The sequence below is a fragment of the Sciurus carolinensis genome, chromosome 2 (genome assembly GCF_902686445.1).
Source record: "Sciurus carolinensis chromosome 2, mSciCar1.2, whole genome shotgun sequence".
In the NCBI taxonomy this organism is placed as follows: Eukaryota; Metazoa; Chordata; class Mammalia; order Rodentia; family Sciuridae; genus Sciurus; species Sciurus carolinensis.
In genome coordinates, this window is record NC_062214.1 from 42864112 (window position 1) to 42936200 (window position 72089).

General features: G+C 42.0%; 1 protein-coding gene and 1 non-coding gene across 2 annotated transcripts; both read right to left on the minus strand.

Annotated features, from left to right (window-relative positions):
• Positions 1–744: 744 nt before the first annotated feature.
• Positions 745–29525, minus strand: Ovol2 (ovo like zinc finger 2). The gene is made up of 4 exons (XM_047541160.1): positions 29191–29525; positions 28281–28504; positions 14978–15167; positions 745–1200 (listed from the first exon to the last, which is right to left on the minus strand). Exons 1-4 carry the CDS (start codon positions 29288–29290, stop codon positions 884–886), a joined length of 831 nt encoding a protein of 276 aa, XP_047397116.1. The 5' UTR covers positions 29291–29525; the 3' UTR covers positions 745–883.
• Positions 17417–17490, minus strand: Trnav-cac (transfer RNA valine (anticodon CAC)). The gene has a single exon. It is a non-coding gene; the product is annotated as a tRNA-Val (tRNA).
• Positions 29526–72089: the final 42564 nt, after the last annotated feature.

The window sequence follows — 72089 nt, forward strand, 5'->3', positions numbered from 1 at the left end:
AAAAACAAAACAAAACTGGAGATGTACTAGCTTGGTTGTAAAGCACCCCTGGGTTTAATTCCCAGTAAAATAAATAAATAATTTGCCTTGTTCCCTCAAACCCACCCCACCACTTTGAAACCATCAACTTCCCCCCAAAATAACCTAGAGTCCAATGTCACACAATAAACCCTGAACAGAGAGTTACAGTTCAACACTCTATTTTGTTTGGAAAGAGAACTTTCACATGTTTCATTTATTAAAATAATTTCTGTAAACTCTTTCAGAATAATAAAATTCATTTTCCTTGCTTAAATAGCATTTCAAGGCACCATAAAATGATGGTCTCTCAAAGAATATCCCTCCCTCCATGTATGAAATAAAAAAAAAAAAGTTCTGCATGGTGATTTCGGCCATCAGGAGTGTGGAAAACAGACCTGACAAATGGAACTCTGTTCAATTGGACACATGGTACAGGGCCTGATGCCACATGATCATAGACAACCTTGGAACAGATCCTACTGTTGATGTCTGGAAAAGACAGAGAGGTGAACTCAATACTTGCAATTAAAAGGAGCACACGCCTTTGGTTACACATGCCTCTAATCCCAGCAACTCAGGAGGCTGAGGCAGGAGGATCCCAAGTTCAGGGCCAGCCTAGGCAACTTAGTGAGACCCAATCTCAAAACACAATAAAAAAGGATGGGGGTGTAGCTCAGTGACAGAGAGCACCTGGGTTAAATCCCCAGTACTACAAAAAAAAAAAAAAAAAAAAAAAGAGAGAGAGAGAGAGAGAGAAAGAAAGAAAAGCCAGTTGGATGAGGGGAGGGCATGACAGCCTCCAAACCAAAAGTCCCAGTAAACATGGCGGCATTGGCATCTCTCTTTCCTTTCCTCATCCTCTTCATTTCTTCTCTTCTTCCTCACTCAGGAGGGTATTTTCCTGGTGTGTGGACATCAGCTTGCTCTGCAAAAGGGCTGCCAGCTTTTTGGATGTCTTTTTGAGAAACGTGCTGCCCGGGTGGGCACTGTTCACGTGGAGGTACAGGTCCTCCTGCGTGGGGCCTGTGTAGCCGCAATCCTCGCAGACGTAGAGTTTGTCCCGACGTTGCTTGTAGGCGTATTGCTGCTGCACCCCGTGGATTTTCTTCAGGTGGGACTCCAGGGAGCAGCGCTGGGTGAAGGCTTTGTTGCAGATGTCACATTTGTAGGGACGGATGCCTGCAAGGACGAGGGGCAGACACATCACCGGCTGGTCGTGACCAAACCAGAGCTTCTCGGCTCTGAAGCCACTAAAAATCACCCCGACCGAGATTTGTGGCAACAGGAGAAAAATGATTAAAGCAAGACACAAAACTGTCTGCAAAAGATCAGGGCATCTGCACAAGCAAACCTGACACACAAATGCCAACAGCAAAATTGACACCTGCCTCCTGGAAGCATTTTCATTTTTCCCACATGGATGCCTTAAGATTTTCATTTTACAGGGGGAAAGTCAACTTTGTTTTCTCTTCTTTCTTTCTTTTTTTTTTTTTTTTTTTTTTTTTTTGGAGAAGTGGGCAGCACTGGAGATTTAACCCCAGGGTGCTTTACCACTGAGTCACATCCCCAGTCCTTCTTATTTTTTATTTTGAGACAGGGTCTCACTTCTAAGTTCTAAGGGCCTTGCTAAGTTACCCAGGCTGGCCTTAAACTTGCAATCCTCCTGTCTCAGCCTCCCAAACCGCTGGGATTACCGCTTTTGCCACCATGCCCAGCTTTGCTTTTCTTTTATATAATTTGGGTTTTCTTGGAAACAGACACTGAATCAAGGATTTCAGTCCAAGGAGTTTGAGAGGCCATCGGGGAAGTACCATTTAGGGGTTGAATAAGTGAGACAGGGAAGGGAAGGAGCTGGGGCAGGGTGAGTTACCACGCCAGTCCCTGTAGTGGGCAACCAGGGTCCAATTCTGGTGGGCAGTGTATTAGGCGGTGTATGCTGTTGCAAACCCTGCAGGGACATAAATGAAACTAAGTAATAACCATAGCAGGCCAGGGGTGTAGTACAGTCACGAAGCACCTGCCTGGTATACACAAGGCCCTGGGTTTGGTCCCCAGAACTTCCATGAAAAAAACAGAAACAAAAACAAAAAACCAAAATCAGAGTAAGGCTCAATTTAGGCTCTAGAGGGAAGGATCGTGGCTATAAAGGAGGGATGTGTCACAGAAGCATGACAGCCTGGAGAGGTGAATATGGTACTAGGGCTACATGGACCAGGAAGGAGCTGCCACCTGGATGAATCCCCCACGGCCTGTACAGATTCCTGGGCCTGCCCTGGAGACCCCAGGCACTAGGTATGAGGCTCGGAAGCTGCATTTTAATTTCTACATTCAAATAAAAGTAGTTGCCTACCATACCGACAATTTAGGAGGCTGAGTCAGGAGGACCTCAAATTCAAACCTGGGCAACTTAGTGAGACCCTTTCTCAAAATAAAAAATAAAAAGGGCTAAGGATGCAGCTCAATGGTAGGGTGCCCCTGGCTTCCAATCCCAGTACCACAGAGGAAAAACAAAATTCTTCTTCATTTCACAATATTCCTGTTGATTTTTCCACATGGATGCTTACATCAGTTTCAATCCTTTGAACAGTACCATGGTGTCTCACTGAACAGCTGTAGCCAAATCCCTTACTTTAAGAACTATGAAGACCGAGGAACCACTACTCCAACCCAAACCCTCCCATCACATTATAGTGCTTGGTACAACCTAGTAACTCATGGGTGGTCCATGGACTCACAGTGACCACATCAGCTGGGAGCAGGTGGGAATACAGAATCTCAAATCCTGCTGTGGCTTGGATATGCTCTGAGTGTGGGCCCCAAAGATGCACAAACTGGAAGATTAGTCCCTAAATATCGTGGTGCTGGAGATGGCAGAAACTTTAAGTGGTGGGGCCTGGTGAAAGGCAATCATATTCTGGGGGCTCCGCCCTCTTGAAGAGCTCATTCCTATAGCTCTCACAGGAATGGTTTAGTTCTCACAAGAGTAGATTGCTATAAAGTGAGGCCACCTCCTGCACTTGGCCCTTCTCCATGTGGCTAGTTCCCTTTCTCCTTTTCTACCAGGTTGTGATAAAGCAAAAAGGATGCTGGCATCTTTCTATTTGGACCTTTTAGCCACCAAAATCCTAAGCCAAATAAACCTCTTTACTTAGAAATGTACCCAGCCTAAGATATTTTGTTATAGCAACGAAGAACAGAGTAATATGGGCCCCAACCCAGACCTACTGAATGGGAATCTAAAAGCAGATGTTCTCAGACATGATAGAGCATTAGACTAAGTACAGAATCCTATGGCACATGCCTGTAATCCAGCAACTTGGGAGGCTGAAGCAAGAGGATCACAAGTTGGAGGCCAGCCTTAGCAACTTTAATGAGACCCTGTCTCAAAATAAAAATCAATAAACAAGGATTGGGGTGTAGCTTAGTGGTAAAGTACCCTAATTCAATCCTCAGTACAGGAAAAAAAAAAAAAAAAAAAAAAAAAAAAAAAAGATTCCTGTGTCCCAGTCCAGGAATTTCTGATTCTGGGGTAGGGCTAACAATTTCTATTTAACAAGTTTCTAGGTGATGCTAAGGCTGCTTCCAGGATCACTCTTTGAAAACCACAGGAACAAAACAATCAAAGTTAAGTCTAAGACAGTACTTCAGACATCTGAAGGCAGCCAGGTTCTAAGATTCTTCTCTTTAAGGTCAAATGTCCCTAGTTCCTTAGTGACAGCTTATGGAGGGGGAGTCAAGAGAGCCACTTCAAGCCCCAGGTTCAATTCCTGGTATTAAAAAAAAAAAAAAAAAAAAAAGCCACTGAGCCAGTTCTGTTCATTATCATTATTTTGATTAACTATACAGATGACAAAGAAATTCAAAAATGAAAAAAAAAAGATCCCTCCCCTACTCCATCCCACTACCTCAAAAAAATCAAATCGTTTCCATATTTCTTTAGTCTACATCCAGAAACACAATTTCCTACAACACCCACACAAGAAAAATGTGTTGGAGCAATGTCCTGGTAAGATGTTATCCCAGCTAATCAAGCAAAATGCAGGCCTTTATTATACGCCACACATTCTAGAAAACCACCAAAAGAAGCTCCCTTTATAATCCCCTGTGCTTAGCACATAATAGGTATTCAGTAAATAGTTTTTATTTATTTATTTTTTTGGTACTGGGAATTGAACTCAGAGGCACTTAACCAGTAAGACACATCCCAGCCCTTTTTGGTATTTTATTTAGAGACAGGGTCTCACTGAGTTGCTTAGTACCTCACTAAATTGCTGGGGCTGGCTTTGAACTTAAGATCCTCCTGCCTCAACCTCCCAAGCGACTGGGATTACAGGTGTGCGCCACCACACCCGGCTCAGTGAACAGTTTTTAAATGAATAAATGAATGAACCCTACTGACCATGGGAAAGAGAGGTCACACCTTTGGGACAAGTTTTCTATAAAGGGCTATCGATGTCTCTCCTAAGGAACATGCCCACTTTAGTTTTTATGTTTACACTGTGATGCAAACTTGGTGTATTAGTGGGTCTTTGAGGCTTGCAGGGCAGCTGGTAGCTGGCTCCCACCACCCCTGGTAGGTCGAACAGCAGGCCTCTATTACACCTGACTTCAAACCTATAGGTCATCAAAACAAATTTACCCAGAGACCAGTTACCCCTTTCTGTAGTTATTGGATATAATCTGCTGCTGTTTTAAAACGTCCAGACTAAAAATACAGGAAAACACACTGACATCAGGCTTCAACCTGGATCAAGAAACTCCTAGATTTCCAGAAATGGATGTTTCCTATGCTACTCGTGAAAGTTCCTACCCAAAGGGTGACCTGCTCCTGGGAGAAGCCAGCAGTGCTCCACTATGCCCAGCGTGCTCAGGGCCATGCCTCCTTTCCCTCTTCATTCAACACATCTTCAGCATCCTCTGTGTCTTCTATTTGCAGAGTACCCAGAAAGGCCAAATAGCAAAGGATAGAATTCAGAACACTGTACCACATGGATCATGGAAAATGGGGGTGACTGTTGCATGGGTTTTTGTTTTTTTATCCAGGTGTGATTTGAGCCTGGTTTGGAAGTTGGGTGACTCACAGACACAAACATGGAAAGGAGACATGAGCCCTGAAAGCTCTAGTTAGGGTGTTTCTAACATGTAAACCTGACTCCCACCACCCCCGATTCCCACCCCAGTAAAATCACTGGTGCAGACAGACATTGTCATGCCAAAGTTCCTTGGTGTCCCTTTCTGGGCCTGGGAACAAGCTCTGCCCACTCCATGCACTCAGGGTGATGAAGACGGGCAGACAGGAGCCCTGGGCAAGGGGGACCAAAACCAAGCCCCGCCCCCAACACTGAATCTTCACGCATCTCAGGACTCTGGAGCAAAGGTCAATCTTCTCCATTTCTAAAGTGCGAACTGGGAACCCAAAAGCACCATCCATGCTAGATATCATTAACCTACTGACACCTACATGAGTACCAAAGTCCAAGGCCAATGAAAAGCCAGGCTTCACACATCTGCCACTCATTAACTGGGTCCATGGTCAGACTGCTTAACCCCTCCAAGGCTCAGCTGCCTGGCCTGTAAAATGGGGATAACACTCACACCCTTGGATGGCTGCTTTGCAGGTTCACTGAGACATCACATGCAAAGTACTTGGCAATACTAAGGACTCATCAAGATAGAAGGTCAGTGGCTCACGATTCCACTTGATGTAATATAAACACACCCCATTCACAAGCTGTCTGGTCCCTATATAAATATTTCTATTTAAACTGAATACTTTTCTAGCCACGTGTGTTTTTTAAGTATTATTTGTTTCACAACAAAAATTTTCGTTTTTAAAACATTTATGATATCTTCAAAATAATTTTAAAAATTTTAAATTTTTAAAATAATTTTAAACATGTGGTCACTAGGTGGCTGGTGGGAAGATTTCCCTTATTTTCTGCCCTTTTGCATGCTGCACCAAAGGCCTGCATTACCTACCTCCCCACAAAAATATTTGTTGCATTATCAAAACAGGGTTTCTCAGGTCAGGTGTGGTGGCACATGCCTGTAGTACCAGTGACTGGGGGAGCTAAGGCAGGAGGATCACAAGTTTGAGGCCAGCCTTAGCAACTTAGCAGGAACCTGTCTCAAAATAAAAAAGAGGGGAGGGGGCTCAGTTGGTAGCACACTTGCCTCGTAAGCACAAGGTCCTGGGTTCAATCCTCAGCACTGCAAAAATAAAATAAAAAAAAATAAAAATAAAAAAGGGCTGGAGCTCAGTGTTAGAGTTGTCCTTGGGTTCAGTACCCAGCACTACCAAAAAAAAAAAGAAAAGAAAAGAAGAGAAATAAAGAAAGAAAGGCAGACAGGGTGGCTTTCTTTCAAAGTTTTTATTTCTAACATCAAATTAAACTTCATATGATACATCCCCAAGGAAATTTTCTGCTACTGGAACTTTCTGCTTGGGTTCCTTGCTACAGCTCAAGTGCTCCCTTTCTGAACTTGGTCCAAACATGAACCTCAACAAGAAGTTTTTACAAGCTTCCTTGTGGAAGCAGACACTGAAGGCAAGTTCCTGGGAAGGAAATTTGGTAAAGACCTTTAAAAAATCGTAATGTTCTTACCCTTTGGTCCACAAGTTCCACTTAAGGGACATTACACTGTAGAAAGACTCCCACAAGTAGACAAAGAATATATATTTATGGCACTATTGCCTGAAATTAAAAATAAACCTGAACATGGAAACAAGTGTCACCCATTGGGGAACTAGAAAGGATTGTGCCTCCATGTTGGAAATTTTGCCATGATTTCATATGAAGAAATGCTCCAAAGGGTTCAGTGGCTCGTGCTGTAATCCTAGCAACTTGGGAGGCTGAGGCAGGAAGATCACGAGTTCAAGGCCAGCCTCAGCAACTTAGCCAGGCCCTGTCTCCAAAAAAAAAAAAAAGGGGGTGGGGGGGTGGGGATGTGGCTCTGTGGTTAAGAGTACACCTGGGTTCAATCCCCGGTACCAAAAAAGAAAAAATAAATGAGAGTAAGATGTGCTTACTATGCAGATATAAGGGAAACTCATATCTATGACTATGTTTTCATATATAAATATTATAAAACATGAAAAAAGCAATGTGCATTAAAAACTTCTGGAAAATAATTAAATGAAAATAAAACTTGTGTTTTCATGAGTGCAACTGGATTAGTGGAAGGAGGCTTACTTTTTCTTCAATTTTCCCCATGTGAACTTTTTTTTTTTGCGCTAAAAAATAAGTTCAAGTAAACAAAAGAAAAACAGGGAGGAGAGACCGTTTGCTAACTGAATGAGGCCATTCCACAAGACAGCCAGTGGCCGCTATAGTGTGTATACTAGATTCTTTTTCTTCTGGTTGCCCTGCTCCAAACTTCTCCCAATCTGCATTTTTCCCAATCCAGTCAATTCTTCCCATTAGGCTCCCAACAAAGACACCATTGTTTTCTCTTCTTTAATCAAGATGGGATTTGTTTGCCTTCTCATCTCTTTCAATGTAGCCCCTGATGGAAGATAAGACAAGAGGGCGTCCTGTCCTGTCCTGTGGGTGGAGCCCTCCCAGTAGCTTTGGCCAGTGCCCTCTTCCCCACTCCCTGACCTCAAATCTGAATTCCTCAGCTTCTCTCTCTGAAACTCAGAAGCTTCCACAGGAATGGCATGTGCTTTAAATGGCCTCCCTTATTCTAGCTGGCGTTGTGAGTATATTAACCAACATGAATTTATTACCTCCCTGGGCCACACCTCCTCACCAAAACTGAGCCAGGAACCCCACTGATGTTTCCTTTTCTATTGTTGATGATGACTTTCTTCTCTTGTTTTTTTTTTTTTTGGCAGTGCTGGGGATTGAACCCAGGGCCTTGTGCCTGCAACGCAAGCACTCTACCAGCTGAGCTATATCCCCAGCCCTATAGCTTCATTATTTATTTATTTTGCAGTACTAGGGACTGAACCCAAGGCCTCACAAGTCCTCTGCATCCTCAGTCCTTCTTCTTTTAAGACAGGGTCTCGCTAAGTTGCCAAGACTGGCCTTGGACTTTCCATCCTCCTGCCTCAGCCTCCTGAGTCACTTATAGGCATGAGCCATTTTGCCTGGCGTAAAATATTTCAATAAATGCTATCTTAAAATGGTGAGGCTGACACATCAAAGCACTCAGGGTGAGTCTGCGCTTCCAGCATGCCCCCAGGGGCTGCACTTTGAGTAGCAAGAATGTGAACACTAAGCACAAAGTCCAGCACATGCTAGTGTTCAGTTATTACTTTTTACTCTAAAATATAGATCTCCCCTCTACCAAAAGCAGATCAATTACTTCAACAGATAGCCCTTCTTAGGAAAATATCCCAAGTGGTTCAACCTAAAATGCTTAAATAAATCCAAAAGAATATTCTATAAAAACAGGCCCATGATGATTTTCACAGGCTGTGAACCACATATACAATCATTTCTTTGATGTTTATATGCCCTTTCTCTGTTGACCTGAGGTGGGTCAATAGCCATAGGGTCTGGCCTCAGTGATCCTGTCCACTCCTCTGGAATAGAGCAATTTCCCCTGTGATATGTGTTGTGGGTGATGCTAGTTCCCTACCCAGACCCCCTTTCTGGGCCAGTGCATATCACCAGCTGTGGTGTGTGCTGGCAGCTAATTGCTCCTGGCTAATCAATTCTCCAAGGGAACTGATTTCCCTGAAGCCCAGGGGAGAGGTGACCATCTGCCATGTCTGACTGAAAAGGGCACAGAGAGGTCCCCCTGTAGACAGAACGACTCTAGGGTGTCATTCTTACTCCAGAGCCCCCCAGGATGGGATTAAGACTAGACTCTGAGACCACACCTCTGCCCAGCCTCTCCCTCTAACCCAGCTCACTTCCCTCAGTCCCTGACAGGTTCCTTCCAAGAGCTTTCCCTCCATAATTCATTTGATAAGCTGCTTCCGGGAAACAAGACCTAAGACAATTTAGATTAAAAGCGGTCATTCATTTGCTGATACATTTTTATAAAATGTTACAGGAGCTTTTTCTACAGAGGTTGGTTTCTCTTTTCCCATCTTCAATCAGATGTCATTTAACTCGCACCCCTCCCCCATCACACTCATCCCCTGCCCCCCACCCCCCACTTACTCTTTTCTTGATGAAGTCATATTCCAAAAAGGAGACCTAATCTTTTCTTTCATCTGTTTGGATATTAACGTAAGACATTTTCAGGCTCTGGTTTCCCTGGATCTTTTCCAAGAAGTTCCCTTTGTGTTTTGAGTCTTTCCTTAGATGCCCTGTTCTAAGGATCACAAGTTGGAGGTCAGTCTGGGCAATTCAGCAAGACCCTAACCCTAAGTAACTTAGCAAGACCCTGTCTCAAAATACAAAATTAAAAGGGCTGGGGATGTATCTCAGTGGTAAAGCATCCCTGGGTTCAATTTCTAGTACCCCAAAAGAGTGGGGGACAGGAGAACAGGTCCAAGTCATTTCCATATGCTATTGGTTGACTACTTTGAGAGTGAAAATTAACATTTTTTTAAATGGTTACCTATAGACTTCAATTATCTTAGTGTTTTCCAATAGAAATTAAAAAGAAGGCCACTATATAATTTAAATTTTTCCAGCAGCTTCATCAAAACCAATACAAAGAAACAGCTGAAATTATTTTCTTAGTATTTTTTTTGTTGTTGATGGACCTCTATTTTATTCATTTATTTATATGCGGTGCACACAATCAAACCCAGCGCCTTATACTTGAGAGGCAAGCGCTCTACCACTGAGCTACAACCTCAGCCCCTGAAATTAGTTTTAATGATATATTTTTAGTTGGAAGTGTGTTTTTGTTTTGTTTTTAATTTTGAGACAGTCTTGCTAAATTGCTGAGGCTGGCCTCAAACTTGCAATCCTCCTGCCTCAGCCTCTCAAATCAGTAGGATAACAGGCATTGGCACCTCACCCAGTTTAATGATATATTTTAACTCAATATATCCAAAATCGTTTCAATGTGAAAATTAAAAATTGAGATCTTTATCCCCCTCCCTTTTGCAGAAAGTCTTAAAAACCCAGTGTTTGTTTTGTGCTTAAACCACATCTCAATTCAGTTCAGACCCTTTGCAGGGGCTCAGTAGTCTATGCAGACAGTGGCTGCTGTCCTGGCTGCACAGCTTCACATTCTCCACTCTTAGATATCATCTAGGCCTTTCCCCCAATGTGACAAACTGGGTGAAGACCTTTACAAAAGCATCAGCTGGAAAGTATATTTATTCACTAACTTATGTGATTTTCAGCTACGTAAGATTCACTAGAAGTTTCACCTTTGAGGAACAGAAGCTGGGAGCCTGGGGGTAGAAGCCTCCCCCTCTTCTGCTCACTTTGTGGACAGAGGATGTCTTGGCACACGAACACATACACTCAGGCTTCTCTGCAACCTACTAACTCCTGTGCTGGAGCGCACAGTTCATGTCCGGTCTGAATTTCCCTTTATCTTACCTTTCTCCAGAACTAAACGGGCTTCTAGAAACTGCAGTGGGGCAGGCTGGTGAGACAGCTGCCTCAAGAAGAATGCCAGAAGGCCCTGGGATACAAAGAGGGAGACAGGGATTCTGGAGAAGATAAAAGACCTCGAACTTTAGGACCAGACTGTCTTGGTTCCCAACTCTACCACATATGGATCATCTGAGCTCTCCAAGCCTGGTTTCCTCATCTGTAAAATGGAGGTAATAAAATAGTAATGGCTCCTTGGGGTTGACAGAGATGATGGGATCAGTGTTGAGGGCCTGGCATGCTGGCCATCTGAAGGAGTCTCCCAGTCTCTGACGAGCCGCTATCCCTCACTGCTAACTCTTCTGCCCCTGGTGCAGATCCTGTCAATGACTCATACATATCAACTCAGCAGACCACCAGGGCATCTCAGATGGAAACATGACAGGCTTGCAAAGGGCTGGGGGCAGGGCATTGAAGGTCCCAGGATGGAACCCCCAGTCAAGGTGGAATGGAGGTAGATAGAACAATATCTCAGCTTTCCTACTCCTGGATCAATCTGGGTGCATTCTTATCCCACTCCTTTATTTTGAGACAGGATCTCACTAAATTGCAGAGGTTCTCATTAAGTTGCCCAGGTCGGCCTCAAATTTGCAATCCTCCTGTGACTCCAGTCCAGCACTTGGGGTGCATTCTATGTGGTTCCTCAGAGGGTCCCTGGTGGAACTGTACCCCAGTTGCTCACAGTGATAACCTGCTCATTACTAATGCACTCATATTAGCTTGTTCTATCTCCCCTCCCCATTCCCTTTCCATGCATCCTGGGATTACCTCATAAGTAAGCTGTGCACACCCAAATCCTTGTGTTGGGGTCCTCTTCTGGGGTAATCAAAACCAAGACTACTTACAATGCCTTCCCATTCCTTCTGTCCAGTCATGGAAATCTCAGTCATCCTTCAAGTCCAGCCTAAAGGTCACCTCATCTGAGAAGTCTTCCTGATATGCCATCAGAAAAACTGAACCCGCTGGGATGTTCCAGTGACATGTGGCCACTTTTTCTTCTTACTGGCACCTCTGATACTTCACTTTGTGAGACAGGAGGATGTCTGGGGTATTTCTCCCTCTGTTGGCAAAGATCTCCCTGATTACAGAGCTGAGTGTGCACAAAAGGTCTGCCACATCTTGGGTTTTCAGGAAACCTCAGTCAATTACTGCAACTTTTACTACTTGTAAAAATTAAAATCTTCTAAGCACTTAATTTTTTTTTTTTGGTCCTGGGAATTGAACCCAGTAGCTTTACTACTGACCTACATCCCTAGCTTTTTTATTTTGAGAAAAGGTCTCACTAAGTTGCCGTAAACTTGCAATCCTCCTGCCTCAGTTTCATGAGTTGCTGGTGATTACAGATATATGTTTAATCCCTGGTACCAAAATGGAAAAAAAGGAAAACAAAAATAAAAAAAGAAAGAAAGAAGAAAAGAAAAAAAAAAGTGAAGGTGAGAAGGTAAGTGATGTAGACAGTCTCATGGTCAGCTAACACAGACATGAGGTTTAGTTTTTGTTTTATTTTATTTTATTTTTTGGCACCAGAGATTGAATTCAGGGGTGCGCTTAACCACCGAGGCACATCCCCAGACCTTTTTTATATTTTATTTAAAGACAGGGTCTCAAAGAATTCCTTAGGGCCTTCCTGCTGAGGCTGGCTTTGAACTCATGATCCTCCTGCCTCAGCCTCCCAAGCCGCTGGGATTACAGGCATGCACCACAGTGCCCAGCCTTTTGTTTTTGTCTTAATCAAAACTAGAGATTGAACCCAGGGTTGCACACAAGTTAGGTGAGTGCTCTACCACTGAGCTACATCCCCAGCTTTTTTATTTAATTTTTTTAACGTTCATTACAACTGAAGGTACCAATAGCTCTCCATGTTCCCTGAGTTCCCTTCACTTTGTCCTAGAGGCTGGGTTAGGGAGTAACTGCAGAATCTACCAGGTGAGAAGCAGAATAAACAGGCCATGTCCTCAGAGGTATCCTCAGATAGGAATGAAGAAGCTAGGAAACTTTCCAGGCAGTCAATGGCAAACAACAAGTAGTCCCTGATTTCCTTCTGCTCCTGGGGCCAGCTGCCTGCAGGCCCAGCTTTGCAATCACTCTGTGACCCTTTATGCTCTCCAGGACCCTACACTACCCTGCCAGGCCCTGTTATCACCTATAAGACCCACCACTCCCTCAGCATTTTGTCCCCACTGACCCTAATGATCAGCCTGGCCTTGTACAAGTTAGACTACTGATTCACTAGGATAAAAAGAAGATTAAAAAAAAAAAAAATCTATAGCCATACAACGTCAGAGAGTATATACTACATGAGTCCATTTTATCAAGTTCCAAAACAGGCAAATCATTTTTGCTGTTAAAAGTCATGATAGTGGCTGCCCTTGGAGGGAAGGAGGTAGTGACTGAAAGGAAGCAGGAAATATTCTGATCTTAGATGACAGATGCATGGGCATATTCACTTTGTAAAAACTCCTAAACATATTGATCTAGGCACTTGTGATTTGTGCACTTTTCTAGATATATGTTACATTTCAATTAAAAGTTCACTTTAGAAATATATTAGAGCCAGGCATCCTGACACACCACTATAATCTCAGCATCAGAAGGCTGAGGCGGGAGAATTGCAAGTTTGAGGCCAGACTCCACAACTAAGCAAGACCCTCTCTCAAAATAACAAAATGAATTAAGAAGGGCTGGGGTGTAGTTCAATGGTAAAGTGCCCCTGGGTTCAATTCCCAGCACCAAAAGAAAAATATTTAAAAGAAAAAAAAAAAAAAAGATTATCTTTTAGAGTGTCAGTTTACTCTCTAAGTTGGGGAACACTCTTCCCTGGCCAGGAAGGTAGCTCACATACAGTACCCTAAGAACAATAAAATATAATAAGAACTAGGAAAGAAAATGGAATACAAAGGACTTAAGAATGGCATTATGGATAAGTGAGGAACTGGGGGCCCCATTTGGAGGGAAGAGTGAGGATTCTCCTATCTTCACCAAAATGCCACTAAACTCACTAAACTCTGAAAGAACTTGAAGGATTAGGCTCTCTACACATGGTAAATTCTGTGAGGTTGTTAGAAGAGTGGGTGGCAACCTAGATGGGACTGAATGGGTTAAGATGAGATGGGTTTAAATGAGATGGAATAGGATGAATGGAAATGGGTTGGGATGGGAGGGGATGACCTGAGGGAGGTTCTGCGAGGACAGGATGGGATAGCTGTGGGGAGAGTTAGGCTGGAACAGAATGGGGATTTGACAACAGTGGTGCAGATTGTGAAGGACTTTACATGAAGCTCACCAAGATGGGAGATGAGAGCTTGGCGTGGTGGCACACACCTGTAATCCCAATGACCCGAGAGGCTGAGGCAGGAGGATCACAAGTTCAAAGCCAGCCTCAGCAATTTAGCAAGGCACTTAGCAACTCAGTGTGATCCTGTCTCTAAATAAAATACAAAAAAGGGCTGGGGATGTGGCTAAAACATCCCCAATATCAATTCCCAGTATCAAAAAAAAAGAAAAGAGAGAGAGAGAGAGAAATGAGGAGTCTGGATTTCATTCTGCCCAGAGTTAGAAATATTTTTAGCAGGGAAATGGCATCTTTAAAATTCTCCTCAAGGGATCACTGGGGCAAAGTGTGGACTATGGGCCTTCAGTGGAGAAGCCTAGAGGCCAGATCTTCCTAAGATAAAACTAATGAGACTTGTGACTGATCAGACAGGCTGGGAGTGAGGCCAAAGGGCACCCCCTCCCCATTCTCTGTAATACAGAGTTGGTGAGGATTTGACTCCACATTTCTAAGTCAGGAAATGGACTGGGGTGTAGTTAAGTAGTAGAGCACCTGCCTAACACGTATGAGGCACTGGGTTCCATCCCCAGCTCTAAAGAGCTGGGGGGTGGGGGAAAAAGGCCAGGAAATGGGAAATGGAAGATGCTTATCTGCCAAGCTCACACAGGAGGCTCAGGTCCACTCTAAGTGAGCTGAGCATTTTCTTCTTTTGATCTTTTAGGAGGAACATGATACTATATACGATACTATATACCAAGGCAGGCTTACTTCCCAAGAAAGAGGAAGAAAATACTTCTAATAGGACCACAGAATCACATGCCAGCAGTCAGGACCAAGGGGGCTGAACTACAATATCCCCCCGCATTTGTTTTATGCATCATAGTCCTCAGAATACTTTGCTTTGAGCCTCACTAGCACATATATCATTATCCCCATTTTACAGAGGCAAAAACAAGCAACAAGAGGCAGTTTGCTTGGCATGCTGGCAGGTAGGAGAGTCAGGAAATGAACCCAGATGGGCTGGCGCCAAATACTCAGTTTTGTGACCTTTCCAGAAATAGGACCCTGCTCCATGCTCCTGAGTTGGTTCTTCGAGGGGAAAGGTACAAGTACTCTTGGCCAAAAAAAAAAAAAAAATACCTAAGAGCAAAGCACATGGTCCCAGTCTCACCTGTGTGTGTGCGGACGTGCCTCTTCAGGTCGAAGGTGTCGTTGAAGCCCTTGCCACAGAAGGTGCACAGGTGTCTTTTTACCTGGTTGTGGCACTTGAGGTGACGGTTGAGCATGCGCTGCAGGCGGAAGCCTTTGCCACACAGATCACAGCTGTGAATCACTGAGTCATTGCACGTGCCTGTGGTGAACTGGGAGCAGAGAGAGGTTGTGAGGGTCCAGGGGAATTACTTGTGTGACCTGCCTCCCTGTGTCTCTAGGTTTGGCCTGGTAGTGGCTTCTTTCCCCTACAAATTCCAAGTGGGCTTGGTTTTGGAGGAGAAACAGTAACTGGCAGATCCTTCTGATACTCATTCTCCCCTTCTCTCTCAGAAGAGACCTCTGATTTCTAGCTGTGCATGCTGTCTTATAAGACGTGGCCATGTGACCAACCTGGCTGATGAAACAGAAATTTCCTTAAGAGGGAAGGAGTGGCTCCAGCTGGTTAGAGACCCAACAGCCCCTTTGGACCATGAGGTGAAAGTAAGGGCTAAGGATGGAGAAGCAGAAGGAAGGAGTCTGGGTCCTATTGTAGATACCCCCCAAAGAAAGCCCCAACCAATTCCTTCCTCCTTGTATCTTTGTGTTGCTCCATCCATCAAGAGATGAATCTGGGCAGAGCTTATGATCACTGGGACAAAGAGAATGCAGTAACAAGGTGTCAACTCCAGTTCTTAGGGGACTTTGCAGCTTCCACTGCTTTTTTCTGTGAAGCCAGAGTCCTCCTGAGAAATTCAAAGCCACCATCCTCTAAGGAAGCCCAAGTTAGCCATCTGGAGAGCAGAGACCATGCTACAGTGCCAGATATGGATAAAGCCTCCTTGGATGTTCTCGTCCAACCCAGGGTAGCCACCAGCTCAATGAGTGACCCTAGCTAATGCTATCCAGAGTACACTGCTTAGCCAAGCTGTGTCCAGTTCCTGATCTACAAAATCAAGAACAAACAAAATTATCACTTGGAGAAGTGATTTAGTTAGGACCTCACAGCTTCACTATGCATAAAATCACATCAAATTCCAACCTCTGTTGGAACTGCTGATCTTTCTCAACTGTATTTGCTGCCTCTAGGAAGAAAACTGAATATCTATATAATAAAAAAAAATACAGATCTGATAGATTCAAAAGTTACCAGATCAGACCTTTAGAAGATGGATTCATTGTTCTACCAAAATTGTTCCCCTAAGGGTTGGGGATGTAGCTCAGTGGCAGGGGGCTTGTCTAGCACGTGTGAGGATCTGGAATTGATCTCTAGCATACATACACCCCCCTGCAAAGAAAAGTCTATCTTTACTTAATCGTCAGTAGTAGGAAGAGCTGGTCCTTTCCTGGCTCCACACTATTGTAGCTTCAAATATCCTCCTTTCATCATTCTTAGAGAAGGTGTTGCCTCCTCTAAGTCCCAGCTCAACTGCTCCCTGGCTGATACCATCTCCTCCGAATGTGGTAGCGCATGCCCAGACTCTTATTCCCTGTCCCCAATAAACCAGTGCCTCTCAGACTTGAGGGTACCCACACTTGAGGGAATCCCAGGGGGCTTGTTAAAATGCAGACTCTGGTTCAGGAAATCTGGTGGCATCTGAGGTACTGCATTTCTAACCAGTGCCCAGGAGATGCTCCTGTAGCTGGTACTGCACTGCACTTGAGAACTGGTTAGCTCAGTGGTAGAGTGCTCACCTAACATATGCAAGGTCCTGGATTCAATCCCTAGCAGGAAAGAAAAAGAAAAAAATGAGGCTAGAATTCTAGCCCTGAGTTCAATTCAGTCGTCCTTTGGCATCCTTCAGGGATTGGTGCCAGGATTCCCTGCAGATAAAAAAATCCGTGGATGCTCAGGTCCCTCATACAAAATGGTGTAGTTTTTACACATAACCAATGCACAACCTCCTACAGAATTTAAACCATCTCTAAATATCTAGTATAATGTAAATGCTATATGAATTGTTGTTGGACATATTGTTTAGGGAATAATGGCAAGCAAAAAGCTCTATACATAATTTAGTACAGACACAAGGATTTTTTTCAAACATTTTCAACAGGCAATTCGTTGAATACACAAACGTGGCAACTGCCGATAAGGAGGGCCAACTGTACTCCATTCCACTTCATTCCAGAGGTTTCATTATGCACACATGTTCCCTTAGAGTTCACATGGTTTCCTCAACTCAAGGCCTTGAGGACAGTCACTGAGTGTCCACTTACATTCCTACCTCCCTTCCCAGTGCCCCCAGGGTAGCCCTGGGCTGGTGCATTCAGTGAGTGCCGAAAGGCAGCTGGAAGTAGGTGGCAGAATGCAGGAAGTCTCAAGGGAGGCACGAGACCCCAGAACACGGTTTTCTAGTTTGTCTCCCCTTTTATTTATTTATTTATTTATTTATTTATTTATTTATTTATTTATTTATTTTTGTGGTGCTGGGGATTGAACCCAGGGCCTCATGCTTGTGAGGCAAGCACTCTACCAACTGAGCTACATCCCCAGCCCAGTTTGCCTCCTTTTATTTTATTTATTTATTTATTTATCTATTTATTTATTTTTTGGTGGTTAAGGGAATTGAACTAGGGCCTCACACAAGCTAGGCAAGTACTCTACCACTGAGTTACACCCTCAGCCCCTCAGTTCATTCTCATTTGCTTGGAGTTTGATTTGTCTCAGGGCTGATCTGAAACAAGCCCTGTGCTCAGAGTCAGAGGCAGTACAGTCAACAAGATGGCTCTTTCCACAGTCTAGTGGGGAGTGGAGAAGTCAACGGACATCTGACAAGCCAGAGGCACCTTGGATGAGCACCAACTCCAGATGTGGAGTCCTAGGGAAGATGCTTCCAGAGGAAGTGGGCTCCTCAACCAGAGATGAGGGAGGAAAACAGGTAAATGGCAAAGAGTATTTGGGGAGAGGAGAGTGGAACTGCTACATCTCCAGTCCTTTATATCTTTGAGTGAAGGTCTTGCTAAGTTGCTGAAGTCCTCCCTGAGTGGGCAAGCCTAACCTTGAACTTGTGATCCTCCTGCCTCAGCCTCCCTAGTCACTGGGATAATAGCCATATGCCACTGTGCACAGTTCCTAGAATTGAACTGTCTTTTGAATATCTTGCCAACCACAATTAAAACCTGAACTCTTGTTCATTTTTTACTTACCTTGACCTTTTTGGTAAATTCCTTTTATTTTTTTCCCCTTGTGTTGCTAGGAATCGAACCCTCTTGCATGCTAGGCAAGTACTCTACCACCAAGCTACATACCCAGGCCAATACTTTTATTTTATTTTTCTCCTTTTTTTTTATCCCTCTAGTACGGGGACTGAACCAAGGGGTGCTCTACCACTAAGCTACATCCCCAGTTCTTTTTATTTTATTTTGAGACAGGGTCTTGCTATGTTGCCCAGGCTGGACTTGAACTCGTGATGCTCTGGCCTCAGTCTTCTGAGTAGCTAAGATTACAGATGTGCACCACCATGCCCAGTTTTCCTGTGGTTTTCTTACAGCAAAAGCTGAAATTCTCCAAGTATCCCTCAGCAAAGGCTATTTTCCCATTTCTCTGTCTTTTTATAAATTCCTACTTCATGGCATGGAAAACAGCCACCACAAAGAGACTCAGTTAGGGAATTCACTAGGAGGTACACCCTGTCATTCACAAAGCACTGCATGCCACCCTTAGGACCACCACCAGAAGTTAACAAATTTTATTGAAAGCCTACAGAGATCCTTGCTGAAAGAAAATGCAAGGTTAAGTGGTTAAAGATTATGGTTGATGAAGCGAGCTTCTGCCAGACTATCAGTCAAGCCGCCAGAACATTTTATTTCTCACAAAGGAAGAGATATTTGCAGGATAAGTTCCTAAATATGAAATTTATTCCAAAAAGTATATTTTACACCTTGTGCTTTGAAATTTGGTCTGTGATAGTAAGAGCCTGGAAACTACCTGTAAGTTCATCAGAAGGTACTTGTTAAAAAAATGAAGGTAAAACCACTCAATCAAAGCAATTAGGAAAAGATTGGAGGCTGGGGCAGTTCATATCAACTGCCAATCCTCTAAGTGAGCCTTCCTGGATATCTAGACCAGTGAAGGCCCTGGGAAATTCCAGCCCTAGTTGCCATCTAGCTGCAACCAAAGAGACTCCAGGTAAAAGCTGCCCAGCTGAATCTTCTAAAGTAGAAGATACAGTACAGATTATTTTTAGTTACTAAATTTGGGGTTACTTGTGCATCAAGAATGGGCAAACTGAAGCAGTAACAAATGTATCACATTCTCTCCAGAATACCAGATCTGCCACATTTCATAAATATTTACTTACTTATTCATTTTTACTTACTTTTATAAGTAAATAATTACTTACTTTTATTCATTTTGGTGCTGGGGATGGTAGCCACTGCCTTGTATATGCTAAGCTCATGTTCTACCACTGAGCTGCACCCCAGTTCAGATCTGCCACTTTTCTAAGAGTTCTCTCCCAGGATGGGAGGCATGACACAGAAGATGCTTCTGATTCCTGGAAGGACATCTATGGGTCAGAGGACCTGTTCTCCCTCCCTGGTCACATGTCTGCTCATTGGGCACCTTTATTATGTTTACACAGGTTTGTACCTAACACTACCTCCTGAAAGTTCAAAGAAGAGCTAACCAGTCTTCCCTTATTACTCCATTCTACAAATAATAGACCAATTACATCTGAGATCTAAACTTAAGGCTCAAGTCACATTTTAGTCAAATTGGTTATGATTGTGGAATAAATACAATAAATGCTGAAGGACTGAATATAAACCCTGGTTATTTGTGTGATGTGAGATGTCATTTAATATCCTTGCCCATATGGAAGCATATTAAATGGCCCTACATGATCTCTTTAGCAGTATCAAAAGCTAAGAGTAAGGTCTGTTTTCCAACTTCCTAAGTTCAATCCCTGCTCCACAGCTTACAGTCGGAGGGATGTAGGCAAGTTATGTAACCTCTAAACCTTAATTTCATCACTGGTAAAATATGAATAATGGTGTTTGCCTCTTGGAAATAAATTAAGAAATTAAAGAAGATAAGCTACTTTAAAAAGACCTGGCATTTGTTAAGTCCTATTGCAGTTAAATCAGCTCCAAGAATCTGCGATCCTAAATAAAAGATAATTGGTCGAAATCTTTAGTGTCTAAATGTGCTTTTGAATTTTTCTCTCTGCAATTTTAGAAAAAGAGAACTAATCTTCAGTGTGAGCTACAAACCCCCAGTCCTTCAGCCACAACGCTATAATCCCCAAAGCTCTGAAAACCAACATTCTCTTCTATCTCCGTGGGGAGTGAAATCTGACCCAAGCTAATGTGAAGATATGCAGACTTTATTCCAGGTAGTGTCAACATTCATGTGTTTTGATACAGAAATTATTAATGCATTTAATTATAGGATACTGTTCTGGACCTGCCAGGGGTCGTATTTACATCATGCTACTTTCTGAAAAAGCCTAATAGTCTCACCCTTAATCCAAAATTATCACTTTGCAAAGGCTTATTAATGAAGTGGGATATCATAGTATAGGGTGGGAAATGACATCTGTCTGAAAATTAATTCAGGGCAAGAAAGATGAAGAGCAAACAAGCAATTTTCCAAGCCTTCCGCTTGTCTTGTCCTTCTGTTCACAGTCTTTTCTCTGCAAGATCTCAGCTTTTGTTTTAAAAAGCAAGCAGAATTCCCCTCAAGTCCTTCTAAAAAGAACAGGCCTGCAGCAAAAACAAACTGATCATTGTATCAAGGTTACTGAAAACGTCACGGGCACCCAGGGAAGCAGGGACCTCAGCTGGCTCTGTGACCAACTTCAAAGCTGGCTAAGATCACTTACCTGTCAAACTTCTAAAAGAAAACCAACAAAAGTGGGGGACAACTCTTATTTTCCATTATCATTTTCCCACTAGACCAGTTTATTAAATTAATGTTCTAGGATTGGGGATGTGGCTCAGTGGAATAGCACTTGCCTAACATGCATAAGGCTAGATTCCATTCTTAGCACCGTTTAAAAAATCAGTGGTCCTATTTCCTCTGCGTCCAAGACTACCTTCTAGCAGTCATTTGGACAAGATTTCCACTGACATGTTGTCTGTGCTAGAATGCTCACGTCATGCTAAGCTGAGATATTTTCCCAACTCCTTTTGAATTCACATTTCCCTCCAGGTCCCATGTACACTGAGACTTCACAACTCCCCTAACGAGGCAGAACAGACCTCAAATGTAGAGATGGTAAAGGGAATACCTCCTTATAAGCCAGAAGATGAAACTGAAACATATAACCTATCTATGATCAACTGGCCAAAACTGAGATTTTGAAAGTGATCTACTGTCTACAAACTTGCATTATACTCTCCTCAGTACAGGTCAGGGCAGGACAGGTCCATGATCTGGGCTTGATGTGGGGGACGGGGAGAAGAAATGAACCTCATAGATCATCTTGTATCATGGTGAGGAACAGCTTCAGATTCCTTAACATCAGACTCAATAAAGGCTGAAGTGTCAAAGCTACATGTTGATAGTGGCTGTCATATCAGATGGAGTAGAGGTCCCCCAATACACCAACACGCTAACATAAAGATTCTTGGGTTGGGCTCTGCCACTAATGACTGAGAAATTCAACGAAAACATGGAATAGAATTTTCCTATCACCTCAGAAAATTCTATCCCAAAATAGAAACTTGGAGTCTGTGATAGGGCTTTGGTACTAACAACCACAAATAACTCAATGAAAACTTTCAGGGCTTTTCCTGTCTTACTGCAAAAGTAAGGAGTCTGGGCCACATTAAGTTTCCAAGTTTCCAGAAGTGGACCCTATGGTTGGACAATCTCAGTATCTATTCCAACTTCTTTTGTTGGGCTTTCTTGTACTATAGAGGGGAGAGAGAGCTACAAACTACATTTCCCAGACTCCCTGGTAGCTAGAGTTTAAGAGGAGACTTGAGTTCTACCAATTACACACACTTATTAGGAGATTTGATTTCAACCCTGAGTTAACTGGGCTTTTGCCCAGTTGCAGGCAGGAGACAGTTGGCTTATACTCTTCATTAGCAGAAGAATCATGCCATAGAGGCAGCAGCTTCCTAACTGGGCAGTAGCCATAGCTCTATGGGTGGCTCAGTTTCTACAGAGGGGCTCTTAGAATCATTCCTGAGACCCCAGTTTGGTTCATTTAGTACCATATAGCTACTTATCCTTTAATTTAATTAGCTGTTGTGGATTCTGTTATCTGTAATTAAACTTACACCATCCCTTCCAACAATAAAAATCCACTTCACTTTTATGCAGATTTAAAACTGGTTTGAGGGGCTGGGAGTGTAGCTCAGTGGTAAGTGTGACTTGAATGTGCAAGAACTGGGATTTCATTCTCAGTACAGCAAAATAAATAAATAAATAAGCTAAATTACTTATTTATTTAAAAACTAAATAAATGAGTAAATCAATTAACCTTGATAATTCATTCTCAGCATTTTTCTGGATCCCCCTTTTCCTCTTCTTTCCTGTGTTTTCCTTCAATGCTGTCACCCATGTCTAGGGGACTATGGTCTTCCCTGCCTGCATTCTCATTCTGCGTTGATTTGATTTGTATCCTCCTCCGAGTCAGGCACTACTGCCAGGTGCTGGGAAAATGAGCACAGTCATGTTCCCTGGCTTTGATGAGAACACTTTAAGGAGTCTAGTCAGAGATCTGTACATCTGTAATTCCAGCTACTTGGGAGGCTGAGGCAGGAAGATCACAAGTTCAGTCAGCCTCAGCAACTTAGTGAGACTCTACCTCAACATTTTTGAAAAAGAACTGGGAATGCAGAGGTAGAGCACTTTCAAGAGATAGAGCACGCAAGGCCCTGGGTTGAATTCCTAGTACTGTAAAAAAAAAAAGTCTGGTTAGTCAAATATACAACCAGAAAGACAGTCAGCAAGTTTCACTGGAGAGAGAGAGGAAGGGTATTCAATTCTGTCTTGGGTGACAGGTAACAACAGGCAAAGAGTTTAGAGACAGAACTTATGTTCCCTTCTAATATCAAATGGTTTTAAAAACAACTTAAAACCATGATTCACAACAATGCTTAGAAATAACTAATTGGCCATCGCTAGAGAATTTTGGTTAACCAATTGATTATCTTCATTCATAAATAACAGAAAGGAATCAAGCATTCTCCTCCCTTTCCTGGATGAACTGTCCCAATAAGAAACCCAATAGTAGGTGGGGGAAGTCTCTTTGTAAATACATGGTCTAGGATTGTAGCTTAGTGAGAGAGTGCTTGCCTAGCATATGTGAGGCACTGGGTGTGATCCTCAGCACCACATAAAAATAAATAAGTAAAACAAAGGTATAAAAATAAATAAATAAATAAATTGGCCAGGAGGTTGAAGATGTGCTCAGTGGTAGAGCATATGTTTAGCATGCACAGGACTCTGGGTTCAATCCCCAAAACCAAAAAAAAAGGAGGAGAAGAAAGAAATATGTAAGCTCATAAATGAAGAACAGAACAGGAATATCACTGTTCTTTCTGATAATCCAAAATATTTAGGCACTGAGCATAACAACATAACAGCTGCTAACAAATATTCAGTGCTGCCTGAAGGAAATATACAACCCCACAGTGACATATTCTAGCCAAAATAAAATAAATCTGATCAAGCATGTAGAACAGTACTACCTAATGCAACTTTCTAATGGTGATCAAAAGATTCTATTCTGTACTGTTCAATATGGGAACCACTAGAAAAGCAGCTAGTGTGGCCAAAGAGCTTAATTTTTAATCTTACTTAACTAAAAAGCCACATGTGACAAGGGCTATCACACTGGACAGTACAGCTGCGGCGCCAAATACCCATTTAGAGAAAACATAGAGGACTGAGGAATGTTAAAACCCCATGGTGATGCATTCAGCAAAATCCAGACTGTTGGGAACTCTACAAAACAATAACCCATTTCTTCAACAATTAACTTGTAAGGACATAAAAAAGAAAAGGAGGGAAAAATGCATCAATTAAAAGAGACTGAAAAACGTGTCAATCAATTACAATGTGTAGACATCACTGTGGACCTGATTAAGCAAACTGGGGTCGGGGGAGGGGAGTGGGAATTTACGAGACATTTAACAATAGTTCTGTGGGTGTGATCACGTATTTACCTATTAGAGGTACATTCTGAACTATTTATACTTGAAATACAGTCATGCATTGCTTAATGACAGGGACACATTCTCAGAAATGCCTTGTTAGGCAATTTCATCACTGCGTGGGCATCATAGTGTGCACACCTACACAGACTAAGGTAGCTAAGAAGTCACCAGGCATTACAATCTCAGGAGACCTCGGCTCTATATGTATGTGGTCTGTTGTTAACCAGTGCATGACTGTACAGTGACGTCTGAGATTTACTTCAAAGTCATATGTGTGGAAGGATGAAGGAAGGTGTGGATGGGCAGGACTGGTCATGAGCAATGGTTGTTGGGGCTAGTTGACAGATACATACCATTCTACCTTTGAAATTCTCGAAAATTAAAAGTGATGGGGAGAAAATGAGTATTCCATGTTCATTCATATGTCATGACTGGAGGAGTCATACTAGAGAGATAGGTAAAAGGCTAAGAATACTTTCAAAGGCATCTGAACTCAATTGTTTTGTTTTTGGTACTGGGAATTGAACCCAAGGTGCCATACCACTGAGCTACATCTCTAGCCCTTCTAATTATTTATTTTGAGACAGGATCTTGCAAAGTTCCTTAAAGCCTCGCTAAGTTGCTGAGGCTGGCCTTGAACTTCCCATCCTCCTGCCTCAGCCTCTTAAGTCACTGGGTTTACAGGCATGCACCACTGTCCACTAAACTCAATTTCTTTTACCTATGGGAGAGGCCAAAGGAGGAGAGAAAAGTACAGGATGGATAGGAGAACAACTTCGCTTACCAGTCTATATTTGCACTTGGGTTTTCCTAGCCACTCTGGGGAATAAATAATATCAGTCAACTGAATTAATTCCAAACTTTGTTTCTGATAAGACTCTGGACATAGGTAATCAGTATTTTCTGGGTTTCTCTACCTCGCAGCTGGAGATCTACAAATGGGTCCATCACAAAAGGAATCAGAGACCTGGCACGAACACTCTCCTGGATATACATATCTCCCCATCCCAATCTGTTTTGTAAAATTACAGAATCCTCAGTATTAAAAAGAATTTCACAACTTGCCCTGAGGTCCATAGTCAAAAAGGCAGCTGAGATGGACCACATTTCTTAACCTGCTTTCAGGACTCCTTTCCTGATCTACTCACCACATAAATGGGTTGGCAAATCCCAGGTCCCTACTTCAGGCAACACAACGTTAGACATTAACAGAACTTGCTCTATGTCACTTTCAGTCAACTCCCCGTTAGGCAGTTTATGCATGCACAAAAGTGCTAAACATTTTGCATCCATTATCTAATTATTCAACCAACGCCATGCTTCCCAGGCCAGTTATATTATTTCCCCATTTTATAGATCAGGGAAAGAGGCTTTGTGTCTATGACAACAGGTGGTAAGATTTGGTTTTCCTTCTCAAAACCCTTCCAGAGCTTCTTTTCCAGGAACATCCACGCTTCTTGGCTTGAGCCCCTGGATTATCTCACCCTGTCCTCAACTCCATTTCCAACTTCACACCTCCAACTCTCCCTGACCCCAGCAGGTGTGTTTCCTATCCTTTAGTCATCAGAGCTCCTTATTCTTTTCCTTATTCTAGCTGTAGGGGTCAGCCCACATCACCCTAAGGCCTGCTCTGCCAGCAACTTCCACAGCCTTCAAATCCACATCAAGAAAACTTCCCTATTCAGAAGTGATCACATCTTTGCCTGTGCATCTGGTTGGACACTCATTCTCCCTCAATAGTTAATAGTATGTTTGCTTCCCCACCAACCCAAATAATATCTATATTTACTGGGCACGTACCATGTTGTACCTTTAACTTATTTATTCTCACAATTCTTATCATTGTTAGCCCCCATTTTACAGATAAGGAAACTGAGGTCCAGAGGGATGACCAGCGTGCTCAAGGTCACACAGCTAAAAATTGATAAAGCCAGAGTTTAAATGCTTAACCATGACTGAAAGTGGATTCTAAAAGGAACATCCAGATGGGAGCATTTTTAGCTCTCATTGCCTTGCATACTGCAGGTACTTTATACATAAAGTAGGTTGGTTTGTTGCCTCTCTGTGCAGAACAATGGCTCAGATTTGCCCTTCCTATGATCATTACAGCCCACTACCCAGTGAGCATTAAAGCATACCATCAGGCTGGAGACCCAGGCTCAGTGGTAGAGCTCATGACCAGCATGAGACCCTGGTTGCATCCCCAATACCTCTGCCTCAAATAGCAGAGGTCCTCATCCTTGAGTTACTTTCCTTCTCTTCCATTTAAGAAACTAATTCTTAGATAAACTCCTTGAGTTCAGAATGTCTTGCAAAGAACTTTAGAATTGCACAATGTGCTCAATTGTGAACAATTTGATCAGTCATTTGAAAACCGCCAATACCATGACCAATAATTCTAAAGGATCAAAGAATACTAAGATTTCTCCCTTTGAATAAGAGGCAGAGAGAAGGAACCTGAATACTATCGGTACATAAAAACTCTCTGGAAAAGCATAAAGAGAAGGATTCTTTTTAATGGTACAGGAGCAAACTACAATACTAACACCCTCCCCCATCCCAAGCACACAGTTGACTGATCTGGGAAATGATTGATTAATTTATTCCCTTAATCCAGGGTTCTAATGGCCGCGTTTGCTTGGGGCACGAAAGAGAGCCCTCAAAGGCTGAATAAGGGACTAGATCGCTCTCACCTGCCACTTTCTCTCCAGGGAATTCTGGGCAATGTGCGGTAGGGGGACAGAGGGGCAAATTGGCTACAGTTCCTCCAAAAACAACGGTTGTGATTGTCCTTCCAGCTTGGTGATAAATATGCAAGTGGGACACTTTGTAGAATTTCCCGAAGGGCAGAGCTACCAGCCTCAGGCAAACCGTTCCCTCCCACTTAACCCCACCTGGCCCAGAACCGCCTCAGGCCAACTGACTTTGAACCTCAGCAACACTCTATACAGCTAAGTAGCGGGCGCAGTTGACAATATCCTTTAAAGAGGTCTTTTCTCCGGATTCTAGCTCAAGCCTCAAACCACAATTCATAACCAAATTCAACCCCGCCCACCCCTGAGTCAAGCCCCGGGAGCCAGGAATGTGCATAGGGAGAGGAACCGCCTCTCCCAGGAAAGTAACGGCTGCTCTCACAACCCCCAGCTAATGCCTGTATTCTTTCCCCACCCCAATCTCCCCCAACCCCCTCTCCAGCCTGGGTGGCAGGACCGCCCTGGAGTGCTCTAGAGTTATAGCCTACTTTGCAGTGGCACTGTAAGCCCACCAGGCTAGGAACCCGAGTCAGATGATTCATAAAACACCACCCCTAGTTCTAGCTGTCTGTGAATCCTTAGAACGGGATTCCTTAATCCTGCGGGGTAGCGGATCCTTTGAGCAGGCGATCATGGAACTTCTACCCAAGAAAGCGCACATTGGCACCCAAATAATATGTTGCCTACAATTCTAAACTTCTTGACGGAGCGCCGAAGCACGGCAATAAGAAGGAAACTGACACTCCAATCCACTGGGTTAAAGGCGCTAATGAAATTCTCAAGTGAACCTTTAATCCATCAACTTAATTCACGAAGATCTGAGAGAAACAACAAATCAAAGTGCCCAGGACAGGCCTCCCGTCTAACAAACACTCCATAATTAGTACTAGGAATAACTGTGGTTTCGAGAGGCCCACCGTGTGCTAAGCTGCCTCTACGGTCTCAAAACACAAAACACAAAGAAGGATGTGAAACTCTAAATCACGTGGCGCAGGATGTTGCACCCCAGAAGGTGGAATTTCTGAAAGACGGCGTGCTTTTTTTTGGACCCCAGAATCCCAAAACCTGGTTGTGAGTCAGGCTTTGTGAGCAGAATGGGCTGCTAAATGGAGGGAGCGGTCCTTCATCCTTCTTGACAGTTCCAGCGGCCACTATCGGCGTCAGGCCGGGGCCACCCAGGAGGATTGAGTCCGCTTTGGTAGCGGGTCGACTGGGCGAAGCGGCACCGGCGAGAGGACGCGCAGAGAAGCCCTGGCCGCCGCCCAGAGGCAGGTGCAGGAGCGGCGTGGCGGGCCAGCTTGGGGCGCGGGTGCTGGGGTGCGCGGGCGGGAGCGGCAGGGAGGGGCGCCGGCCCCGTGAGCCCGACGCCAGGGCGTGGTGCAGGTGGCGGCGGGGGCAGAGTCGACACCGTACCTTGATTTTTGACCTGGCAACCGGGCGCTGCTTTGCTGCCAGGTGTCCATCTGGGTCCTCGGCGTCGCGGGGCTCGGGGGTTTCGCGCTCCAGGGCGCGCGGGGACAAGCTGCTCTCGGCGCCTCCAGGCTCCCCAGCGCTGCTGCTGCTGCCGCCACCGCTGCTACTGCCGCCGTCGCTGCGGCAGTCCTCGGGGGGGTCGTGCAGCAAACAGCCCAGGCCCACTGCAGAGGGAGGGAGGGGCCGCGCCCCGACAGACACACACATACACGCGGCGTCAGGCACCGGCGCCCGCAGCAGTTTGACCTGCGGGCGGCGGCGCCGCCACCGCCCTACCACCGCCCCGCCCTGGACCTGGGCACCAGGCCAAGTGGGCAATGTCGCCGGGGTAAGCGAGTAAACCCCCGGCTCGGACCCTCGAGCTAGCTTGGGATGCTGGGGGTTATATCCTTAGCCCCAAACCCGGTGCCTACGAGGAACTGAGGGCCATGCGCCCGCGGAGGACCCCGCGCGCCAAGTTTCTTCTGGTTTCTCTGACCTCTTCCAACCTAGCTTTAAAGGGGTTGGCGGACCTTCATGCATCCCCCACCCCACAAGAGGACGTGAGATTGAAGGTATCTCTTTTTGGCTTTCAACCTCCTTCCTGGGCCACCTCCGCCCGCGCTGCAGCCAACGGTCCTGCCGCCGGGCAATTAGAGGCTCCCACTAGGGGGAAGGGAGCGCAGGGTGTCCCAGGCTTCCCAGCCTCACTCCCCTCTTTCTTCCGCTTGGAAGACCCCAGCGTCCTCCGCCCGAAACAGGGAGATGAGGTGGGGAGTCCAGCCCCGACTCATTAGTAGAGAGAACCCGTCCAACCCTTCCCCCACCCGGAGAGCCCCGCGCCCAGGCCAGGCCCCCGCGCGGCGCTCACCTGGGATGTAAGTGTCTGCCCTTTTTTCATCCGGGAGCTCATCCCAGCTGCGGACCGTGACTCCCGGGCTCCTCCTCTTCACCAGGAAGACTTTGGGCATGGTGGGGTCCCTTTTCCAGGCTGCGGCCCCCTCCTCCCGACTGCTTCCCGTTAGGGGCTGAGGTGGCGGCTGGGTCCCCAGCTCCCGGCGGCCAGAGCCCACCTTCCCGCCTCGCCTGCCCTCTTCCTCCACCCCCCGCCGCGGCGTTGCCGGGGCCTCTCCCCCGCACTCCCGGAGACTCCCAGCCTCTGGGCTTGGCGACACCTATGCCTTAAATCGCGGGTGAGACCACGCCGGGAAAAAAGTTTCATAAGGTGGAATAGAAAAGGCACCAGGAAACTTGGGAGTGAGCATGCGCCCTGCAACATAACGGTGTCAACAAGCTCGCTACCTGTCCGACCGGTTCCGGCGGCCGGGGCTGCCTGTTCCAGCCCTTCCTTAGGCATGAATGTTTGCAAAAGAATTTAACGTCTACTTCTTCCCCCCTCCTCTTTTTTAAAAAAGAAGAACATTTTTTATTCAACCCCCTACCCCCTTCTCCCATCACGTGCATCTCAGAAGGAACTCGTAGAGGTAAACCGCAGGTCTGCTTCCTGGGAGGACACCCCTCCCCCGACTCAGAGCCTCCCGGGAGTTGGCCCCCAGCCTCCCGAGTGGATTTGTCTCAGACAAGCAAGCCAGAAAATAGCTCGATTTCTCTAGACCTTGTGGATCGCTCCTGAGACTTGCTGAAATTTTGGTGGTCGGAAGTGGGAGCCAGTCGAGAGACTTCTCGGGACTCTAACCTGGTAAAGGGGGGACGTGAGGCTTTAAGCTCCTCATTGTCTACAACAGTAGCTACAGTAATAATAAAAATTTAAAGCATCTTTAGAACATGTTATTTTACTAATTTGTATCACACAATCTAAGACAAACAAGGCTTGCGTCTTCAAAGTAGCGTCCACCTCAAGACCTTCCATCCCAAGAGCCCCTTCACCCCTAATAAATACAAGACAGAAACAAAAGCCAAGTGCAGGTTATGCAAACGCAACTTCAAAGCAAGTCTCCAATCCTTGGCTACTCCATTATTGCCTCCCCTAACCACCTGATCCCCAAATTCTGCGACTTGAAAATGCGTTTCTGGACGTCAATAACTGAAAGCAGTTACACCCTCTTTCTTCTCCTCTATCGGGGAGGTGGCTGGAAAGTTTTGTTTTTATTTTTATTTTTATTTTTCTGTCTACTTTATTCCTGGAAGAGGGAGGAAAAGAAGGAAGGGGTGTTAGTAAAAGATGCTAAGTTTCTAAGGGCGGCGAGCTCATCTTGGGGGCCGCGCTGCCCCTCCCACGGTCCTGTTCCGGTACGCCCAAAGCAACCTGCTCTGCAGGATCGCTGTAGGCGCCCCTCTCTATGGGGTACCAGCTGCTGATGGTTGTGTTGGGGGGCATCTGGGCAGAGGTGTCCAAGCGTCCGCAGCTCACCCAGACGCGGGCCTCACCTGTCTGTAACCTGACCCGCTGAGCGCCCAGCCCTTGGGGCGGGGGAATCAACACAGCGGTTTTCCTGGTCTTCTTCCGCCTTGGAATGGCCTTTGGGGACACCGCAGCCTGGTAACGGATTTCTCGGTTTGGCTGGCGTATTTTCAAGGCGCACGGAGAGGGGGCGCAGCTTTGCCGGGGTTGTGGAGGGGACAGGCGCACCAGGGCTCTGGACCTGCCTTCAAGTATTCGCTCTGTCTGACCTCAACTCTGAACTCACAGATTTTCTCCGAGAAAAACCATCTCAGAATGAAAGGGACTTTGATCCTTGTGAGCCGGAGGAGGAGGAGGAAGACATTTCTACAGCGGCACAAGAAAGGAGGCTTCTTTCTTAGCTACAAGATGATGGCGCAGCTTCTGGGAGACTCTGCAGATGTATTTTTCTCTGCTAACGAACTGGAGATTTGCTAGAAAGAAGGCGCTGGGTTGAATGAAAGAGTAAGAAAAAGGGTGGTGGGGGGGTGACTATGCAATCAGAATTATCCCTCATTGTCAAAATTTTTTTAAACTTCATTCAAAATTCCTGTATTAGAAAAGGGGCAATCAACCCCATTAGTAAAGCTTTAAAAATAAAATCTTTCAAATCAATGAAAAGATCACTTTAGCTATTTCTGTTTCTTGTAAAGACTATAGAAAAAATATATGCCAGAACAAAACCACTATTCTGTATAATAATTATGCGCCAATAAAAAACAAAAAATAACTTAAAAAAAGATTATAGATATGCCTAGAAACCTCAAAAAACACTACCAAGTTTAGGGATTTGTAAAAGGAGAATAAGGGATATAACAACATTTATTCTGTGGTTGTTGAATGTACACCTATTATAGGTGCTAAGTGTTTCTATGGGAGAAAGAAATTCTAATAGTGTTTTCTTTCTTTCTCTTCTTTTTTTTTTTCATGATCATAATTGGTAGGGATGTACCAATGCTATTAACATATACAAAGAACCAGCTTTTGTCTTTGTTAAGTTTATTGTAAGTTCGTTTTTCTAAACACTATAGGAAAATGGATAGAGTAACCTCAAAAGTAGGACTGAATGAACCTGATTCTTAAAAAAAAAAAACCTTTGGCTTGAGTTTGGAGGAGAAAAGAGACACAGGCAGGGTCCACACCCCACCATACTGGGGGTGAGAGTCCTGTAAAGTAGCCTTGCAATGTGCATCCAATTCCCTTGAATACTTCCAATTCACTGTGAAACAGCAATGTATTCTCTGTAGACATAGATGATAGTTTTTCTTTCTGCTTTGTGGAAAACTGCTTCTCTGTGCTTCCATGTCACCTCTCATTTGATTCTGGGGCTACTGAGACCATTTGTGTGTTCCTTCCTCCTCCTGATAGTTCAAGTCCATGGCAGAGAATCATCTGTGTTCTTACTTAAGACTTATTTTATCCAGTATGTAGAGTCAAGTTGAGAATAGACAGGTATAAACCTGCTCAGTGGCATCCTTAGCATGCACAGTAATAAGAAGAGGTTTGGAAATTGGGGAATATTCCTAAAATGTTTTTTTTTTCTTTTTTAGTTTTTATTAAAGTATAGTATAGTACTTGGAAAATGGGTAAGTCAGAAGTCTACAGCCTGATAATATATATATATATATATATATATATATATATATATTGTAGATGGACACAATACCTTTATTTTACTTATTTATTTTTATGTGGTGCTGAGGATCGAACCCAGTGCCTCACACGTGCTAAGCGAGTGCATTGCCACTGAGTCACAACCCCAGCCCCTGATATATTTTTAACAAATTGAATTCACATGTGGAAGCAGTGCTCAAGAAAAAGACAAGCCTGCCAATTCTCACCACTCCTTTCAACATCAGATCAACTTCCTTGCAGGTACCATAAGACAAAAAAGAAGAAATAAAGGTACAAGGATTCCAAAGGAAAAAGAAAAAAAGTATTATTTGTAGTTAGTATGATGGTCTACATAGAAACCTCAAAAGAATTTGCAGGTGATTATTAGAATTAATAAAAGAATTTAGCAAAGTCATTGTATAGAAAACCTGTGAGGTATGTATCAATCACATTTCTAAATGTCAGCAATGATCAGGAAAATAAAAAGTCTAATGGGGGAAAAAACTTTTCACAGGAAAAAAAAATACAAAGATCCTTGAAATACATTTTTAAAACTAGTGTCCAATTTTATGAATAAGCTTAAGAAACTTTTCATTAGAAGACATGAAAGAAGATATTAATCAATAGAAGGATTTACCATAATGAGGGATTGGATGATTTAGAGTCAAAAAAAGTCCATATCCCAAAAGTCATCTATAGATTTAATATAAACCTTCAAAATACTTGAAAAAAAGTCTTCATTGCAGAACTGACCAACTTGTCCTAAACTTTCTGTGAAAGAAGAGTCAAAATATTCCTGAAGGATAAGGTGCATAGACTTGATCAATTTGATACTAGTAATAATTAAAATGGTGAGTTGGGGATGTTCCCAAGCCCCTCAGTAAGGATGCAACAGGATACAAAGAATGTGGGTTCTGAGTTCAGCTCAGCAGGAACCAGCCAAGAGTCCACCAGCCCAGCTCACCCCGAGTCAGGGATGTGCCACGTGGGGACCCCTGGCCTGAGGTTTACTCAGTCTGTATATACACTCAGTATTTTCCAAGATCTCACTTAAGCGTCTCCACACTATCACAACACATTTGTGTCTGGGGAAGGGTGGGAAAGGAGGAGACTACCAACTCAGAGTCTTCCCTGAGGAAGACACCTGATGTTTTCACCTGTTCTCCAGCATCAATTCCCTCATCATCCAGTAACTTCAGTCTCGTTTTCTTGAGAAATTGCTCATTTTCCACTCAACCAGTGCAGTTCTAGACAGGCTGACTCCACCCCTCCTGCAGGAGGTGGGCATTTAACTCAGTTAATTAGAGCTTCTGTCAACTTGGCCACAATGATTGCTTCAAGGGCAGAATTGAGACCCAAACAGAAGCAACTTTGGTTGAGACTCTCCTTGCCCTGACCTTGGGGAGAGGATATAAGCCTGGGGCAGCCATCTCTGCTGCCATCAACTACCTGAGATTAATGACAAAAGGAAAGCAAAGCCAAGAGATGCAGTGAGACTGAGTCCCCAAGACAGTGCTATAGCCAGCTCTGCCAGAAGCAAAATCTATCCTTAAATAGTCAAATTATTTTCTTTTCTTTTCCCCTCTTCTCTCCCTCCTCCTCTTCTTCCTCCTCCTCTTCTTTCCTCTCTCTCTCTTTTTTTTTTTCTCTCTCTGTCCAGTTGCTATTCTGCTTTTTCGCTTGCTACAAAGTTTCAACTAAATACTTATTAAAGTGACACCTGCTCTCTTTGTCCCCAGTGATGCTATGGAAAAGACAGTATCCTTTTACAATGAACTACAAGCTGGTTCTCCAAAGGCCACTGGAACCTAATAACTCTAACTTGCTCTCGTGAGACAGAGGATATGGCTCTGTACATTAAGGAGATTTATTTATTTATTTATTTAGAGAGATACAAATAATTTTCCATCATTTGGGGGTACCTTGAAAATGCAAATGTAAATAGATGACTAGGGAGTTATTTGATTATCATTATAAGAATTACAAGAATTACTGCTTTAATATGCTTAAGATGTTTAGGGTCTGTATGAATCCAGATCACAAACTCAGGTGTGTAAATAGTGTCATGTGATTTTATTTTAATTCAATTCCATAGTTTCATCTCATGTGGTAGACTTACAAAGTAGCTGCCTTCTTTCCCCTCCCTTCTAGATCTTATCCCCAGAGAGGGGCATGTAGGGAACCTCTCTCTCCCTGGTTTGAATAATCTCCTTTCTCTCCCTCCATGAACAAGTGTCTACATTTCTCTCCCCCACTTATGAATTTATCTTTCCTTAATTACTGCAACTGCAAGAGATGTGACTTCAAAACACCTTGAGTGCCCTCCCACCCCACTCCCACTCTCTTTTTTTGTGCCAGGGATTGAACCCAAGGGCACTTAATCACTGAGCCATATCTCCAGTCCTTTTTATTTTTTATTTTGAACAGGGTCTCATTAGCGAGCTTAGAGTCTCACTAAATTGCTGAGGCTGGCCTCGAACTTGTGATCCTCCTGCCCCAGTCTCTTGGACTGCAGGCCTGTGCCAACACACCCAGCTTGTGTTAACATGGAAGTGCCAAATGAGCATGTTATTCTCTTGTTTATTTGCTTTTGATTCTTCTGATTAGATTCAGGAAACAGTCTTCTCTTGTTGCCTAGTAGACTTTTCCCCCAGGTACAGATTGGACACAGAGGTGTTCTACTACTGAGTTCCATTCCCAGCCCTTTTATTATTTATTTATTTACTTATTGGTACTGGAGATTGAACCCAGGGACACTTTGCCATTGAGCTACAACCCAGGAGATTTTTATTATTTTATTTTGACACAGGGTCTTGCTAAGTTATCTAGGCTGGCCTCAAACTTGCAATCCTCCTGCCTTAGCCTTCAGAGTAGCTAGAATTACAGGTGTGCATCACTGTGTCCAGCTCTAACTAGTCTTTAACACCTTTCTAACACTAACTAAATTCCATTTCAAGAGCAAACCAACCTCATATTTGGGTTCTCTGACAGGCAAGCTCTGGATATCTGGCTGACTTGAATAACGTTATTTTGTTGGTATACATCCATATATTTTCAGCTTTCCCTCTGTTTAGTAAGCAAGTGACATTTTTTGTCATTGTTTCATTATATTAGTTTTTTGTGGTACTGGGGATTGAAACCAGGGGCACTTTACCACTGAACCCTATCCCCAGCCTGCCCTTCTTATTTTATTTTGAGACAGCATCTCACTAAGTTGCCCACACTGGGGTCTTGAACTTTTGATGCTCCTGCCTTAGCCTCCTGAGTAGCTGGGATTACAGGCATTTACCTCCATGCCCCAAAAATGATATTGTTCTTATGCAAACAATATTGGTTTCCTATTTCCAGTAGAAATGTAACATTTCTTTCTTAACTGCATCTATTTAATGATGAGTTGATGTAAAGGTAAGTATGAAGCAGGTTATATGTGTTATTCTAGGTTATCTAAGGAGTAGATGCCAAGAAGGGATTAAGCATACAAGAAATTTATTAAGGGGTAATGCCTGAATGAAATAGAGAAGGAGCTCGGAGAAGTTTGGGGACCTGTCAGACCAGGACTGATGGCTGCTCTGAGGTGCTAGGTGAGAGTGGAAGGGAAAAAGGGGAGATGGGCTGAAATGTCTTGGACTGCTGGACAGTATTTTTTTTTTGGGGGGGGGGGTCCCAGGAATTGAACTCAGGGGCATTAGACCACTGAGCCACATCCCCAGCCCTATTTTGTATTTTATTTAGAGACAGAATCTCACTGGGTTGCTTAGCACCTCACTTTTGCTGAGGCTGGCTTTGAACTCCCAATCCTCCCGCCTCAGCCTCCCACGCAGATGGGATTATAGGTGTGCTCCACTGTCCCAGGTTTAAGGCACTACTTATTTTATGGTACTGGAGATTGAACCCAGGGGTGCTCTTCCACTGAGCTACAACCCGAACCCCTTTTTATTATATATTTTGAGACAGGATCTCACTAAGCTGCTGAGGGTCTCGTTATATTGCTGAGGCTGGCCTGGAACTTGCAATCCTCCTGCCTCCACCTCCTGAGTGACTGGGATTACAGGTGTGCACCACTGCACCCAGCTGCTAGGATACTCTGAGGAAGGTTTAGCAAGGGCTTTGTGGAGTTCTCAGCCAGCCACCCATCAAAGGAATACCCTGATGGGTTCACGTTGGTACTCTACTGCTATAGTTTGGATCTTGAATGCCTTCAAATCATCCATGTATTGAAGACTTGGTCCTGGGACCATAGTGCCACAGGGAGGTGGTAGAACCTCTAGGAGGTGGGGCCAGTGGGAAGAAGCTAGATCACTAGAGATGTACCCTTTAAAGTGATATCGGGACCCTATCTCTTTCCTCTCTCTCTTTTACTTCCCAGCTGCCATGAAGTGAGAAGCTCCTCTACCCCACATTTCCACCATGATGTACTGTGCTGCCACGGGCCCAAAACAACAGGATCAAGTAACCAGGGGCTGAAACTTCTGGAATCATGGGCCAAAATATACCTTTCCTCCTTATAATAAAATTGATTTCTCAGGTATTTTGTCACAGTGATGGAAAGCTGACCAACACACTTAAAGAGTTCAGCATAACAGGGGGAATGGGGTAAGGGAAGAATGGAGGAATTTTGGATTGTGTAGAGGGAAATGAGGGGAGAGGAGGGGGCGGGGGGAAGGAAAGATGGTGGAATGAGACAAACACCATTACTCTATGTACATGTATGATTACACGAATGGTGTGACTCTACATAGTGTACAACCAGAGAAATGAAAAGTGATACCATGAATCAAAATGCATTCTCCTGTCATGTATAGCTAAATAGAACAAACAATTTTTAAAAAGCCAAAACCAAAGCCACAATAAAATTGGCTTTCATATTTGAAAAAAAAAATAGACTTCAGGCACTGGTTGGAGTAGCTGAGGGGAGTATGGCCTTGTCACCAGGACTACAACAGTGAGTGGACTTCAGAAAGCAGTGGCTGAACCCCCAGGTTCATCACATGCCCTGCAACCAAGCATATGAGTGGCATAGTCTCAGAACTACCATATGATAAAATCCTGCCAGTAACATCAGAGAGAATGATTTGTGGGCAATGTTATGCTAAAAGAAGGTGGCCTTTTAAATGGAAGAGACTGAATTTCGAAGTCATCTCTTCTCCCTTCTTGCTCTGTCTTACTCTGGTAGGCCAAAAAATTCACTCCTTCTCTGCTTCTCCAAAAGATAACCAGGTATGGTGGTACATGCCTAGAATCCCAGCAACTTTGGAGGCTGAGGCAGAAGGACCACAAGTTTGAGGCCAGCCTCAGCAACTTAGTAGGACCCTGTCTCAAAATAAAAAGGGCCTGGAGGCTGAGGCAGGAGGATGGCAAGTTCAAAGTCAGCTTCAGCAACTTAGTGATGCCCTGAGCAATTTAGCAAGACCCTGACTCAAAATAAAAAATAATAAAAGGCTTGGGGATGTGGTACTGTGGTTAAGTACCCCTGGGTTCAATCCCCAGTACCAAAATAAAATAAAATAAAATAAAATGGACAGGGAGTGTAGCTCAGTGGCAAAGCACCTACCTAGCATGTGCAAAGTCCTGGGTTGGGTCCCCAACATTGGAAAGAAAGAAAAGAAAAGGAAAAGAAAAGAAAAGAAAAAGTAAGATAAGATTGCAAAAACCTGTTCAACACTGCTAAAATGCTGTTGTTCTACTTGGGAACCTCTAGCTCAAGTCATTGTCAGAATACACATTTCTTTGGCTTCATTTCTTCAGAAATACCTATTTTCTGTGAGCTGGAAGCATCTCCATTGCAAGCAATCTTATCTTTTCTCAGTTTTGTACATGCAGCAGTCTTGGATTCTTCAAGCTCATTCTCAATATTGCAAGTACTTGAATTATTACTTCCCATTTCTATTTTGTTTGCAGAGGCATTTTGCTGCTTCTTGTTTTCTCTCCCCTTCTCTCAAGTGTTTTCCATCACAGTTGGGTTCACATATGGGTCTTCAGTTTTCTCTATGTGACTCTCAATTTTGTCATCTGCAGCATTTTACTTTGTTATGGTACCTAAGTACCAATCCAATTCTTTTTGCAAAGTTTTCTCTTCAACTGAAGAGGAGTGCTACAAGCCATGGGAGTACTGGGTGCCATTCGCTTTAATTCTGCTCCAGATCTGATCTTTTATAACCAGCAAGAGTAGAATCTTGTTTTGGGATCCTATGGTAGTAAGACGGAGCATAGCTGGAGAAGCTGGAGGAACTACAACCTCTTTTCTTCAGGAAGATGCTTGAAATCTTCACTGAGTTCTTTATTTTTTTTATTTTTTTTTAATATTTCTTGAAGTTGTCAAGGGATCTTTTAATGTATTTATATATGTGGTGCTGAGGATGCCGCACCGTATGCCGGGCAAGTGCTCTACCACTGAGCCACAACTCCAACCTTTCAGCAAGTTCTTTAATTATTACATAAGTGGTGTCTCTTAGTGTGTAGGCTCTTTGCCTAAAAAGATGGTCCAGGGTCTCTGTTTGGATTGTATTTTAAAGCATTACTACAGATTAGGTCAATATCAAGGGAAAGCTTTTATAATAGAGGGTAAGATTTACTTCACAGCTGAACGACTTTGATACTTTCTTGTCTTATACTTCACTAAGTCCCCTCCTTTGTAATCTGGCAGGTTCTGTGACAGTTATTTATTTATTTATTTTTTGGGGGGTAGAAATATTGCTTTACAGTGTGGAGATTCCTTAGAAAACTTGGAATGGACCCACCATTTGACCCAGCTATCCCACTCCTCGGCCTATACCCAAAGGACTTAAAATCAGCATACTACAGAGATACAGCCACATCAATGTTCATTGCTGCTCAATTCACCATAGCCAGACTATGGAACCAACCTAGATGTCCTTCAATTGATGAATGGATAAAGAAACTGTGGTATATATATACAATGGAATATTACTCAGCTATAAAGAATAATAAAATTATGGCATTTGCAGGCAAATGGATGAAATTGGAGAATATCATGCTAAGTGAGATAAGCCAATCTCAAAAATCCAAAGGAAGAATGATTTCGCTGATAAGTGGATGATGACACGTAATGGGGGGTGGGAGGGGGGCAAGAATGGAGGAAGAAGGGAATATATAGAGGGAAAAGAGAGGTGGGGGGGGAGGAAAAAATAACGGAATGAATCAAACATCATTACTCTATGTAAATGTATGAATATGCAAATGTTATGCTGTTACTCCAAACAGAAACAACATGTATCCCACTTGTTTACAATAAAAATAAATTTAAAAAAAAGAAATATTGTTTTATTGGAGAAACATCCAAATAACTTTCATGTTTGTTATAAAGTCCTAACAAGCATCCAAGAAAAAAACATATACAGCTTCCATAGGAATAAGGACAAACAAAATGGGATGATGACTACCCCAAAAGATATTTCCTAAAAAAAAAAAAAAAGAAAAAAATGTAATGTTTAACCTATCTTCTTTTGAGGAAAGGTAAATAAACTGCACACATCGTAAATAAGATTTTCTTACTTTACAAGAAAGAAGAACAGCGATCCTGGTTTTGCGGCGTATTAAATACAAAATCCACTCTCTGATCTTTCTCGTCGCCTTCGTTCTCTCTCCCGGGATGTGGACCCGAACCACCTACGTTCCCTCCGCGGAGAGCGGCTTCGGCTGCGACCCAATCGGCGTCCAACCCCGCCTCACACCCTCTGTGACAGTTTTGACCAATGGAATGTGGTAGAAGTGGTTCTGTGCCATGTTCTGGCTGTAAGAGATCAGAGGTTTCCCCTTCTGTCTCTTTGAGTGCTCATACAAGGGGAAATCAACTGTCATGTAAGAAGTTCAAGTACTCAGCAAGGAAGCCCATAATGGCTCTGGGGAAAGGATGGGGGGCCGCGGGGTGGGGAGCAGCTTTAGCTAGTCTAGGACTAGGCATGTGAGTAAAGGCATCCAATCCTCTGGCACCTTCTGACTATAACTCCACAAAGCCACTGACAATTGCCCAGATGACACCTTTAATACCCAGAACCATAACAGATAATTGTGTTTTAAATCCCTAAGTTATGGAACAAATTGTTACACAGCAACAGGTACCCAGAACAGGTAGAGGCAGTTACTATTATCATTTTAGAGAGGGGAGATGGAGGTCTTGAGAGGTTCTCCACTAAGAACATCAGGCCAGGACATGGTGAGCCTGGATCTGAGTCCTTTGTCTGACTCCAGTTGTCCTGATTTGGAAAGAGTTTGAAAAGGAAGACATAGCAAGGAAGTTGAAAGCAGAAAAGTGTCTCCTGGCTGTAGAGATCCCAGTGACATTAGCCTGAACAGGTCTGGAGAAGAAATATGGGCAGATGTAAGACTATAGTGGCAAGAGACATGAATGGAAGGTAGGGATGTATGGAAACAGCAAAGGCAATTCCTTCAAGTCTACGGAAGGAAGGATAGAGGCAGGCTCCTATTTAGAAAAAGCACCCGGTATTATTTAATTTAACCTTCCTATTATGAAAAATTTCAAAAAGACACACAGTAGAATAGTATAACAAAGCCCCAGGTTCCCATCACCAGCTCTAAGAGTCACCAAGTGGCTCCCTCTACTTTCATTTACTACCCTCACACCATTATGATTATCTTGAAAGACATCCCAGATATATCATTTCATCTGTTAGTATTTCACTATTTAATCCTAAAATGCATAACTACAATAATTTCCATCATCTGGATTTGACTGATTTTTATATCCCTGGTGCTAACCTGTTCCGTTGTCTCTTGTATTTTCTAAATTTGGTTGTTGGGTCCAGAAGCTTGATCAAACTCAGGCTGATTTTTTAGCAAAAATACAGTAGGTGGTATTGAGTATTGCCATTAGGATACACAAAATGTCTTATCCCTCTTTTTTGTGACTTTAATCACTGATAACATTTACCTATATTTATTGTTTCACTAAGATTTATAGATTGTGCACATGCCTGTTATCCCAGTGGCTTGGGAGGTTGAGGCAGGAGGATCTCAGGTTCAAAGGCAGCCTCAGCAACTTGGTGAGGTCCTAAGCAACTCAGTGAGGCCCTGTCTCTAAATAAAATACAAAAAAGGACTGGGGATGTGGCTCAGTGGTTAAGCACCCCTGGATTCAAACCCCGCCTTCCCCCCCCAAAAAAAGATTTATAGATTGTGGATGCTCTCATTCTATCATTTCTTTTTCATTAATGGGAGTACTTGTGTACAGAGAAAATTTCTGGCCAGGTATGGTGGCACATTCCTGTAATACCAGTGACTTGGGAGGCTGAGGCAGGAAGATTGCAAGTTCAAGGCCATCCTGGGCTACTTAGCAAAGACCCTATGTCAAAATAAAAAATAAGAATGTTTGGGGATGTAACTTAGTGGTAGATCCTAGGTTCGATCCCTAGTACCTCATAAAAAAAAAGGAAAGAAGAAAAAATTCCCTCATCAACAACTTAATCTCTGAGGCAGAGTTTATGGAAAAAGTAAGCTACACATTTTATTCTAGAGGAGTCATTTTTACATAGGATACTTTTTAAAATATTTTTAGTTGTAGATGGACACAATACCTTTATTTTATTACTTTATTTTTATGTGGTGCTGAGGATTGAATCCAGTGCCTCATATGTGCTAGGCAAGCACTCTACCACTGAGCCACAACCCCGGCCCCTACATAGGACACTTTTGACACCACCTGCAACTTCACTGTTCTTTCTAACATAGGTTTTTCCAGTCCAGCATTATAGTCTCTCCTTTCCCAGTACACACACACTCTCACTTTTTTCTTTCTTTCTTTCTTTTTTTTTTTTTTTTTTTTTTTTTTTTTTTGGTACTGGAGAGTCTCACTGAGTTGCTTAGCACCTTGCTTTTGCTGAGGCTGGCTTTGAACTCCCAATCCTCCTGTCTCAGCCTCCCAAGCTGCGCCAGTTCTCTTGATGCTCTGTTCATCTCTCCCTTTTCCCTATTTGTCTGGAGAAATCTCATCTTCAAAAACTTGCAACACTTACCTCTTGATCTGTCACTGAGCTATTAAATATTGCTGGAGAAAAATTATGAACTACAGCTGACTGTTACCACCAACTTTAAGCATATGCTCAACATAACTCCCTGGCCTAATTGTGTTCTCTAAGAATGCATTATTGATACTTGAGGTGTGACTAGTGAGACTGAGGACTTAAATTTCTAATTTAATTAATTTAATTTAATTTAATTTAAACATAAACAGTAACTACTGCATTAGACATTGTAGACTCTAAAACATTTCCATGATGCTTTTTATTTTTTGGTACTTGGGATGAAACACAAGAGTGCTCTACCACTAAGCTGCATCCCCAGTCCTTTTATTTTTTATATTGAGACAAGGTTACTCCAAGTTGCCCAAGCTCAGTCTCCTGAGTTGCTGGGATTACAAGCATGCACCACAACTCCTAGCTTGATGTTCTATTATGGAAGAAAATTTTATCATTCCAGTCTAAGAAACTTGACTTCCTGCTCTCCAAGACAACCACTTCATAACTTTTTTTTTCTAATACTGCTGATTCAACCCAGGACCTTGCACATGCTAAGCAAGTACTCTACCACTGAGCTATATCCTCAGAAGTTCATAACCTTTTTCTCTTGCTTCAAATCTTTCCCACCACTGTCTCCATCCTCCCTTCATTCTTACTTGAGAATAAAGAATATAGAATCTTCCAGATGATCTCTTCATTCTTAATTGAAAATATGGAAGCTCCTGATATAAGTTTGCTCAATTTCCCACCTCTAATCTCCTGAACGCTATACACTTGCACCTCTGGAGAAAATGTCCATTCTCCTACTGGAAGCCAAGGCCTGTAGGGTGCTTCTAGTCCGGCTTTTTTTTTAAATTATCAGAGACTTGAAGCATTCACTTATCTCTTTCCCCTCTATATTATCCATCTCCCTCATTCTACTAGATCACTTCTATCAGAAAGCAAATATGCCATTATTTTTCATCTTTAAAAATTTTAGCTGGGTGCCATGGAGTATACCCTGTAATCCCAGCTTCTTAGGAGACTGAAGCAGAAGGATTGTAAATTCCAGGCCAGCTACTATGATTTAAGAGATACTGTCTCAAAAAAAAAAAAAAAAAAAAAAAAAAGCTGGGACCTGGGAAATGTAGCTCAGTGGTAGAGTGCTTGCCCCCCCAACACACACACCCAAACCACACACACACAAAAAGTAAAAACTGGGTGTAGTGGTGCACACCTGTAATCCCAGAAGGCTGAAGCAGGAGGATTGCAAGTTCAAGACCAACCTCAGCAAATTAACAAGTCCCTCAGCTATTTAGGGAGATCCTGTCTCAAAATAAAAAATAAAAAAGACTGAAGATGTTGCTCAGTGGTACAGCCTCCCTGGGTTCAATCCCCAACAAGGCAATACATAAATAAATATTAAAAAATAAAATAGATCATGGCATTGAAAGTCCCATACTTCAATTTCTCAAAGATCCAGACTCCATGCCCAAATGCACAAGGTCCTGCATGATCAGACCCCTGCCTAATTCTCCATGCCTATCTCAATCTCATCTCCCTGCCACACCCCAATCCAGCCATATCAGCTTCAGTCTACTCCTCTAGCACCTCAGGTTGCTTCTCAGCTCATGGCTTCTGTTACTAAGGGTTTCCTCTCTTCTCCTTTGCCATCCCTGAGGTCTTAGCTCAAATTTCACTGCCCTAAAGAGTTCTTTCTGCCCTTTTGAAGGAACATCAGGTTGCAAACATGGAATGGGGCATAGGGTGGATGTAGAGGAAACAACTCTGGCATCCTGACTCTGACATCACTGATCATCATAGAAAGGGTATGAGGAATGATGAAGACTAGATGGCTGTGACATATGATTTGCTACACTACTCTCAGAGAAGAAAAGAGCTGTAGTTATTTTCTGGAGAAGCTTGGTAAGGATTTAACCTCTGTGCATGGCCTGAGTCACTAAATGGAGTTATTTCTTTTTGCCTACTCCGTGCGTATCAGGGGAGAGCCTCTCTCCTCCAGGTCCAGGTTATTTGCTTTGGACTGGGGATGACTCCACACTCCAAATGCAGAACTGGATGCAATGAACCAACATTGGCACTGGTGGACACCAATGACCTAGGCCTAGCCAAATAACCACAGTGATTGACTCAGGGATTAGCATGAGATCCAAGGTAGCCCAATGAGTGTCAAGCCCATGACTTTTGCTAGAATTAATGATAAATAGGAATTCTCTTTCAGTTGGGGTTAATGAACTAGTAGCATGTAAATAGGAATCCACTGCTGATTAAATTTGCCCCCGCATGGGGAATAAAACAAAACAAAACAAGAAAAGCCCTAGCTACTGATAATGAACCAACTCAGAGGCAAGCAAAGCAGTTTTCCTTCATGTGGGGACTCAGGGACCCAGGATAATTTAATTTTGTGGCTCTGCCATCTTTAGGATCTCAGAATTTTTTTCTTCTAACCAGTAAAAAATCACAAATGAGAATTTTCCACTGAACTTTTAGAATCTCCAACCTAGAAATGATACATACTACTTCTATTCACATTCTATTGCAAAGAATATGATCCTGGACATACATAGGTGCAAGAAGGGCTGAGAAATGGGATTCCTGGAGAGTATACCACCTTCAACAGATAACTCCATACCATAGAATGAGTAGAGAAAGTGTTTTGAAGACCACCAGTCATCTCTAACACCTTCAGGGACAATAAGGGACAGGAAATATGGCTGGGATGATAGACAAGGTAAGATTTTGAAGATCTTTAAACACAAAAAAGACTTGATCTGCAGGCAAACAAAAGTCATCCCAAAACATTTGAGCTAGAAAATAGATGCCAAATCTGTATTAGAAAGATAATTCTGTAACAGGGTGAAGGTTCCTTATAGTATAGGGCTACTATAGTTCAACCCTCCAAAATTCATGTTGAAATCTAATCCCTATTCTTATGGTATTAACAATGCCTCTTAGGAAGGATTAAGTCATGAGATCTCACTCCTCATTGCATTAATGTCCTAAGAGGCTTCAGAAGGAGTTTGTCCCTCTTACCCTCCTACCATCCACCACCTGAGGAAGCAGCAACCAAGTGTCATCATAAAAGCAGAGAGCGGGGCTGAGCGCAGAGGCACACACCTGTAATCCCACTGACTCAAGATGCTGAGGCAGGAGGGTCTTAATTTCAAGGTCAGCTATAGCAATTTAGCAGGACCCTGTCTCAAGACAAAAAAAACAAAAAATAGCTCAATGGTATTGAGCTCAATGAATCCCTGGTTCACCCACAGTATCAAAAAAAAAAAAAAAAAAAGAGGAGAGCGGGTCTCACCTAACACCAATGCTGCTAACACCCTGAGCTTGGACTCCCCAGTTTTTAGACTGTAGGAAATAAATTTCTGTTCTTTATAAATTTCTCAATGTGGTATTTTGTTGTAGCAGCACAAACACAAGACAAAGGTGAACTAGATACATCTAATAGAACCTTTTCAGAGTCTCTTGAAGTTTTTCTTCTTTTCTGATATATGCATGTAAACTATAAATTTCTTTCTAAGTGCCAGAGATGCTTAACTGCTGAGCCACATCCCCAGCCCTTTTCTTTTTTATTTTGAGACAGGGTCTCACTAAGTTGCTGAGGCTGGCTTTGAACTTGCCATCCTCCTGCCTCAGCCACCCAAGTCACTGGGATTACAGTGGCATAAGCCATCAAATTCTGGTTTTGTTTTGTTTTGTTTTTGGTAGATGGACACAATATCTTTATTTTATTTATTTATTTATTTATTTTATGTGGTGCTGAGAATCAAACCCAGTGCCTCACACAAGCTAGGGCAAGCACTCTACCACTGAGCCACAACCCCAATCCCAAATTCTGGTTTTGATTATGTGAAAACATCTTTATTTTGCTCTCATTTTCCACAAATATATCTACTGAAGATGGAATTCTAGTTTGTGGCTATTTTCCTTTTAGTTCTTTAATGATATGATTCCCCATCTTCTGTATTCCATTACTTCTGTTGAGAAGTACACTGTTAGTCTTATGGTTACTTCTTTGAAGGGTAAGTCTCTTCCCCTCTACCTTCCAGCTCTGGCTGACTTTCTCTTTTTCTTTAATTTTCAATAGCTAAACTAGAGAGTGCTATAGCATTGATTTCTTATATTTATCTTGTTTTGACATGAGGAGCTTCTTGCAGCATCTGTGAGTTGTTATTTTTCTTTTATTTTGGAAAATTCTTAGTCAATATTCCTTCAAATAATACTTCTATACAATTCTCTCTTCTCTCTCCCACTCTTTTTTTTGTACTCCAATTGCAAGAATCTTAGAAGCTTTCACTATGTTTCACATTTTTCTTTCTTTCTTTCTCTTTCTTTCTTTCTTTCTTTCTTTTTTCTTTCTTTCTTTCTTTCTTTCTTTTTTTGTACTAGGGATTGAACCAGGGTTGCTTAACCACTGAGCTACATCCTCAACCCTTTTATTTTTTATTTTGAGACAGGGTCTTACTGAATTGCTTAGGATCTTGCTAAATTGCTGAGTCCTGACCTTGAACTTGTGATCCTCCTGCCTCAGCCTCCCAAGCTGCTGAGATTACAGGCATATGCCACCACACCCAACTCCTTTTTTTAATTTTGTCTCTATATTTCAGTTTTCTGTCTTTCTGTTTAGTAATTTTCTCCTGGGTCTAATTTGCTGCTAAAATTCTGTTGGCTTTTAGTTTCAGTTATTAAAAAGTTTAATTCTAGGGTTCCCATTTGATTCTTTTTCATATATTCCAATTCTTTGTAAAAATTTTCCATCATCTGTTTTCTCCATCTTTTCATTTTTATTAGTGAATGCATCGCACTTATTTTACTCAGTGGTAGAGTGACTACTTAGCATGAATGAGGCCCTGAGTTCAATACCCAGCACCAAAAACAAACTTGTTTCAAATTTTTATGTACTAACACTAATATCTAGGTATTTATTGGTATATTTCTATTGTCTCCTTTTTCTTCTGCTTTTCAGTCCTATGGCTTCATCTTTTGGAGTACCTAGTAAGTTTTGACTGAATGGTAGGCATTGTGTATAAAAGGCTCCAGATGGTAGGCATATTTCTTCAGGGAGACTTATCTTTTTCTTTACTAAGCAAAAAGAATGAGAGATGATTCCCTTAATTTGACCTAATACCAACCTGAATCAAGGCTGGATTACTCTTTTGGTAGGCTCAGTTTAACCCGGTTTCACTTTCAGCTGAAGCTTCAACACTTTCAGCTGTGAGCTTTGTGTGTTCATCAAGCCCTGCCCTCTAGTCCTTGTCTTTTCAGCATTGAAAGATTGGCAAAAACCTCCTCTTCTTTTCGGAGACGTTATGTTTAGCTTCCTAATCTCTTACCTCAAACAAACATCAGAATTTGGCAAATGTCCTGTGGAAAGCCGGCCATGTGTCAGGCTCAGTTCCCTCTACTTCTCTTTTCATTGAAATCTTGGCATCCCAATGGATTGCAGTTTTGTTCTGTCCCTAAGAAAGCCCCTGTGGCCATGCAAGGCTCAGAGTCTCAGCCTGTTCTTTACCCTGTGCCCCAAATCGGCAAATGTCCTCAGGGGAAAGGCAGTTTCAGAATCAACTCACCTTTCTGCATTCCCTTGCTCTCCAGAATCTGGGGCTCTCTGATCCTGATTGATTCTACAGCTTTTGAACAGTTTTTGTTTAAAATATGGCTTTTCAAGCTGTTCTTAGTGGAGGCACTGATTTTTCAAAAAACATTTTATATTTTCCCTATTCTCTAACAATGAGCAAATAAAACAAAGTAAAACAAAATGACTAGGGGAAAAAAAACCCTTTTGAGTGGTGTCTAATAATTACATATGAAAGGATTTAGGAATACAAATGATCCTTAATTTACGATGAGTTACATCTCAGTAAACCCCTTGTAAGTTGAAAATTAATACGACTAGCACACTGAACACCGTACCTTGGTCACAGTACAGTGCAGGGCACTGGGCCTTTCTTCTCATGATCACACTGCTGCCTGGGAGCTGAGGCTCACTGCCACTGCCCAGCATCACATGAGCGCCACACTAAAAAGATCGAAATTTGGGAAAAGATCAACATTTAAAATTCAAAGGATGGTTTCTATTGAATACACATCGTTTTGCACCAAGAAGTAAAAAAAACCTGTAAGCTGAACCATCATAAGTTGGGAATCCTCCATAAGACAATTACTATCACTGCTCACCTAAGCAAAAGATGCTAATTACTAGGGAGAAAAAAATTTTTTTTTGGTATTGGGGATTGAACCTGGGGCACTTAACCACTGAGCAACATCCCTATCCCTTTTTTATTCTTTATTTTGCGTTAGGGTCTCACTAAGTTGCTGAGGCTGACTTAGAACTTGTTATCCTTCTACCTTAGCCTCCCAAGTTGCTGGGATTACTGGTGTGAGCCACCACACCTGGCTAATGGAGGAAAAAAGTGAAAAAATTAAAGAATTAAAAACACCTACATATAATTGTATATCTTTCCCACTAGACCTTAACTGTGAGCCAAGATGGTTTAATATAATCTCATCCTTACCTCCTTACCTCTGGTCTGATAACAAACAAGTATACATATTTGTTTTGTTTTCTGTACTGGGATTGAACACAGGGGTGCTTTACCACTGAGCTACATCCCTAGCCCTTTTATTTTTATTTTGAGAAAAGTCTTGCCAAGTTGCTGAGACTGGTCTTGAACTTGCAAACCTCCTCCATTGGCCTCCTGAGTCACTGGGATTACAAACAATGTGCCACCAAGACTGGGTATTTATGATTGCTCTTGACTCTCGTATTTCATGCTTTCGAGGCAGCTTACTGTCAAAAGTCCTTGCAAAGAACTTCTAGTGAACTTGTGTTAACTGCACTCTCAGTTGCCTGAGCCTCTTCTGGAAAATCAGATCCTGTTGTGTGCAAGCTGGTGCTCAGCTGAGTCCATTCACTATGGGAGGAGCCAGAGATCAGTTCTGAAGGAAGATGAAGCAAATGATGAACCTAGAGCTACTATTGACCCAATTTCTCGGTGGGGCGGGGGACGGGGAGTGGGGAGGGGGGCTGGCGGCTGCTGATTCAGCAAGCTATTACTTGGGGGAAGCCCAAGGAAGCCCAGAATGTTCTGCAATCAGTGACTGTGACTCTAAGAGTAGGCCTACTTATGTGAAGTTGATCCAATTTGGGAAGTCATGTAGGTTGAACCCAACATTAGTCTATCTTATAATATAATATTACACCTGGGAAAGGTAAGTTGTTGGCTAACATTGGATGGTAGAGGAAAAGAAGGAAGAAAAACATGCTAACGTAATCATAGTTCATAGTAAGAAAATGACATCTGACCTAATGTCTGAAGGAATAGAGAACTTAGCAAAAGTATATTACATAAAGTTACCAGAATGAATATATAAACTTTCTGAAATATCAGAAGTAAGTGAGATCCTTGAGATGGGGTCTTGCTATATTACCCAGGCTGGCCTCAAATTCCTGGGCTCAAGTGTTGTTCCTGCCTCAGCCTCCTGGGGAACTGGGAGGTAATTATTTCAATTTGTCTCTATATCATTTAACCTCAGAACACTTTTTAAAATTATGTTGGATTTATTCTGCTCCAGTTTTTCTAATTTTAAAAAGAAATTGTCTGTTTTAGGTCTTATCTTTCTTTCCTTCCTTCATAGTTTTTATCTTCTCTCCCATGTTCCTCTTGCCATTTTTTGTCCTTTCCTTCTTTATTCTTGGAGTACTTCTTGAGTTCAGTGTTCCAACAGATGACTTCTTATATTGTTGCCAATAAGGGTTTTCTTTTATTTATTTATCTATCTATTTTGCAGTACTGGGGTATAAAACCCAGGGCCTTCAGGGAAGCACTTTACCACTGAGCTACAACCCCAACCCCTATATTGCATTTTTTAAAAAATTTATTTTTATTGTAAACAAATGGGATGCATGTTGTTTCTATTTGTACATGGAGTAACAGCATACCATTTGCATAATCATACATTTACATAGGGTAATGATGTTTGATTCATTCTGTTATTTTTTCCTTCCCCCCACCCCTCCCACCCCTCTTTTCCCTCTATACAGTCCCTCCTTCCTCCATTCTTGCCCCCTTACCCCCCATTATGTGTCATCATCCGTTTATCAGTGAGATCATTTGCCTTTTGGATTTTTGAGATTGGCTTATCTCACTTAGCATGATATTCTCCAATTTCATCCATTTGCCTGCAAATGCCATAATTTTATCATTCTTTATGGCTGAGTAATATTCCATTGTGTGTGTGTATATATATATATATATATATATATATATATATATATATATCACAGTTTCTTTATCCATTCATCAATTGAAGGACATCTAGGTTGGTTCCACAGTCTGGCTATTGTGAATTGAGCAGCTATGAACATTGATGTGGCTGTATCTCTGTAGTATGCTGATTTTAAGTCCTTTGGATATAGGCCAAGGAGTGGGATAGCTGGGTCAAATGGTGGGTCCATTCCAAGTTTTCTAAGGAATCTCCACACTGCTTTCCAGAGTGGCTGCACTAATTTGCATCCCCACCAGCAATGAATGATGTACCTTTTTCCCCATATCCTCTCCAACACCTATTGTTGCTTGTATTCTTGATAATCGCCATTCTAATTGGGGTGAGATGGAATCTTAGGGTAGTTTTGATTTGCATTTCTCTTATTACTAAAGATGGTGAACATTTTTTCATATGTTTGTTGATTGCTTGTAGATCTTCTGTGAAGCATCTGCCTATATTGCATTTTTAAGCTTTAAAAAAAATTCCTCATTAAGTCATTTTACTTTTGTCTAATTCTTTACCTTTTCATCTTAACAACTTCTCTTAATGACTTTCTACCCTTGTTGCTTTTTGGTCTTTATAAATTCTCATAAATCTTTTTGTAAATTTTTCATAAGTATTTTCTCAGAATCTTCCAAGGGTGTTCCAGTTCTCATTCTGGTTTCAGTAAGTGCTCATCCTGAGAAGCAGAGTATTCTATCCAGGTACTGTGTGTGTAGCAGGCATATTAGATAACCTGCCTGGCAGACCCCAAAAAAGTGTCAATCTGCTCTGTGTTCTCCAGTGTTGGCATGGTCTCATCTCAAGGGCTGCACTAGTTGATCCTTGGAAATGCAGAAAGAAAACAATAATACATATTTCCATTAACAAAAAGAAGTAAGTGAGAAAAGACAACTCTTTTATGCAGAAGAAACGCACAATGTTCTGTAGATGCTCTGCTTGCATTAGTTCTCTATTGCTGTTGTAACAAATACCTACAAATGCAATAGTTTAAAACAATGCAGATTTATTACCTCACAGTTTCAAAAGTCTGAAATGAGTCTCACCCATCTAAAATCACAGTGTCAGGGGGGTCTGTGTTCCTTTGTGAATGCTCTGAGGAAGAATCCACATCCTTGTCTTGTTCCAGATTCTAGAGGTTTCTCACTTTCCTGGGATCAGCAACTCCTTCTGTCTTCAAAGCCAGCACCCGCAGGTTGAATCCTGATATGCATCACTCTGAACACTTTTCTCTTCCACATAGAGGAACCTTGTGAAAACGTTAGGCCCACCTGAATATCCCAGTATGATGTTCCTATTTTAAAATTAGAGTCTGCACCAGGCATGGTGGTGCACATCTGTAATCCCAGTAACTCAGAAGGATTGCAAATTCAAGGTCAGGTTTAGTAACTAGTAAGAACCTGTCTCAAAATCAAAAATAAAAAGAGCTGAGATGTAGCTCAGTGGTAAAATGACCCTGAGTTCAATTCCCAATACCAAAAAAGAAGAACAAAACAAAACCTCAGGGCCCAGTGTGGTGTGGTACATACCTGGAATCCCAGCTACTTGGGAGGTTGAGGCAGGAGGATTATAAGTTTGAGGACAGCTTCAACAATTTAGCAAGACTCTGCCTCAAATTTTTGAAAAATTTAAAAAGGGTTGTGGATGTAGCTCAGTCTCTCAGAGGTAAAGCACCCCTGGGTGCAATCCCCAGTACTGAAAATAATAATAACAATATAGTAATAATAATAATAATGAACAAAATCAGTTGATGAGCTCCCTTTCTAGGATATGTGGTCTGTGAGATACTACATCCAGCAACTGAACCACAGCAGACAGGGGGATATATCATGAATGTGAAACCACGCAGCTGGAATCAACCACGAATTCCAGGACAGCAGGTACACATTCTGATCCTGATGGGGTTCACTGCAGGGCGTTATTCTACTGGTAATCAATTCAAAGATTAATGATTCAAGTTTACATTTGAGATTAAATTATGCCTTTAATAAGATCACAGCACAGTCCCAATACTGCTCCCCGTATGCCCACCCCACCCTGCTCTTTCTTTTGCCTCTTTTTTTTTTTTTTTTTTTGGCACTGAGGACTGAACCCAGGGTGATTGAGCCACTGAGCCATATCCCTAGTCCCTTTTTATTTTTTATTTTGAAACAGGGTCTTACTAAATTGCTTAGGGTCTAGCTAAGTTGCTGAAGCTGAACTTGAATTTGTTAGCCTGTCTCAGCTTCCTCAGTGGCTGGAATGCACCACCATGCCTGCTTTTTTTTGTACACAAGATTGAATCCAAGGGTACTCTACCACTTTAGCTATATCCTGGCCCTTTTTTTTTTTTTTTTTTTTTTAGAGAGTCTCACTAAGTTGCTGAGGCTGGCCTTGAACTTATGATCCTCCTTGCTTAGCCTCCTGAGTCACTGGGTGCTCTTGCCTTTTATACGTCCTTTCTTCTAATCAAGTGACTTTCAAACTTTGGATATATGTCTATATACAGAATCAACTTTCCTGCAACTATGCTTAACTTTACAAACTGTGAGACATTCTGACATTTTATATTCTATTTCATATTTTATTTTATTCTACTGGGGATTGACGCCAATAGCACTCCACCACTGAGTTATATCCCCAGCACTTTTAACATTTATTTATTTATTTTATTTTTTTGGCAGGGGTACTGGGAATTTAACCCAGGGTGCTCTCAACTCCTAAACCACATCCCCATTCCTTTTTATTTTTTATTTCACTAAGATACTTAGGGCCTTGCTGGCTTTGAACTCAAGATCCTCCTGCCTCAGCCTCTCCAGCCACTGGGATTAGAGGTGTGCGCCACTAAACCTGACTAATATATATTTCTTTATTGTATAGAAGGAAATGCTTCTCAATTTTTTTCTGAAGAAAAATAATCAGAATAGCCAGATACCGGGCTAGGGTTGTGGCTCAGTGGTAGAGTGTTTGCCTAGCATGTATGAGGCACTGGGTTTGATTCTCAACACTGCATATAAATAAATGAATAAAGGTCCATCAACAACTAAAAAATATTTTAAAAAAGAACAACCAGATACCAAGCACAAAAGCAGACCATAGAATACTTTTTAAAATAAAACACTTAAAAATAGTTAATTGTGTTAGTCAGTGTATTGTCTTTGTGACCAAAATACCTGACAAGAACAACTTAAAGGAGGAAAGGTTTATTTTGCCTCACAATTTCAGAGTTTCCATCCATGGTCGACTAACTCCATCTCTCTGAGGCAGAACACGATGGTGCAAGGGAATGGCAGAGGAAAGCTGTTCAGATCTTAGCAGCCAGGAAAGAGAGAGAGAGAAAGAGAGAGAGAAGGAGAGATAGAGGGAAAAAGTGGGGGCTGGTTATGAGAGGAGCCAGTCCAAGGGCACACCCCTACAGTTACCACCCAGTAGTCCATTCAAATTATTAATCTGCCAAATGAATTAATTCACTGTTGAGTTTACAGTCTCATAATCTAATCATTTCACCTCTGAACATCTCTGCATTACCTAACATGAGCTTTTGGGGGGACACCTCATAACTAAACCACAGAATTAACAAATCAAAAGAAGAAGAAGTATGTCTTCTGCTTAAAGTTACAAAGGTCGGCTGGGCATGGTGGCACACACCTGTAATACCAGCAACTTGAGAGTCTAAAACTGGAGGATTGTGAGTTCAAAGCCAGCCTCAGCAATTTAGGGAGGCCCTAAGCAATTTAGTGAGCTCTTGTCTCGAAATAAGTAAAAAGAGCTAGAAATGAGACTCGGTGGTGGAGAACCTCTGGGTTCAATTTCCAGTACCAAAATAAATAAATAAAATAAAAAGTCACAATGGTAATACCAGATTTCATGCCTGTAATCCCAGCAACTCAGGAGGCTAAGGCAGGAGAATTGCATGTTTGAGGCCAGCCTGGGCAATTTAGCAAGACCCAGAAATCTCAAAATAAAAAATAAAGACCTGGGGATGTAGCTCAGTGGTAAAATGCTCTGAGGCTCAACAAACAAACAAACAAATAAAGGCAGGGAAGTAACTCAGTGGTAGAGTACCAGTACCAAAAACAAATAAATAAATAAATAAATAAGGAAAAAGGAGGAGATGTTAACATGTTGGTACAGTAGAGATGTTCAGTTGTTGCATTCATGTTGGGGAACCCAGAAATTGATACAACTCATATTTGCTATGTCAACAGATAGAAGAGTTGACATTGCTGCCTACATCTATGGGGATTTGGGGTGGTGCAGCTTTCACCCACCCTGCTTCAGTAACAACTCAGAGTGCTGTTTCCTAACCCTATTCCACGTGGTTTGGGTGAAATTGTCTCAAGTTCAACTTATCTGCTCTTGCCAAGTGAGTCAACTATGCAGCTTTTCCAGTGTTAGCCTGTGGTTCAGGACTCCACCTGTAAATTTTCTTACTTCTGCAGGGGCAGTACCTGTGAAATAGGGTATGTTTAATGATAAGGGGGGCTCTAAGCTCTTTTATTTCTGTTTATATTCTCTTTTGTTTATCAGAAGGGGGAATGATGTCTTGACTCTATGGGTGGAGAAGGCTCCAATCCCTGCTGTGGGAAAAGACTTCAGGTCACTGGAATGAGAGAAAGGCGCAGGACACTGGTGTGCATCATGTGACAGGTGCTGTTGGTGTGCCACACATATCCCCTTGGCATTCACCTCAACACATCAAGGGCTGTTTACTGCACACTGCAGACACTTCTAGGTCCTCTGAGGCTTTTTTTTTTTTTTTTTTTTTTCTTTTTCTGCCATAAGAGCCAGGTTAGTGGCCAAGCTGGCAAATGGAACAAGTTGAACATTCCAGAAAATTAATGTCTCTGGAAGTAGCTAGCTCTAAATCAATGATACATGAAGAGTTGGTGGACAATGACCCCAATCCCTTCATTTCTCTGTTGGGATAACTCTGAGGCATCTTCCTCACTGTCTCCCAGAATTCTCTAGTGGATTCTGGCTCCAGTTACCCACAAAGAAAACTTGCTTGCCGACACACCCTTTTTCTATTTTTTTTTTTTTTTCCAGTACTGGGATTGAACCCAGGGGTACTTAATCACCAAACTGCATCCTCAACCCTTTTTATTTTTTATTTTGAGACAGGGTCTTGATAAGTTGCCTAGACTGGCCTCAAACTTTGATCCTCCTGCCTCAGCCTCTGAAATCTTTGGGATTACAACCATGTGCCTCTGTGCCTAGCACCTTTTTCTTTTTTTCTGGTGCTGGGAATCAACCTAGGGCCTTGTGCCTGCTGGGCAAGTGCTGTACCACTGAGGTACATCCTCATCCCCAACATTCTTTATTGATTGACAATCCTCCTTTTCTTATCTTGTTTCCCTGCTCTCTTGAGATCATGTCTCAATCTATTTGCATTTTAATATAATCACACACAATGTAGCAACAGACAGCACAAGCAATGTGTTCCCATAAGATTATAATGGAGCCAGGTGCAGTGGCCCATGCCTGTAACCCCAGCAATTTGGGAGACAAGGCAGGAGGATTGCAAATTAGAGGCCAGCCTCAGCAACTCAGCAAGGCCCTCAGTAACTTAGGGGACCCTGTCTCAAAATAAAAAAAAATAAAAAGGGCTAGGGATCTGGCTCAGTGATAAAGCACCCCTGGGTTCAATCCCCGGTGCCCAAAATAAAATAAAATAATGAAAAAATTATAATGGAGCTGAAAAGTCCCCAGCACCTGGTGATAGTAGCCATCACAATATTGTAGCTAGTGACACTGGTGTAAATAATTTCACTGCAATGTCATTCATATGAAGCAGGCATGTACCTATTTTTGGTACCTAATACTTGGTAATGACAATTAACAACTGTGTTATGTATTTACTATACTCTTGTGTATTTGTTATACTCTACTTTTGTCACTGGATTGTACTTCTATTTATTAAAAAAGTTTACTCAGCTGGGTGTGGTGGTGCCTGCCTGTAGTCCCAGCTACTCAGGAGGCTGAGGCAGGATCACTTGAACCCACCTTACATTGGCAGCAGTCTCATCTTGTGTTTATCTCCTCTCTTGATTGCATCATTTTCTCCTGTGCTGATTTAATCTCATGTTGTTTTGTTCATCTTGGCCCTAGGAGCAATAGGCTAGAGAGAGAGAGAGAGAGAGAGAGAGTGGTTTGTGTGTATCCCATAAAGCCTGGGTGTGCAGTAGGCTATGCCATCTGGATTTGTGTAGCTACACTCTATGAGGTGTACACAAAGGCAAATTCTTCCCATCATTAAGTAACACACAAGTGAACTTGGGGTCAGAGTCTGGGGAAACTTACACTAAGATACATCGAGACCTACTCTTTCAATAATAGCTCCTGACTTTTTATTTCCTTGAAATACTACCCACCTCGCAACTTTCCCTCCACAGAATTCTATGGCGGTTTCATCCCAGCTCCAGGGTAGAGCTTGCGAAATCAGACGTAGCCAATTAGCACTGACCTTTCACCAGTCACAGGGATTGGCTCAAGGGCAGCATGTGACCCGCTCAGAGTCAATGAGATGTAATGAAACTTTTTCTGAAAGAGAAGCCGGTGACCCCTCTCTCTGGGAGTCTGCGAGAATGAAGGCTGGATTGGCTGCTGCCTCTTTGTCAGCCTGTCTGAAAAAAGCCCACAGAGAGGACTACTAGATGCTGGGTGAGAAACCAGTCCTCGTGGTAGCCTCTGAGCCCCTGAATAGTACTGTGCTTCAAGCCAGAAATATCCCAAGAATTTTCAGTTAAATGACCCAGGAAATTCCCTATTTAGTTTAAACCCAATTTGAGTTTAACTGTGATTCCTAATGGGATTAAAAAGTGAGAGAGCGGGGCAGCGTGGTGCACGCCTGTTAATCCCAGCGTTTGGGAAGGCTGAGGCAGGAGGACTGCAAGTTCCAGGTCAGCCTAAGCAATTTAGCTAGGACCTAAGCAGCTGAGCTAGACCCTGTCTCAAAATAAGAAATAAAAAAAGGTCTGGGGATGTGGCTCAGCAGTTAAGCGACCCTGGGTTAAATCATGTTACCAATTACACCGCCCCCCCCCCAAAAAAATGGGGGGCGTGTAGAGAAAGGGTCCTTCTGCTCCAGATATCCAGCAGAGAAAAAAAAAAGGCTCTGTGCCAATGCAGGTACATACAGAGACATGATGGGAATTGATCTCTGCTTGCCTAAGAGGAAAACCCTATGTGTGCTTCTCTGGCCTCAGGGCCCAGCACTCCCATCCCAGGTGTTCAGGCCCAGAGGAAGGAGGAATGGCTAGTATGTTTAGCTGGTCCTCTGAAACAAGATGAGAACTGCCAGAAGTCCCCAATGAACACTCTACAGTATAAACCCAGGTAGCATTGAAAGGCAGTAGATCTCTGCTTTTCTTCTAGGAAAATCTGAGCCCCAAAAAAGATAAATCAGGATTTACATGAAGGCAGGCTGCTCCTGAGGTGGCTTTGGGATGCCGGAACACCTTCCCCACTTCACAGACTCCTACCTTCCAATTAGCCCAGGCCAATGTTGTGACATAATATTCCCGGTGTCCAGTTCAGTAGTGCTGCAAGTTAAAATGCAAATGCCTCTGCTTGAGGTGGCAATATTAGCTATTATCAGATGTCACTACTTAAATGAGAGTGGCTTTTTTTTTTTTTTTTTTTTTGAGGAGGAGGAGGAGAAGGAAAAAGAAGAAGGAGGAGGAGGAAAGACAAGAATTGCTTATTATAGAGTTTCACAGAGAGACAATTTTGTAGTTGGCATAAGCTATGGAACCTGGAGGGAGGAGCTGTTTCAGAGTTGGGAACCCCATTGTACCTAGAGTTGACATTTTTTTTTTCCAACCAGAGATTGAACCCCAGGGGAGTTTAACCACTGAGCCATATTCTCAGCCCTTTTTAGTTTTTATTTTGAGATAGGTTCCCACTAGGCTGCTTAGGGCCCCACTAATTTGCTGGGACTGGCTTTGAATTTGCAGTCCTTCTGCCTCATTCTCCTGAGCCACTGGAATTATAGGCATGCACCACTGTACTCAAGTCCTAGAGTAGAGTTTAAAACTGTCTGTCAGAAGACACATTACAACACTTCAGTTTAAAGATCTTAATTGGTTTTATTTTCCATTCTAGAACTGGGCAACACTTCATTCCATCAAATACAGTGAGTATTCCAATGAGTCAAGCAGAGGAGATTGGTTTTATAAACAGAAAAGTGCTTAAGAAAACAGAAATAAAACCAAAAAGCTTCAAAGTTACTTTCCTTGTAAGGCAGCGACAGGACAGATTAGGGAAATAACTAATTCATTGTATCAAGTTGCTTCAGGTTGCCCTGTGTGTGTGTGTGTGTGTGTGTGTGGATTAAGAGAGAAGGAATTTCATTGTCATGCCAATTGAAACTGGCATGTTTGAGGAATTAATCTATTTGTTATCTCTCTAATCCTGATTTCTTGGAAATTTAGATTAACAGTTTAGTTTCAATTTGGTGGTGTGGAACTTTAGTCTGATCCCATTTTGATTTTTAGCCTAGTTTGGGGCCCAGTGCAAAAACTTAGTCCAAAACAATGGCCTCTTATAATTTTAATTTAACAAAACTGATAAGAAGGGAGAGACAGGTTCAGGAGACATCTTTTATCCCCCAAATAAAATACTTTTTCCTTACATTTACCTCATAGTCAGTTCTTGCCTGATTCTCTCAAACCCATGTTAGACCAAGTTTAATCATGCCCATTCATTTACCCATGTCTCTGTCTACTTTTGTACTACAACTGCAGAAATAAGTAGTTGCCATGGAAACTGGCTCACAAAATCTAAACTATTTGCTATCTGGTCTTTTACAGAAAAAGTTTGCTGTCTCCTAAGTCAGTGGTTCTCAAACTTGAGTGTGTTTTAGAATTCCCCAAAGGACTTATTAACACACCAAATTGCTGAGACCCCATCCCCAGGTCTCTGCTTAGTTTGATCAGAGATGGGACCTAAGAATAAGTTTGTTCTGGGGACCATGCTTTGAGAAGCACTACACCAAGCTCACAATACCATTACTTAATATAATACCATTTCTTTCAATGCTCCTTCTTATAGTTTGGGCTGCTAAGGCTCCAGATTACATGGTGATTCTGCCTGACTTCAGTCCATAAGGCAGTTCTAGAGTTGCAACCGTGAGTCCCAAATCCCTGATGCTTGGTAGTGTCTGAGAGAAGCTGCTGTATGACATTTCTGGGAAAGAGTAGAGGCTTTGCCATTATTACAGAGAGCCCCAAATATAGCAGCTTAAATAAGAAAGAGGCTTGTTCCTCTCATTTCAGTGTTTCATTTGGTCCAGGATAACAGGGTAATTCTGAATCACATGATCATTTGGTGACCCCATTTCTTTACCTTTTTGGGGGGGGGTACTGGGGGATTGAACCCACTAACCCTTTACCACTGATCTACATCCCTAGTCCCTTTTATTTTTTATTTTTTTTATTTTGAGACAGGGCCTTGCTTGGTTGGTAAAGTTGGCCTTGAACTTGCGAACCTCCTGCCTCAGCTTCCTGAGTAACTGAGATTACAGGCAATGTGTCACCAAACCTTGCTCTGTTTCTTTACATTTTATAGCTCTACCATCCCCATTGGATGTAATTCTTATTTGCATAGTTATGGACAGGTCCTTGCTATCACCACATTCAGGTAGCCAAGAAAGAGAAAAAGCAGAGGTCCATGGCCAAAGTTACAGAACCAGCCTAGGCATCCATCACCCATGAATGGGTAAAGAAAATATGGTATGTATACACAATGGAGTATTATTCATTCATACCCAAGAATGAAATCATGTAATTTGCAGGGAAATGGATGGAACTGGAGAACATCTTGCTAAGTAAAATAATTAGACTCTGAGAGACAGGTACTGTATGTTTTCTCTCGTATGGGGAATCTAAGGAAAAAAAGATGACATGAAATTAGAAGAGAAACTATTAGAGAAGAAGTAGATGGGGGTTGGGAGAAGAGAGGGAAAGTGGGGGCATGAGGAGTTGGAAATGATCAAAATATGTTATATGCATATATGAATATGCCACAATGAAGCCCATTATTCTGTATAATTAATATGCACTAAAAAATAAAAGTTCCATGGCGAGTGGCTCATTGTAAGTTGGAGACACCCAGGAAGTTGCTCCTATCATTCACTTCTGCCTACTCTTTGACTCAATATTACAGGAGGAGAATAGATTGGGAAGAGGGCAGCTAGCAGCCTCAGAGCATGGCATTATTTTCTAGGGACTTAAAAAAATGAAGGCTTAGTTCTCTCCCATCTTATATGTCCATTCAGTAAGCGAGAGATGCTCCAGGTTACTGTGGTGCCCATTTTAGGACCCAGGTGACTGATGCAAGTGCTGCATTTTTCAAAATTTTGCTTTTAAGATAATTTGTATTAAAATACAACATGTAAACATAAAAGTGCACAAATTGGAAGTGTATCACACTGACTTTTCACAAATGATCACATCCATGTTACCAAAGCAGAGACACTTCATAGAACATGATGTTTGCACCAGAAGCCTCCTTATTCTTCATCTACTCCATCTATCCTCTTATCCTCCATCTATTCCCTTGTCAAGGGCAATCACCCTCAAACCTAAAGCACAGGTTAGTTTCACCTATTTTCATATTTTCTATACCAAAGAAAATTGTGGGGCAACCAGAGATTTCACATACTATATCACACAGTATGGTCTCTTCTGATTCTGATTCTTTTAATCGACATTTTGTTTTGTGAGTTTTATCTGTAGTTTCATAAAACAAACATGTAATACATTTCCATTGTGAGAGTTTTTTTTTGCATTGCTTAATATTTTATTAATGATTTATTCATCGATTTGTGATAGCTTTTTTAAAAAGCAGACCCATAGAGTTTTATTGATTAATCACAGGAGTTAATTTCTTTCTTTAAAAAAAATTTTGATAGCTTTTTATCACTATAATAAATACCTGAGAGAATCAACTTATAAAGAAAAAGAGGTTTATTTTGGCTCACAGTTTTGGAGGTTTCAATTCATAATTAGTTGACCCTGTTGCTTTTTGACCTGTGGCTAGGCAATACATCATGATGGGGGCATGTGGCAGGGGAAAACCACTCACCTCTTAGCCAGGATGCAAAAGAGAGAAAGGGAAGGGACCAGGGCCTCACAATTTCCCTTAAGGGCATGATCCTTAATTACCTGAATAACTTCTACTAGGTCCTTAAAGATGCCACAACCTCCCAATAGCACTTCCCTATGGACCAAGCCTTTAACATGTGGGCTTTTGAGGTTATTTCAGATCCAACCTATAACACCATTCTACTTTTGATGGCCAGTATTCCTTCCCAGGATTTGACTGTTATTGATAGTGGGTTTTTTTTTTTTTTTTTTTGGTGGGGGGTATCGACCGGATTGAACTCAAGGGCACTTGGCCACTGAGCCACATCCCCAGTCATATTTTGTATTTTTTATTTAGAGACAAGGTCTCACTTAGTTGCTTAGCACCTCACTTTTGCTGAGGCTGGCTTTGAACTCGAGATCCTCCTGCCTCAGCCTCCCAAGCCACTGGATTACAGGCGTGCACCACCATGCCTGGAAAAGCCTTCAATTTCTTCAAGGGAAAAACTTGGAAGACTTAGTGACCATCTTTAATCTACCCACTTTCTTCCCCTCCTGCCTGTCTCAGTCCATTTTCTATTGCTATAACAAAATATTGGAGGCTGGATCCTTTATAAGGAGAAGAGGTCTATTTAGCTCAGTGTTCTGGAGATTCTGCATTCCCTTGGATCTGACAGGGACCTTCTAACATGACAGGTGGCATCATGGTGGGAACACATATGGGAGGGAGAGATCATAAGAAAAGACAGAAAGCCAGAGACATTCAAAAACCATGCTCACTCTTTTTATAACAATCTGCTCTTTTGGGAACTAACAGGGGTTCCGTGAGAACTACTTTAGACCAGTCACCTTCACTACACCCCTCCTCGTTCCATCTCATACCACTGCACTGGGGACAGATCTTACAGCTTATGAACCTTTGGGGATCACATACAAACCATATCCAAACCATAGTTCTGCCTCTTTCTCTCTCCATTCTCCCTGATCCCTCTCTGCCATGCTGTTTTTCACAAACGTGTGATATGTTCCAGTCCCTAAGTTAGGAGCACAAAGATAAAACACAGTTCTTGATCTCAGGAAACTTCCAATCTAGTGGACAAAACAAACAAACTGACAGTTATAATAGAGTGGAAAATGCAAGGATACACATTCACACGGGTTCTTAAAAGAGGCCAATGTATTGTTCATATTCAGAGCCTGGGTCTGAATATGAATAGAGGTAAGCCCTCTATAAATACTAATTAAACCAAAGAATGAATGAATGCCTTTAATACCCAAGAATGAATGAGATTATTTAAGTCTTTTTTTTTTTTTTTTTCACAGCATTGGGGATTGAACCCAGGGCTTCAGGTGTACTAGGCAAGCACTGTACTACTGAGCCACACCCCAGCCCTATCTGAGCTCTTCTATGTGGAGAAACATCTAGAGGGCAAAGCTTAATGAGATTAACTGCCCAGCTATTAACTTACCTAGAGATAACAATCTCAGAATTTAAACATTCCTATTGTTTGGCATAAAATGTTATATGTGTTAATATTTATGCATGTGTGTTTTTGAAGCATCCCCAGCAATGTGAGCACTCAGCGTACTGATTGACAGTGACTAGAATGAGCATTCAAAGACGTCTGGGCCCTGTGGGGGACATAAATAGAAGGGCCCATCATGGATGGCAGGATCCTGAAGGGCAAGGAGGAAGGTCAAGGGAGATTTCATTTATCTCATGGTTTTGCTGGGAAACCTGCAACTGAACGGGGCTTGTCACATTGAGAACAATATTGCTTGAGGAAAAAAACAAACAACCATTTGTTTAAGTTACAGCTTAACAGTAGAGAACCAACAGGTTTTCTATTAATTGCAGTCAAGTGTTTTTCTAACTGGACAGCCCATAAGACAACAGAGGCTTCAGGAAAGGAGGATAGAGAAATGGATGCTGCAGAGGTACCTTGGCTCAGGTTTCCTGGCAGCTAGGCTGATCTTGGGGAGTCATGTGCCAGTGCTTTATTACAGGGTAGGGGGGTGCTCACAGGAAAGTCCTGTGAGGGAGGGAGGGGGGCAGGATGAGCCAGCAGGAAAAGCCAAACAGGATGTGGCTTCTGAAGTCCTGTCTCAGCCTGATTCCCTTGGGAGCTGTGAAGTATAAATTGCAACACTGACTCTTTCTGCCTTGGGGCAAGGGAACTGGGCTTTTGTACCCCACACCCATCAACCTTTGGCTTCAACTGCCTTAGTATGTATATGTGTGTGTGTGTGTGTGTGTGTGTGTGTGTGTGTGTGTGTGTGTATTGGGGGACAGAGGAACTTTTTGGAAACTGGCAACTCCAGTTGCCCAAGGGCAGGTGCAGGATAAAGTTGCAGGTGTGAAGGAGCCCTTAGCAGCAGCACCTGCAGCTGCTGTGGGACAGTAAAAGGGATCCCAGGGAATCTGGGCAGGCCACCAACAGCATCCACTACAGATGACTAATTTGTGTGTGTGTGTGTGTGTGTGTGTGTGTGTGTGTGTAGTAAAGTATAACTTTATTTTTCACAATTCAATTGAATTTCTGGCTCTGAGTTCTTTTTTTGTGAAAATTTAAACCAGTCAGTTCCAGGTAACCTGATTTCCCAGACCCTCGGGTTGAAACTGTCCCATTTAGGATTGCTTGCCCCTTCTCCTCATCCAACATTGGGGTTAAAAAATAAGCCTGGGTGGGAGGGGATGCATTAAGCAAATGCCCCTAAGAGCAGAAGGGCTGTTCTTTGCCTTGGCTGCAAGGGCCTGTGTTGACGTCTCATCCAAGGGCCACGTGGCCTGTCTTATCCTGTTCTCAGGCACATCTACGGGCAGGTCTACCTATGGAGCTAGTGCCCTGCTTGTCCCCTTCTAATCCACAGCAAGACAGTCTTCCTGAAGCCATGGATAGGGGATTCCCGTTCCAGTAGTGAAAACCTTTCGAGACCAGGCCTTTTATCAGCTAGGTGCCACCCCTTCTAGAATCCTGGGAATATTTGGCTGCTGTGCCCACACAGGTGTAGGGGGCTTCATGAAGCTCCTGCGGGGACACGCCAAGCAGTCATGGCCTCTGCAGTGCCCAGGAGCCGGCCTGCTCCTCGGGGGGCTCCTTCCTGTAATGTAATGTCTCCCTGTGCAAACTCCCTGCTGTCCCAGCCACAAGTGAGCCTCCTCTGCCCTAGGATTCCCACACTTGTCTGAGGTGGTTCTGTTGTCATCTCAACCTGAGGGTTCCAAGAGAAAAGGAAATTTCTGTCTGATCCTACATCCTGTCTGATTATTTCTATCTTTTACCTGGAACATTTCTTTTAGTACCTTCATTCTTTTTTTTCCCTTTTTAAAATATTTTTTTATTTGTTCTAATTGATCATACATGACAGTAGAATGCATTTTGACACATTGTACACAAATGGAGCATAACTTCTCATTCCTCTGGCTGTACATGGTGCTGAGTCACACCAGTAGTGTAATCATACATGTATATAGGGTTAATAATGTCTGTCTCATTCTACCGCAGGAGACTAATTCTTTCCAAGATTTATGACAAACCTTAAAATCTAGTTATTTTCGCACCCATAAGAGTGGCTAAAATGTTACATATAGGAGGGCCAGGATGCTTCTTAAATGTGGGTGAAGACAGAGTAATTAGAATTTTCACGCCAACACCTATTGTTGCTTGTATTCTTGATACTAGACATTATAATTGGGGTGAGATGAAATCTTAGGGTAGTTTTGATTTGCATTTCTCTTATTACTAGAGATGTTGAGCCTTTTTTTCATATATTTGTTGACTGCTTGTAAATCCTCTTCTATGAAGTGTCTGCTCATTTGAGAAATGCAAATCAAAACTACCTTAAGATTTCATCTCACCTCAATCAAAATGTCTATTATCAAGAGTATAAGCAACAATGGGTGCTGACAAGGAAGTGGGGAAAAAGGCACACTCATACATTGCTGGTAGGGTTGCAAATTGGTGCAGCCACTCTGGAAAGCGGTATGGAGATTCCTCAGAAAACTTGGAATAGAACCACCATTTGACCCAGTTATCCCACTCCTTATCCTATACCCAAAGGACTTAAAATAAGCATATTACAGTGATGCAGCTGTTTATAGCAGCTCAATTCACAATAGCTAGATTGTGGAACCAACCTAGATGCCCTTCAGTAGATGAATGGATAAAGAAACTGTGGTATATACACACAATGGAATATTATTCAGCCATAAAGAAGAATAAAATTATGAAATTTGCAGGTAAATGGATAGAGTTGGAGAATACCATGTTGAGTGAAATAAGCCAATCCTGAAAAACCAAAGGCTAAATTATTTCTTTAATAAGTGGTTGATGATACATAACAGGGCGAGGGGAGGTAAGGGAAGAACCCATTTTTTTTGGGGGGGGTGCTGGGGATCGAACCCAGAGGTAAGGGAAGAATGGAAGAAGGATGTTGTGTAGGTGGAAATGAGGGGTGGGGAGGGGGCGGAGGAAGGAAAGATAATAGAATGAGACAAACATCATTACCCTGTGTACATATATGAAGATGCAAATGGTATGCCTCTATTTCATTTCAGAGAAATGATAGTTATACTCCAATTGCGTGCAATGAATCAAAATTAAAATTAAAATTAAAAAGAAAAGAATTTTCATACACCACTGGTTCAATCACTTTGGAAAACTATCTGGCTGTCCTACCTGTTAACATTAAACCTACGAATACCCTATGATAAAGCAATTCCACTCCTATGAATACACCCAATAGAAAAGAGTGCTTATGTCCATCAAAAGACATGTAATAATGTCAGCAATAAAAAAAAAGGAATGTTCTACTGACAAATATCAAAGGAATTATTTGAGTGAAAACTCAGTCTCCAGTGGTTACATGCTACAAGGTGTCATTCTCAGAAAGACAAAACTATGATGATGGAGAATAGATTCATGATTGTAAGGGTTGAGGTGAGGGATGACTACAGAGTTGGCACAAGGACATGTTTTTTAATGTATTTTTTATTCTATTTAATTATACATGACAGTAGAATGTATTTTGACATATCAAACATATGTGGAGTATAACTATCCATTCTTGTGGTTGTACATGATGTGGAGTTACACTGGTGGTGTATTCATATATGAAAATAGGAAAGTGATGTCCAATTCATTCTACTGTCTTTCCCATTCCCATCCTCCCTAAATGACCCCCAATCCAGTGAACCTCCACTCTTCCCTCCCTCTCACCTATTGTGAGTCAGCATCCACATATCAGAGAGGACATTCAGCCTTTGTTTTTTGGGGTTTGGCTTATTTCACTTAACACAATAGTCTCCAGATCCATCCATTTACCTGCAAATGCCATAATTTCATTCTTCTTTATGGCTGAGTGATATTCCATTATGTGTATGTACCACATTTTCTTTATCCATTCATCTGTTGAAGGCTACCTAAGTTGGTACCATAGTTTAGCTATTGTGAATTGAGCTTCTATAAATACTGATGTGGCCGCATTACTATAGTATGCTGATTTTAAGTCTTTTGGGTATAAACGGAGGAGTGGGATAACTGGATCAAATGGTGGTTCTATTCTAAGTTTTCTGAGGAATTTCCGTACTGCTTTCTAGAGTGGTTATACCAATTTGCAGTCCCACTAGCAATGTACAAGTGTGCCTTTTTCCCCACATCCTCACCAACATTTATTATTACTTGTATTTTTGATAATTGCCATTCTGACTCTAGTGAGATGAAATCTCATTGTAGTTTTAATTTGCATTTCTCTAATTGCTAGAGGTGATGAACATTTTTTCATATATTTGTTGACCATTTGTATTTCTTCTCTGAAGTGTCTATTCAGTTCCTTTGCCCATTTATTGATTGGGTTATTTGTTTTTTTTGGTTTTAAGTTTTCTAAGTTCTTTATGTATCCTGGAGATTAATGAGGCGCAAGTGGCAAAGATTTTCTCCTATTCTGTTGGCTCTCTCTTCACGTTATTGATTGTTTCTTTTGCTAAGAAGCTTTTTAGGTTGAATCCACCCCATTTATTGATTTTTAATTCTTTTGCCTTCTTGAGGAATTTGGTTCCTAAGCCAACATGATGGAGATTTGGGCCTACTTTTTCTTCTAGAAGGCACAGGGTTTCTGGTCTAATATGTAGGTCAAGGATGTTTGATATGAAACTATGTCCTGATAGTTGTAGAGGTTATATAAATCTACACATGCTGAAATCCATACCATCATTAAACAAAAACGACACCCCCCTGCAAATTTTTGTTTTTAAATATGAAGAACTGGAGATGTAGTTCAGTGGTAGAGTCCTTGCTTAGATTGCACAAATGCCCTGGGTTAGATCTCCAGTACTGGCGGGAAAAAAGACTATTCAAAGCAGCTTTATTTGTGACAGCCTAAACTGGAAACCTTCCAGATGTCCATTACCAGGAGGATGGGCATGTAAATTGTGATATTTTCATATTACAAATTGCTACCCAGCACTGAAAATGAACATGGATGATGTGGTAGTGCACACCTGGAATTCCAACTACTCAGGAGCTGAGGCAGGAGAATGGCAAGTTTGAGGCCAGCCTGGTCAACTTAATGAGCCCTTGTCTCAAAATAAAACAAAAAGATTTGGGGATGTAGCTCAGTGGTAGAGTTCTTGCTTAGCATATATGAGGACTTTGGTTCAATTCCCAGTACCTAAAAAAAACAAAAAAAACAAAAAAAAAATTAAAAAAAACAAAAAAAACCCCAAAAAACAAACCAAACCAAGACAACAACAACAACAACAAAAAAACCAAGGATGAGTTTAACAGATACACTATTAAGTAGTGAGACCCAAAAAGAACACTCTGCATTATTTCATTTATACATTTATGTAATGTTCAAAACCAGGCAGAATTAATTATAATAGTACAAGTCAAGACTGTGACAGGAAGGGGAAATAAAGAACTTTCTGGGATGCTAGATGTATACTATATTGTGACCTGTGTGGTGGCTCCATGAGAATATTCATTTGTTAAGGTTCATTAGGCTGTACACTTAAGATTTGTATCTACACTTGTATAAATAATACCCCGGTGTTTTAAAAGACTTTTTAAATGTAAATTGTAGTGGACCACACACACCTGTAATCCCAGTAACTCAGGAGGCTGACGCAGGAGGCTCCCAAGTTTGATTATCTCAAGATAAAAAAAAAATTTTTTAAAGGACTGAGGATGTGGCTCAGAGGTAGAATGCCTCTGGGTTCAATCCTTAGTAACACACCCACACACACACCAAGTGAATTCTTTCCTCTGATCTGTACATGTCTAGGAGATGTTGTACAAAGTGCTAACATTCACTCTGGATCATTAGTTTCTTGACAGCAGACTCCTTATCTCTACTCAACAAACAGGGCACAATTCTAGGCCCTGGGAACCCCCTAGAACAAAGACACGTCCCTGCCTTTGATCAATATTTGCTCTTGATAACAAAAAGGTTGATGATATTTGGAATTCAGGATTATGTTTCATCCTGAGAACAAATGATCATTTTCCTCAAAGGGACGAAGGTTTTTTTAAGTTCTTGTAATACCACAGTGGGATTGGGTGCGGATTAAACCTTACTTACTACGGACCACTTCTAAAGGAAGCTTTTGGTTTTGATCTGTAAAAAAACGTGGATCAGAATTCATACTAGAATGAACAGAGGAGCAGGGATTTTTTGTGAGTCATTAACTTCTGATAGAGTTTTCTGGAAATATATTATTCTTTCTTTTTGTTCCTTGTTAATCTGATTTATGTTTGGTTTTTTCTTATGCCTTCATGTTCCTCACAGAGTTTTCAAATAAAAATGGAAGTCTATTTCTTATAAAACAACAACAACTAAACCTTGACTCATTTATTTAATGAAGTTATTTACAGATATTAGGTGTGAATAAAGTTCTGATATGAGTTTTTATACTAATATTTTTGCAGACTCCCAAAATACCATTGACCTATCCTTTAAATGTTAAGAGTATTCCAAATAGAAAGAAACTGAGACAATTATATGGTTTTTAAAAATATGATTTAAAAAGCACAATGGTTATTAAACTGGTTTACTATAGGAAAAGGGTAGGTGTAACATACATTTTCCCGGTAGTAACTCATTTATTCCACAGAGATCTGTTCATCTTTTTCAGTTTCTCTCACTTTTACTGACCATGTGAGAGGCACTGTAATAGATGAAGTGCTATGAAAGAATAAAGATTTTGCCTAACGATAATAGAAGAGTTAAAGAAACCACACATAACTATGCAAGAATTTTAAAAATTTTCTATAAGGATACCAAGCAGAGGAGTAGTGGCATCAGTAGATATGAGATGATTAAAAACTATTGCAGTGGATATGCTACACTGTGTTTTTGGCAAAGATGAAGAAAGTATTTGTATTTGCTTAACTATAAAGAAATTTTAGAGAAATCCACGAAAAACTAAGAAGAGAGGCTACTCATGGGACATGGGAAGAAACTTAACAAATGAGAGGCAGAGCTTTCTTGAACTCAGAGCTTTCTTATACTCAGCTTTCTTGTACCATCTTGTACTCAGAAATCTTTGAAACATATAAGAAGTGTTTAAAGTGAACTCAGGACTGTTTTAATCAGGCATGGCAAGACATACAGACATAGAAGTGATTATCATAAAGGAAGATGTTTATGATATTTACAGATGCTGAGAAACAGACCATGTAGCACTTCATGCTGGGACATAGGAGAAAACATTCGGGTCAGTTAGGGGACAGCGAGTGAGTGTAGGCAGACATCTTAACTGTGCTTTCCATGGAATGGAACAGGTAAGGCAAGGTAAGCAGGTTTAGGAATGGCTAGTGTGAATATTCTCAGTGGGCTCTGAAACATAGGGCCTATCTCTAGTTTTGTGATACCTGGCTCTGGGGTGAAAAGGGCAGGAGAGTTTGGGCCATTACCAGAGCCTGATAGAAAAGGTGGTTCAAGTGTGGACTTTAGATTGACAGATTTGCATATGAAAGGCACGCTTGCAAGGGAGTCCTTTAGAAATTGGTCAACTCTGAGAGAGGCAGTCTCTTCAGGTCAGCAAGTCTTCCAGGATGTCAAAGCATCAGCAAATTACAGAAAATAAAGACAAAAAAAAAAAAAAAGAAAAGAAAAGAAAGACATGGTTAATACAATATTGCTTGTGAAATTATTAAATATTAACATAAGAGTGTATGTGCCCCCTTTTGGGATGGCTCTCCTCCACCTTTTCGAATACCCAAGATGGCCCCCAGTGGCCACATTTTCAGTATTGTATGTTGACTTTATTCCGGAATAGGCCTAAGATGGACCAATGTAATTCTCTGTTGTGGAAATTTGATACTTGAAACATAAAAGACAGTAACGAATTTTTGGAATTGAGTTCCTTCAAGGCAATAATTATTTTCTATATCTGACTGTCCAATATGGTAGCCACTAACCACATGTGGCTAGTGAGCACTTGAAATGTAGCTAATCTGAATTGAAATGTGTTATGTGTATAAATTATGCAGTATTTTTAAGAGTATCAAAAAAGATGTAAAAAAAACTCATTAATACATTTTTATATTGTTTATATGTTGAAAAGATATTTTGGATATTTATTCAGTCAAATAAAGTTACAGAAATTAATTTGACCTCTTTATCTGTTCCTCCTTCTCTGCCCTCTCTCCCTTCCTCCTTCCATTCCTTTCCTTCTCCTTCCTTCCTTCCTTCCTTCCTTCCTTCCTTCCTTCCTTCCTCCCTCCCTCTCTCTCTCTTTCTTTGTATGACTTCTAGAAAATGTAAAATGATATCTGTGGCTCATATTTGTCTTTTGGAGAGTACTACTCTAGATAAGAGAGCTATAAATGTGGGGCTGGGGTTGTGGCTCAGTAGTAGAGCACTCACCTCGCATGTGTGAGGCACTGGGTACGATTCTCAGCATCACATATAAATAAATAAAGTTCCATCAACAATTAAAAAAGCTTAAAAAAAAAAGAGAGAGTTATAAATGTTTAGTGAGGGTTTCCTGCCTTCTTTCCTCCACATATCTTGGTCATTCAGCAGTGCCTTGAATTACTTGAAAGTCATAAGAATGCTTCATATGTGTGTGTATATAAACTAACTGGAGGTCATTTCTTTTTATTGACACAAAATTAAATCATAGGGCTGGGGATGTAGCTCAGTAGCAGAGCGCTTGCCTAGCATGTGTGAGGCACTGGGTTTGATCCTCAGCACCACATAAAAATAAATAAAATAAAGGCATGCTGTCCAACTATGACTACAACTATAAAAAAAGTCTAAAAAATTAAATCATAGAATGTTGTAAGGACTCAGAAAAGGATTGAATCACTTTGATTAAAGGAGAGAAATGATGAATTAAACATGGATTGAAAACATACATTTTGATATTCTTGAATATATAAAAATAACCATATGGGATTTAAAAAGTAAGCAA

Excerpts from the sequence above, each read along its gene's own strand:
- Ovol2 (XM_047541160.1), bottom strand. The coding sequence starts at position 29,290 with ATGCCCAAAGTCTTCCTGGTGAAGAGGAGGAGCCCGGGAGTCACGGTC. Across the intron at positions 15,168-28,280 it reads TTGCCAGGTCAAAAATCAAG|TTCACCACAGGCACGTGCAA; the intron begins GTACGGTGTCGA and ends CTCTGCTCCCAG. Across the intron at positions 1,201-14,977 it reads GCACGTCCGCACACACACAG|GCATCCGTCCCTACAAATGT; the intron begins GTGAGACTGGGA and ends TCGTCCTTGCAG.